The sequence below is a fragment of the Vicugna pacos genome, chromosome 16, assembly GCF_048564905.1.
Source record: "Vicugna pacos chromosome 16, VicPac4, whole genome shotgun sequence".
Classification (NCBI taxonomy): domain Eukaryota; kingdom Metazoa; phylum Chordata; class Mammalia; order Artiodactyla; family Camelidae; genus Vicugna; species Vicugna pacos.
The window spans coordinates 60,350,794-60,420,161 of record NC_133002.1 but is presented as its reverse complement, the minus strand read 5'-3'; the positions used below and the strand labels follow the sequence as shown (position 1 = coordinate 60,420,161).

General features: G+C 56.4%; 1 protein-coding gene across 5 annotated transcripts; it reads left to right on the top strand.

The window, feature by feature from the left end:
• Positions 1 to 19,982: 19,982 nt before the first annotated feature.
• On the top strand, positions 19,983 to 62,062 carry LOC102544723 (metalloproteinase inhibitor 2). 5 transcript variants are annotated; one of them, XM_006199433.3, is made up of 5 exons: positions 19,983 to 20,411; positions 50,430 to 50,530; positions 52,534 to 52,642; positions 57,712 to 57,836; positions 59,226 to 62,062. In XM_006199433.3, the coding sequence occupies exons 1-5, from the start codon at positions 20,282 to 20,284 to the stop codon at positions 59,421 to 59,423; spliced, it is 663 nt and encodes a 220-aa protein (XP_006199495.2). In that variant the 5' UTR covers positions 19,983 to 20,281; the 3' UTR covers positions 59,424 to 62,062. The 5 variants fall into 5 exon arrangements, with proteins under 5 accessions (XP_006199495.2, XP_072795832.1, XP_072795831.1 ...); XM_072939732.1 differs by lacking the exon at positions 19,983 to 20,411 and adding an exon at positions 31,698 to 31,823; XM_072939730.1 differs by lacking the exons at positions 19,983 to 20,411; positions 50,430 to 50,530; positions 52,534 to 52,642; positions 57,712 to 57,836; positions 59,226 to 62,062 and adding exons at positions 30,743 to 30,763; positions 31,232 to 31,549; positions 31,682 to 31,823; positions 36,867 to 39,200.
• Positions 62,063 to 69,368: the final 7,306 nt, after the last annotated feature.

Here is a 69,368-nt window from a genome sequence, read left to right as displayed (position 1 = left end):
TGCCCCCGTTAAGTGGCAGAGGGCAGCCCGGAGTGTCCCCAGTGGTGGTCCTGTCATAATGAAGGCGGCTTCTCCACCACCCACTCCAGGTCCCAGCTCTGGTCAATGGAACTTCCTCTCCTTCTTAAAAAACATGCAGATCGTCTCTTTTCCTGGAACGTCTTCACCAGGTTAATTCCTAAGCGTCTTTCAGGTCTGCGGGCCTCTCAGCCTCCGAGGAGCCTCAGCTCTCCCGCTCTTGCTGAAAAGGGCCTGAGTGCCTGCACTTCTAACCAGCTCCCTGTAGTGCTGGCGCTGCCGGTCCTTGGGCCACCCCCTGTGGTCCGCCATCGGGTCGCTCTCAGGTGCATAGACCGGTGATGGCGCCTGTGGCTGTGTGGAACCTCTGGGGGCTTCGGGAGCGCCTGGTGCCTCTGCCCTTCTGTGCCGCCGCTACTCCCAGCACTTCCGACCTCAGATGAGGGGCTTCTCCCTCTGACACCAGATCTGTTGAGTCGTTTCCAATGCCACACCTCTGACTCCGCAGCACTACCTGGAGTTAGTGCAGACCCCACAGGCTAGGGGCTCAGTCCTGTAAGACCACCCCCACCTCAGATGCCAACCACAAGTCGGGGTGGTGGGGGAGGGGTTCCTACAACCCCCTTCTCAGATTGAAGGATTTACTAGAATGAATCAAATTCAGGGAAACATTGTACTTACTAATACTAGTTTATTATAAAGGATGCAAAGCAGAAACAGGCAAAGGGAAGAGATGCACAGGGTGAGAACCTGCGCCCACTGGGCGCACCACCCTCCTGGCACCTGCACGCAGAGGAACCTGAAACCCATCACTTAGGAGTTTTCATGGCGGCTTCATTACATAAGCATGATTGGCTAAGTCACTGGCTATTAGGGATCAACTCAACCTCCAGCCCCTACCCCCTCCCCTGAAGGTCAGGGGGCGGGGCTCAAATTTCCAAGCTTGAATGAAGCTGTTGTTTCCTCTGGCTGCCAGACCCATCCTGAGGCTGACGTGGGACCCACCAGGAGTCACCTCACTTGTGCAGTCTCAGGCATGGTCAAAAGGGGCCCCTTATGAAAGCCAAGAGATGCTCCTCTCACCCGAGCACTCAGGAAATTGCAACGGCTTTAGAAGCTCTTGTACCAGGAACCGGGGACAAAAAGCCCCATTTGTATTTCTGTATTTCTTAGTATGCAGTATCGTTCAACATCACAGCTTCACCACCCCATTCTAGGTGGGTCAGCTCTGTTCTGGTTCCCAGGCTCCATCTCCTTTTTGTCGCATTCGGGGTGAGGGAGGGGCTGGACCAGAGAAGGCAAGAGCCAGCCAGGTGTGTGGCCAGACCAGCTCAACAAGCGGTGGGAAATGAGGGGGCATTGGCCTCTTTCCCCAGAACCATGCCTGCAAGCAGGGAGGCTGGGAGGGGATGGTGCCCATGACAGCTCTTTGTGACTCCGTGTGTGGTATACTGAGCAGCTGGTCCCCATCAGACCAGCCTCAAGCCCTTTCTAAGGAGCCGCGTGCAGGAGGCTCTCGCTTCAGTCCCAGCAGACCCCATGCAGCGAGGGGTAGCATGGGAGGAGTGTTGCCATGGCAACACAACGACTTAGGTGGGTGGCGCTGGTAACCAGGGCTGCTTTTGACCTTCCCCATCTTTTGGGCTGGTGGCATTCTCATCTCCCTGCTTTGCCACCAGGGCGATGCCCAAATCTGCAACAAGACACCATCCTCAGGGTAGGCCTTTTGGCCTCCCCCTCCCACCCACCCGCTCATCTTAGAGGGAATAGCCTATGAAATACATTTTACCAGGGGGCGCAGAGGAATCCTGTGTCCATCTGAAAGCACCTAAACCAAAGCTGAACCCCTGCTTGCCCGGGATCTACCCTGGATCCCATGCCCCAGGCCGTACCTGCCGCTCACTCCAGCTATAACCAGATAAGCAAGGTGACCTCCAAGTTCCAGGTGGATCCGACACAAAAGATGGTGAAATATAGCTTTAGAGTCACGTCTCCAGGCTTGACCCCTCTCTCTTAACTGTGTGTCCTTAGGCAGAAGGCTTCGCCTCTCTGAGCCTTAGCTTGGTCTCTGTCAAGTAGGTGCTGAAACACTTCTTTCAGGGGCTGCCATCGATGTTATGGGAAGGGGCATCTGAAGGCTTCCATGGACCACAGCCTCTCTTATCGTGATGAAGGTGTGTCTCGTCAGCTGCGGCTGCTCTAACACAGCACTGCAGACCAGTGGCTTATAAACAACAGAAACTCAGTCCTCACTGTCCTGGAGGCTGGAGTCCGATGTAATGGGTTTGCCAGCAGATTTGGTGTCAGGCGGTGGGCGGGGGGCGGGGTCCTCTTACGGTTCCTTGCTGGCCATCTTTTTCACTGCATCCTCAAGGCAGAACGGGTGAGGGAGCACTCCAGTCTCTTTTATAAGGATACCAACCCTAGTCGTGAGGCTCCACCTTCCTGACCCGATCTCTTCCCAGAGGCTGTACCTCCTAATGCCGTCCCACTGGGGCTTGCTTTCACCCCGTGGATGGGAGGGGAACACAGACGTTTGGTCCATGGCAGGATGTTTATGCATCTCCTGTCGTCATCCCCGGATTGTTTGCAGAGGTCTAGCTCTGTGCCAGCTGCTCCAGGAATCTTGGCTCTTTTAAAGGCCTCGTGCAAAACAAGTCACGTTGCATAAATTGACAAGATATTTAGGATTTGCTTTAAAATAGTTAAGGAAAAAAATAAGAATAGTTTAAGCAATGGGAGAAATCTTGTTAATTATTGAATCTGGGTGATGGACAAGTGGCATTTCATCGTACTATTCTCTCTACAACTTGTAAGGTTTAATAAAATTAAAAAAAAAAAAGACCCTGGTTAGAGACCCCAGGGCCCACCACCCTGGTCCAGCCATAAGCTTTCCCCTACCCTCTGGGGACTACAGGCAGTGTTGCAGGCTTGGGGTCCTGGGAGGAGGAGGAGGAGAGCTGGCCCCTGCAGCTGGGCAGGCCCCAGCGGCCTGGGGTGGGGGACTGGCCTGCCCTCCTCGATGGCCAGGCCCTGGGAACAGCCAGGAGGGCTCACGGCTGACCGCATGGCTGGCCAGGCCAGCATCTCCTACCCCGCTGGGCCAGGCAGCTCCCTTTGACCTTGGCGGGGTCTGTTGGACACGTGTGTGGGCAGCCTGCCTGGTCTCATGCAAGGTCAGAGGATTTCTGAAAATGCTTAAAAGCTTCAGCTCTTTTAAGGATTTTCTTCGTTTTGGCACTGTGGGGTGTTTCTGGGCTGCGAGCGGCTGAAGCCCTGGGGCGCCTGTGTTTCTTCACCATGTCGGGGTGAGGCCAGGCTGGGAGGACCTTGGCCTGGCATCCCCTGAGTAGTGGGTCTCGGGGACTTGTCCTGAGCTTCCTCGGGCTGGGGATGAACGCCCTCCAGTCAAGGAGGCCAAGGAGGCTGGTCGGGTGCCCCCCCCCACCGCTGACAGTCAGGGTGGCCTGGCCACCACAGCCCCAGGGCTGGCCACAGAGGGAGTCACCCAGCCTGCTGGCCTGAGCTGTCCCACCCTGGCACCTGCTCCCCACACAAGGTCAAGCAGGCACCCCTGGGAAGACCCTGGGGAGGGGGTGGTCCCCGAGGCCCAGGAGGAGGAGAACTGGCGGGGCCTCTTTAAGAATCTTTGTTGCCATCTGAGAGAAAATGCAGAGCAGGCCTGCAGTAAACGACTCCCAGCTGTGCGAGGGGCGCAGGGGCGGGCAGGCCCATGGAGCTCGGAGCTCGGAGCTCGCTTGCTGCTTGCTCGGCTGGAGGGTGGGATGGGCTGAGGTCAGGCTGGGTGGGGACCAGCTGAAAACAGAGGACAGCAGGGCTGAGCAGTAGAGAGGGCTGTCCGAGCGCTGCTGGGCCTGGAAGCTTCCCCTTCCCTCGGGGCCTTTTCTGAATCCTTCCCAGAGCGCTCTAGCCCCTCCCTGCAGCCAGCGGGAGGAGGTTTCAGTCCCGCTGACGCGGAGGGGAGGGCGGCGGGAAAGGTTGTTGCAGTCTTTTCAGTTGCTCATCCGTCTGTCCGAGTGGTGCTTAGTATCTCTTTCTGTCGTATGTAGACCCAGGCACAGCACCTGTGACCTGTCCCTCAGCAACGCCCTTCTGCACACCCAGCCCCTGGACCACCACCGTCCCTTGCCCAGAAGTTGTACTGCAGCCTCCCGGGTCCATCCTGGCCTGCTCTGGAGGGCCATCGTTATCTGCTCTAAAGCACCTGATCGGGACATTTCCCTTGGCGTAAACCCAGATGGTGATTCCGTTAGTGATAGTAGATATACTAATTAGGGTGCTTTTGGTTCTGAGTGACAAATCCAGTTCAGAAAGGCTTAAACTCTGGAGAGGATATCGTTGTTTGCATTAACTGGGAAGTGCAGAGGCTGGGTGGGTGGGCTTCATGGATGGTTGAGCCAGCAGTTCAGCCATCTCCAGAGGACCAGGTTCAGGTCCACCTCTCCCTTCTGCCCTCTGTAGCAGCAACTTTAACTTCACCCTGGCTTCCCTCATGGTGCCAAAATGGCTGCAGTGGCTCCAGCTCTATACCACAACCTCTAAATGGCAGAGTGAATCTCTTTTTCTGAACTCCTGTAATGGCTACATATTTCTATAAAACAAATCACCCCCAAACTTAGTGACTACATCTTTTATTTTGCTTATAATTCTGCAACTTGGGCAGGGCTCAGCAAGAATCCTTGCTCCACATGGCGCTGGCTGGGGCAGCTCAACTGGGGCTTGGAGGATTCGTTGTGAGATGGCTCATTCACATGGCTAACAAGCTGGTGCTGCTGCTGGCTCAGAACTCAGCCAGGGCTGTGGGCCGGGGCCATGGGATCCTTGTCGTACAGAGCTGCCTGGGCTTCCTGACAGCACCGTGCCTGGGCTCCAAGAGGCAGATGTGCGTGGCATTTGTATGACCTGGCCTCAGGGTTCTCGCAGCATCGATTCCATTGCACTCGGCTGATTGCAGTGGTCACAAAGGCCTGGATTCAAGGGGAGGGCCACAGTCCTCACCGCTCGTGGGAAGAGTGTCAAGATGGCTTTGATGAGGAGTTTATGGGATGAGAGCTATTCTTGTTGCCCTCTTGGCAGTAGGATCGGCCACAACCCACTGCGAATGTCTTCTCCCCCCTCCCTGAGCCAGTCTGGGGCACTTGCCCAACACTGAACTGGTAACTGAGGCCAGGAGATGGGGATGTGCGTCATCCCTGGAGCCAGGGAAGACAGCTCTCCCCAGGGTGTGGGGCTGGGTGTGGGAGGGACGTATAGGTCCCCCAGAGAAAGGAAGAAGCTCAGAATGCAATCAGTGCCCCCTACAGCCACTTTCATGGAACACTCATTACACGCAAGGGGCTGTGCTAAGTGCTTGACCTCATTCACTCCGTTACTTCTCACCACAACCCAATGAGACTGGTACTGTTGTTCTCTGCACTGCACAGAAACTGGAGTTTGTAACTTGCCTAAGGTCACAAGGCCAGAAGACTGCAGAGACAGAGTTACAGGTCACGTTTGTATGGGTCTAATTCTATGCTACACTACCTATAGCAAAGTACAAGTCTTCTGGTCCATGGCTGAAGAAAGCAACTTGAATGTGGAAGCACATAGCCTGGTTGCACCAGCAGCCATTTTGTGACCATGAGGCAATCCAATTTGAGAAAGAAGCAGATATAGGAAGGAGGGGAGAACCTTGATCAAACATGGCAACGTCTGCCCTCCCTGGGGACTCAACTTTACTGTTTAAGACCATAGGAGTTTGATGCGTGATTACTTACAATTGAGAGTAGCTTAACCAACACAGGAGGCTATTGTAATGTTTGTCCTATTTTATCGTGGGGATTGTCCGTAGGTCTACGATGGTGATTAGACAACAAGTGGCTCAGAAGAAGGGACCAGGCCTCACGCATTCCTCTACGCCTACTGCCTAGCACAGAAAGTGACACTCCTTTTTTGAGCCACACATGGAGAGAAAACAAATGAGAACAAATGTAGCTATTCGTCCAGAATTCTTGGCTCTGTGTCTGTACCTGGGGGTGCTCATTCACTGCCTCCCATCTTCAAAGCCCAAACACAGAAGCCACGTTGCAGTCGAGTCCCCTGCGATGTAGCTTTGGTGGAAGAGTGAGGAGACAGGCAGGTGGGTGCCTGGCGACCAGGGCAGCTGGGCTGTGGAGGTGGCCCTTGGCAGAATGGCTGTAGAGAGACTGCGAAGAACCTTCATGGGAAGCAGGGGTGTGGCTGGGACGAGGCGAGCCCGGGGATTTTTCTGCTCTCAGCACATTTCACGGCAATAAACTCAGCCTCGTTGCTGTAAAAGCCTTCAGCCTGAGATGCACAGTCTTTCCTGTTTTCTTTGTCCAAGGTTAACTTTTCACAAGTCAGATTTCCTCCTACTCATCCAGCCTCATTAAGGAGCTTTGGCACATAAAGCTTTGCTGAGCGTAATAAAAGAAAGCCTCAAAAAAAAAAAAAAAGCTGAGTGTTCTGAGAGTGCTCGGCTCGGTCCCCCCCCCCCACCCCCGTCACCCCGGCTCTGCTGCTCACTGTGTGCGGGCGCCAGGGTCTGCCCCGCCCCCGCCCCAGGTCCTTGAGGGCCGCTGGGTGGAGCCCCGTCCTAAGCCTGGTCCCAAGGGTCCCTTAGTTCTGTCCTGGGTTGCTTCCCCAGGAAGGGAAGGGGATCATTGGACCAAATTCTGGCTATTCTTCCAGGTGGCAAGTGATTTTTGACAGACACGGTTCATGCCTTTTCCTCTGAGAAGGTCACCCTGACACAGATACCTATGAACTATTAGCAAGAAACTAGACGTTTAACCCAACTAAGCAGTGACTGTACTTTCTGTATAAATAAATCTTTGCAAAAGGTCAGGACTGAGGGGGACTGACCGGGAGGTGGTGTCTTGGTGCTGGCGACTGTCCGTGTCTCCACCATCCTGGATGCTGGTCATTCGGTGTCTTCACTTTGCAGGGACGTATCATGCTCAACACTGAAGGTTTGTGTACTTCTCTGTACATATGTTGTCCCAGAACCAAAAATGCCTTTCGGCACCTCTCCGGACAGGGGACCCATGATGTTTCCTTTAAGGGCGGGTCAGAGGTAGACACTCATGCTCCAAGCAGCTGAAGCCAGAGGGAGGAATCACAGGAATCTCACCTGTCAAGATGCCCTGTGAGAAGAAACCAGCCCCAGAGCCCCTCCCCTCCCCTCCCATGGCGGCCCCCAAATTGTCCCTCCACCCCAGCCCTTGTGTTTGACCCCTGTCCACTCCCACTTACCTTCCAATGGCTCTGACTCCTCTTGCTCTTTTTGCCAGCAAAAGCTCTGCCTTGGTCAGCCCAAGAAAGAGAAGCAATCCTCACCTCCCTTTCTTCTCTCCCTCACCCACGACTCCCACTCCAAGGGCCGCGTCCCAAGGCCAGGTGCCAAGCCAGCAGGCCCCATGTTTCCAGGGGCCACAGTGGGTGCCGGGCGGCCGTAAACACCCAGACGTAGGTGGGGGGTCCTGCCCAAAAAGCGATGATGGTGGTGGCAACACTGTGGGGTGTCCCGGGCCTGACTGGTTAGATCACAGTGGGTGAGCTTGGTTCTCGTGGGGCCTGGCTTAGGGTCGAGCAGGGTGGCGGGTGTCTGGAAAATGTGAAGGGCGCTGAGGAGGGGCGACGCCAATCTTCTACAGAGGACAGAGTCCGAGCAAACAGAGGTGGCCTCGTGCCACTCGAGCTCTTTTCCTGACAGCACGTGGCTTGGGCCTCTGCCTCGTCTTCCCAGCCTGTTCCTGGTGCTCCCCCCACCACCCCGACAGACCCCAGGAGCCTTCCCTGTTTGTCTGGGCACTCTGGCCTGCAGGAGAAGTGGAACCCAGGGGCCCCGGTGCCGGTGTAACCGGATGAGGTCGGTACCCAGTCCAAGCTCAGCTGCTTGCCACCCGAGAGGTCAGTACTCCGGGGACAAGTGCTGGTGGAAAAAGGAAAGCTGCTTTATTCAGGAGGCCCCCAACCTGGGAAGATGGTGGACGGATGTCCTGAGACCGTCTCCAAGCTGTTGGAGAGGAGACGCGGGCTTTAAAGGCCGTGGGAGGGAGGGGGCCTCAGGGAGCGTGATCAGCTGGTGTTGGCCTCAAGGTGAGGTTTTGAGCATCACCAAACCTTTTGATTTCCGCCGGTCTGGGCTCTACATGCTTGCGGTCAGCAGTTTTCACCTGCAGGGAGGGTCTGCTTCCTGCGAAAAACAACTTGGGCATGTGCTTCAGACCTTTATCTTTCAGGGAGCCGGGAGTTCGGGTGACTCTGCTACTTGACTGGTCTATAAATTGTTACCAGTTTCCCAACCCCGAAAATATTCTTTGTTTCTACATCTTCACATTTCCACATTTCATAATCGTGAATTCTTGAGCCAGCTCCTTGAGACTCAGGGGCAGCCTGGGAAATAAAGCAAAAATTTTCACTTTAAAGGACAGGGACCCAGGGGCCTGTATACTATTTCAATCCCCTGTCCCCGCCCCGTTTCTTTGATACCCCAGAATCTTGAGGGAAACAGGTATTGGACAAGAAAGGGAATCAAGTTTTGGAGAGGTTCACCACGAACTTGGCGGAGGAACTCAGTTTTAGGGGGACTCTGTTTCAGGTTTTTAATCTTTTTTTTTTTAATGGAGGTACTGGGAATTGAACCCAGAACCTCATGCTTGCTAAGCATGCACTCTGTAGACCACTGAGCTATCCCCATCCCCGGGGACTCAATTTCAGTGGCTCTCCTGTTGTCAGCCCCTGCCTGACCCTCCCTGCCAACTCCTCCAAAGATGCTCCCCGCCCCGCCCCAGCCTGTCCTTGCCGGGTCCACGCCCACAAGCCAGGCCTGCTCCCCTCCCTGCCCCCTCCTCTTCTCCAGGAAATCTTCTCTGCCCTGACTGTCCAAACTCAACCCAACTTTCAAGACCCAAATTCCACCATTCACGTGTCCTTGGAAAAAAAAGTTAGATTGAGATAATCCTTCATATAACATACAATTCACCCATTTACAGTGTGCAAGTCTGTTGTTTTTAGTTCACTCACGGTTATGCAGGCTCCACAGCTCATTTTCAAATGTGTTATCACTTCAAAAAGGAACCTCCTCTCTCCCCTCCCCCCTCCCGCAGCCCTGAGGCTATTCGGAACATTTTACATAAAAGGAATCATACAATACGTGGCCCTTCGTGTCTGGCTTCGTTCACTCAGCATGTGTTTGAGGTTCTGATGTAGCACGTGTGATTGCTTCACTCCTCTGGATGCTAAATAATAGACCCTTTGCAGAGGCACCACGTTTTGTTTGTCCAGGCATCACTGGACGGACATTTGGGTAGTTTCCACCTTTTGCTGTGATGAAGCCAGCGTTCTCATGTAGGCTTTTCCCAAGCAGCTGGTCTGTGCATCGGAATCTTCCCCGTCCCCACACAAATCCTGCTACTACAAATATGAACTATCCTCTGCCAAGCACCTACCGTGAGCTGTGTGCCAGGCCCCAAACGGGGCTCTTCCTATGTCAACAGACTGACTTCTCCCCATACCTTGATGAGTGTGGTGAGTCTTGTTTCCACTTCATGGATGAGAAAGCTCAAGTCCAGAGAAGTAAAGAGACTGGCCAACACTGCAGTGGAAATGGGACTCAAACCCAGGTCTGTCCTGCAACAAAGTTCTCCTGTTGTGTTTGTCTCATTTTGGGCACTTAACCCTTCTTTAACTGGGGTTTATTTGGGGGGTCTCTTCCAAATTGTAAGCCTCTCCTGGGTCAGGACCATGTCTCACCGTTTTTTAGTCTCAGACCCACTACCTTGTTGGACGTTCCTTCCACATGTATTTGTAGAGCTCCTGTGGGCTTGCAGCCTGTCGGGGAATCTATGCGTCTGGGCTGCTTAGCATCCCTTCCCTCAGCATCCTCCTGGCTACAGGCTGGGCATGTGGCTCAGGCCTAACCAATCAAAGCCCTCAATCCCGCCGGCTGCAGTGATTGGCTCAAGGATGGGCCTAGGACCCAAGCCTGGCCAATCAGAGCCTTCCTCGAGTATTTTGCCATAGTAACGGCTGAGGACACCTGCTTACTCTTTGGGACTGGGAGCTATAAGGACCATCAAGCCTGGAGCTGCCATTGGCAACTCAGCCTGCCTCCTGGGCAGAGCCTACATCAGAAAGCCATGCAGATGTTAAAAATAGTATTGCAGGAAGATATTTAATGACACAGAAAGATGTTCACATGATACCTTCCTGGGTTTAAAATAAGGCAGCTACAAAGTGGAGCACACAGTCTTACTTGTTAATAAATAAAAAAGTGGAAAATAGATGCCAGACTGCTAACACTGGTTCTCTCTGTAGGAGTATTGATCACATACGTTTTTCTTTCTGTTTATTTGAACTTTCAGAACTCGGGTTGGTTTCTGTGCTTTTCAGGAGTTTGTTTGTTTTCTGTCTGTTTATTTTAAGCTAAGCTTCATGCAGCCCTTCAGTTCAGCCTGGCATCCCATTTGCCTCGTTAGAGCAGACACTTTTCCAACAACCCCATAATCTGCCCGTGTCCTGGGCCTTCCCTACCCTTGGCCACTCTGCTCACCTGGGCCCCTCCTCGCTCCCAGGACCTGCAGTCCCGGCTGTGCCTGAGTAATGCCACCCCTGAAGATCTTCGCAGCCCTTGGGAGAAAGCCAGGTCTCCCTCCCCAACTCACATTGCCGGGTGCTGCCTTTTCATTCTCGGCTCACAGGGAACCTGCAAAAAATATTTTCCTTGGCAGTCAGTTAGACAGTAGCAGCCCCAGACATGCCTTCCAGGCGACGTCCGAGCCTGGAGCGGCTGCTGCCCTCCGTGCTGCCAGGAGACACCGTCATAGACCAGGCCAGGCTTCTGACCTCATCGCCTTGAATAGGGCTCTTTCCCCCATCAAGGTCTGAGCGATCACAAGGCCTGGGAGGTGCAGCCCCACGGGCCCCTTCTGGTGGACCAAACGTCCCCTGAGCCCATGGCGTAGAGCTGCCATCCCCGGCCCGGACCCTGGCCGCCTTCTCCCGCGCTGACGGTCTCACCAGCAGGCAGGCAGGGCCAAACTGTCCCCCTGACCTCATGTGTCTCTCTGGAGGGCCCTGCCCTCACCCCAGAGAGGGGTCCCTCCCTGTTCTGCTTCTGAGCAGGCCTGGCCTTCAGCCCCCAGCCCTGACTGCCTTGTTGGTGCCAGTGGCCACAGCCACTGAGCCGGGTAAGGGCAGCCACCTGCCCCCTGCTAGCCCGTTGGATCCATGCTCACAAGAACAACCTGGATAAAGGGGCCGACAGGGTAGAGAAGCTGGGCTGGGCTGTGAAGACGCAGAGGAACCCGAGGAGAGAAAGGAGACAGAGAGAGGCAAGTGGTTGGGATGAGCCGTTCAGGGGAGTGAGAGGAGCAAGAGGGATCAGGGCTCTCCAGACTCCGGATGTCCACAGGGTTCCCGGCCTTCCCGCATCCTCTGAAGAAAGCCCGCCTTCATCAGCCTGTCTCGTCTGGGCATCTGTTCCCCACAACCTAGAGATCCAGACGGGGTTACCCTGAGAATACCTGTCCCCAGGCAGGAAGACTGATCCTCACTGCCTCCAGGCGGAGGGAATCGCCCTCTCTCATCCGTCTCCCTTCCCGTTGGCTGGGGCCCCTTGACGCTCACTCCTGAGAGTCCTGCCTAGAACCGGGCACCTTCACCAGCCCTGGTGTCCGAGGGGCGGGCTTTCAGGGCAGAAGGACCTTCCAGAGCATGACCAGAAGTCACTGGGCAACCACGGTTCGGTGACACCTACAAAGCGTGCTGACTGGGCGTGTCCATGGTGCCCGGGGTCTGGTAAATTTGGAGCCTGGCAGATTAGGGTTTGAATCCTGGCCCCAGCAGCCTCCTAGCTGTGCCACCTGCTTCGTTTCTTGGCCCTTTTGTCGCCAATGTCATCTGGGACCTGCCATGTGCTGGCACCTAGGAGCCACCCTGGATGGTTCCACGAGTAGGACCCTATCTTCCAAACGAGGAAGCCATGAGAGAGATTGTGCCATCAGGGACAAGTCATACAGCTGGTGACAGGGGGTTAACCCGGTGGGTCCAATCCTGGGGAGCTGGTTTTGCCCAAAGAGAAGAAAAAAGTCTTGTGAGAAACCCTCATAAAATGCAGTGAACATGCTTCTCTACGCAGAGGAAGAGAAGGTAGACCTTCGACAAAACTTCTTCCCGTGTTTACAGAGGAGCTACGACGTCTGGGATCTGCTTCAAAATCATCCACTGGGGCGCGTGGTGATGAAACGAAACTGGATGAGCTGATCGTTTCCAAGCTGGGCATTGGCCCGCGGGCGAACATTACACCGTCCCCTGTCCTTGTGGTTACTTTGGAAGTTTTCATAATGAAAAGTTTCTTTTAAACGTAGCACGTAGGAACTCGGCCAGAGTTGAGAAGCCATCCGCAGAGGATGTCAAGGTGCAGACGGTGGGCGCCCACAGCCCAGAGCCCCTCCCCGGCCCTGCAGACCATGCTCCCTCCCCGCCGTCTCCCTGTTGACTCCCATGTGGTCCAAGAACCTCAGCTCTGAGTAATGAATGCACCCCTCGGCGGGACATGTGTTTCCAATCATTCTGCTCAGCAGTGAGTCACCACTGACAGCTGCTGCCTGTCTCAGCTCCCACCCCTCACCTCCGGATCCGCCATGTCGCCGGCCTGGCCCTGCCCCCACTCTGCGCTCAGCCGGCAGGACCCTCCTGGACCTCCTGGACTCTCCTGCCTCTAGGCCCTCACGCCGGCCGGTCCTTCCACCTAGAGCAGGGCTCTGCCTTTATCCGAATAACTCTGACCGACCGTCAGGTGTCATGTATCCCAGGCCACCCGGACCTCGCCGGTGCCCTGGCGCCTCTGTCCAGCACCCGACATGCCTCGCCATCATCTCTGTCTGTATTTTCACTAAAGGGGGGGGTCATGCTGTAGTAAGGAAGAGGCCACTTTTGGTCCATCCATACCCCCGGCACCGGCACGTGCCTGGTGCTCAGTTGGAGCCAATATGAACGCATTGAATGAATGAATGAGCGATAAATTTAAGAAGTAGTCAGTCATGGGGAAGGCAGGCGTGAAGACAAGCGACTCGTGAGAGAAAACGCAAGGAGTTTGGGGAGTCCAGGTAATGGGCCGCCTCCGTCTTTGCCCCTCTCTAGGGTGACGGCTCTCCACACAACCCCAGCTGGGCAACCCCGTGGGAGGAAAATCACGTGCCACCTTGGGCTAGCATGGGGAGGCGGGATCTGAGGCCACCTCCAGGCTTGGTGGGGCAGGTGGAGAGCGATGTGTCAGGTGGGGGACTGGTGAGGGGCACTCTATGGGGAATATGGAACCCAGAGTACCTCCACATCTGCAGGAAGGCCAGCACGCTGGGGTGCCAAGAGGCGCAGCCCACCCAGACCCCGCTGCTCTCCTGGTGGGCAACCGAGCAACGTGGCCCTGCAGCTGCTGGCCTTCTCCCAGGGCCAGGGACCGCCGGGGCAGACACAGCGCTGTGCGGAAGGGGGAGGGAAGCAGCGGGACTCAGGGCAGGACTGCGCAGGCGATCTCGCTTCTATCCGGGGCTGGGCAGGCCCAGAGAGACGCGGGTCCCAGGGAGCGAGCCACGGCCTTTGGGCCCCTCTCCCCCGTGCAGCTGGGCCGCCGTCTCCTAGCTGAGGAGAGGGTGTGCGTGCCAATACAGAGCGAACGAGCCAGACCCCAAACTCCAGAAACCAGCTGGAAAGGGCGGTGAGGACCTGATGAATCACTTTCCAGGGAGCCGGGCTTCTCCTTGCCTTTCCCCCAGCTCTGTATGTCGCCTTCTGACGTCTGCTGGTGACCAGAGCCACCCACACCCTGCCCTCTGTCTTGTCTGGCAACTTGGCTCCCGGGTGAACGAGGGCCTTTAGGAATTCTGTCCCCTCGCCCTCACTCCGACTGCACTGGAGGGCGTCTAGGGGCTGGGACGCACTCCATGGGCTCCAAAGCTGGTCCCGGAGGGAGGGAGGCAGGTTGGAATCTGAAGGGGACAAGTACCTGCACTGGGATGGAAGGAGCTCGGAGCTGCTGCCCACAAGCTGACCTCACTGGGAACTTGAAGCATCCCCAGACTAGCGAGATGGGGGGTGGGGGGCAAAGGGGAGAGCAGGAGGAGGCGAGAAGGCAGGAACACAGAAAGAAAAATAGGACTGGGGAGAGAAAGGAGAGCGAGAGGAAATTCTTGGGCACCGTCCTAATCATAGCCTTGAAATGAAATTTACTGCTCACTCAGCATGGGACGCCAGCCAGCGCGGCCAAACCAGCCCCCCTTCTGTTTGGATTAGGCGATGACATCATGGCCGTGGGCCGTCACTCCCAACACCAAAGGAAGAGTAGGATGGCGGGTCGGGAAACCTGAGCCTCTTGCCTCTGGCTTCCAAGGAGGGGAACCTGAAACCAGGAAAACTCAGCCCAACCGTCTCCTGCTGAGCGGGGCAGCCGGTTCCCCAGCTGTCCGGCCCCTCGCTCCTGGCCAGCCCGCAGCCCCCAGAACGCCAGCTGAGGCTGCCGCCTGGAGAAAGCCAGGGATGGAGGAGCAGTGGGTCCCATCTCTGCTCGCTGGCCCTGCTCCCTAACCCGCCCTTGAGAGGAAGCACATGACCGCATGCCCAGAGCCAGAAGGAAATGGCTTGGGCATGAGAAAAAGCAGAGCAGTGCCCCAAAGAGAGCCACTGCTCAGAGTCCCTCTTATTTCTCTGTTTTTCATGGAAATGAAGCCTACGGGGGGTGGGGTGGGGCTCCGCGGAGAGCCCTAGTTCCAGGAGAGGTGGGAGGCAGACAGGTGGGGACCTGGAGGTGGAGGGGAGGGCAGAGCTGGGTGTGTGGACCGCTGGGACTCCCGGGCCCCAGACTGTGCAGGAGCGGCTCCCTGACCCTCCTCGCTCCTGAAACGAGGGCCGGGCTCTCCCTGAGCCCGCCCCTGCAGGACTGGAGACCCTCCTGAGTCACAGGGAGGCAGAACGTGGCCACCGGGAGGAGAGGCAGTGTCTTCTCAGAGTCCACGCGCGGTGAGGTCCGAAAAGGCTTTCTGGTCCAGGGGTGAAACCACAGCTGGGCCAGAGCCACCTCCCTGGAGGAAGTGTTTATGCCCCGCCGTCGTCCAGGCAGTCTGCTCCGCATAGTTCAGATGCGGCCATCTCTTCGAGCCAAAGACTTCATGGGCTTCCTGTACACCCGCAGGACAGCCCCTCTCCCTCCCTCCTTCCTTTCTGGAATCACTCTAGACTGGAGCAGAGCAACACGGGTGGTGTTGGGGCTGTTGCCCGGTCTGTGACGGCAGTGCTCTGCATCGTGTGGAGCAGCAGTTGAGATGCAGGCAGGTTTGCAAGGTGCACACCCTGGCTCAAGGCTGCCTTTACCCGGGGTGGGGGGTGGGGTGCCTGCCTGGGAAGGCAGGAAGGCTGGCTGACAGGTGCAGAGGCAGGGAGGGAAGGAGCGAGGCCAGGTCCAGCCATCTTAAAGGTGCTCTATGGGATGGCATAAACGACAGCCACGGACACAGCCAGAGAATCTCCGATGGGAGGCGCAAGCCAGGAGCGCTGTGGGTGACTGCAGGTGCGTTTAGAGTACACGCCTGGAGGAGCTGTGGGGAGGACCGGCTGTAGCAGGGCTGCACAGAGAGATAGCCCTGATTCGGCCCCAGGCGCTGTCTGTTTGAGGATCAGACCGTCATCTGAAGTCTGCTTTCCCTGCACAAGGAGCAGGATATGACATCCGTCCTTTTACCTAAGTTCCTGCCACCCGGAGACCCGCCACTAACTTTTTGGTGAAACCTTGTTTGCACATCCATCTCCCATTATGAATATGTTTAGTTTCCCATAAATGAAATGTCATGCATGCTGTTTGCTCATGGACACTTTCGTGGGGGCGAGATAATTAGATTTATTTATTTGTTAATGGAAGTGCTGGGGATTGAACTCAGGACCTCATGCATGCTAAGCACATGCTCTACCACTGAGCTCTACCCTCCCCTCTGCTCATGGAAACTTTTTTTAAAAACATCTTTTTACTATTTCTTTCCTCCTCTCTCTCCGCTGAGAACCAGCGTGGACATCCCACAACCTGTTCTCCGGGGACCACACGGGAACAGCATCCTCTATGTACATCACCGTCTGCTCTGCAGAAACAGAACCTGGTCTCCGCACAGGGTCTCAAGACCAAGGATTTGTATCAGTTTTCCTAGGCAGGGGTTATCAATAGGGAGGTTGTGCTGCCCAGGGCACATTAGGCAATGTCTGAGGACAGTGTGGTTGTCACAACAAGGTGGGGGGTGCTATTGGCATCTCGAGGGTGGAGGCCAGGAATGTTGCTCAGCCTCCCCACCATGCACAGGATGGCCCTACCAGAGAAAGATCTGGCCCCGAGGTCAGCAGTGTTGAGGCTAAGAAGCCAGCCCCGGCTGAAGAGGATTAATAATGAAATAAGTGAAATGAAACGAAAAGCTAAACATCCTTTAGTGTGTCCATGGCTGAGCAAGAAGATGCTCACACTGACTGCAGTGACCTGCGGCCCATCTTCATGCCAAACATGGCCCACTCGTTCTTACTCCGCCTCTTGTCGTCTTCGGGATGTCCTGCAGTGAACCCCCGCCACGGAACCTTGGGGACGGATGTCTGGGCTGGGCGGCACCGCCCGCCGCTGTAGCCATGAATCTGATGCCCATTTCTCTCTGAGGGCTGAGCATCAAAACCCCAGGCACATGGGCACATCCCCCACTTCCTCAAAGGGCCCCAGAACTGCCCAAGACACTCCCCCTCCTTCAGGGCCAGATTCCTGAGCCTGTGGGGCCAATTTTAATGCCTGGACATATAGTGGAGCATCTGGTTCTTTGGAAGCTGGGGAAAGCAGGGTAGCAGCTTCCGCCCCACTCCGGCTGCCTCCAAGGAAAGAATACTCCGTGATCAGGAGGAGAGGGCTCTTCTCCAAAATGGGAGAGTGCATCTAGTGAGAAGGGGCACTTCCAACGTGTGCCCCGGTGCTGGGTGGACACACGTGGGTTCAGCGGGGCCTCCTGCCCGAGGCCAGCAAGGTCACTCTGATTCTGTTGACCTGAGAGGAGGGAGAAGGAGGCGGCAGGGCATGTCCTCCTGGCCTTGGACCGTGTTTACTCGGCCAAGCCCAGCCCGGGACGTATTTGCTGCGTGTGCTCCCGCATGGGTGGGACCGCCTGACAGCTCTGCTGGGCTTGGCCTTGAAAAAGTCTCTCTGGGAAGGAGGCAGGGGCAAGGTGACTGGTCCTGGTGGGAAGTAGTGGCCCCGGAAGTGTGCTCTGAGGGTCCTGGAGGCCCCCTCCCCAGCTAGCCTGGCAGATGCTACCCCCTCCTGCCGACCCTGAGTCCTGCCGGGAGCCACAGATACAAACCGCGGTCCGGCAGGCTGTGGTCAGAATGCACGTGGGGGCCGGGCCAGGGTCTCCTGTAGGGGCCTCTGTTGGCCCACCCCTAATTTCAAGGTAGGGGAGGCCAGTGAGGAGAGAAGCCTGCGGGGGCGGGGTCCTCCTTCTTCCTTTCCTCTCTTGCCTGGCTGTGGGGCATCCTGACCCCGACCTCCTCCTCGGGGCGGAGGTCAGAGCTGCAACCTGAACTGTCCTGCGTTATTGATGCTCTTGGTGGTGGAGCAGGGGCGTGTGAAAGCGCATCTGTTGACACTGGAGCCAGAGCCTAATCTGTTTCCTCTCTTGAGAAGATTCCTTACCTGAGGCCCCAGTGCCTTTGCTTTTGAGGTGGGAAACTGCTAAGTAGAAGCACAGGCAGAGGGTGACTGGGAGGAATGGAGACGCCGGGGGAATGAGGCTGGGCGCCCAGGAGCCAAGGCCATCACAGGCACCAGATGGCTGGCCGGCCAGGGTGGGGTGAGCTTTCAGGGGGCCGCTCTGTCCCTTTACCTGCTGTGCCATCATGAGAGTCATTTAACATTCAGCGTCTGAGAGCACCCACCACATGCACCAGATTTTAGAGCCTTTGGGCAGCCAGGCCCAGCAACCCACTAGGAAGGGAATTTTATTACCAACGTGTGGATGGAGAGGCAAAACGTTTGGCGAGGCCAGCGAGGTAGCTGGGCGGCGGCGTCTCTTAGTCACACGCGAGCCCCCTGCCCCTCCGCCCCCATCCTGCCCGGCCTGGCACAGAGCCCCATCCTTCCAGAGGGGCCTGCTTTGCCCCTCTGCTTCAAACCCTCCGAAAGCTCTGACCTCAGAGTAAGTTATGGTCCCCTCCAAGCCCCTCTGAATTTCCCCCTGAGTCGTCTCCCCTCGTCTCTCCTCATTCACCACCTCAGGGGGCTTTGCACCCACCATTCCCAGGGCCCGTTGCCCACTCTGCAGAGGCCTGAATGCCCTGCTCTTAGGACAGCGTCCACTGTCGATGCTCCAGTAAGCACAGTTGATGGGAGGAAGGAAGGAAGGCCAGCCCAGGCCCCGTATTTCCTGCCCTGGGTAGCGGGTGTGGACTCCACTTCCCTTGTGCACCACCGTCAACCTGCCTCTGCCATATTTCCTATCCTCTCTCATAATTGCTCATTTATGTATCGATCTTGCCTAAAAGGCCAAGAGCCCCTAGGTGATCTATTTCTTTCATACACTGACACATTGATTTTAGCTTCTGTCAGATTCAGCGGCATCTTGTTCCACATGGAACAACAAAGAACGAAAGGAAGGAAAAGGCTGTAGGTTTCCAACGTGCAACAACCTTCCGAATGGACTGTACTTAGCATCAAACGTCATTTCACGGAGGACATGACTCTATTTTACAGCAACAAAGGCTGAAAAAGTGACTCTGGGTTTGTCAAGGTGCTAAAAATAACTGCTGTCTATTTAACTTTTCTCCAAGTTGTCTGTTTCAAAGTGCAGATAAACAGAAAGAAGCCGTTTTTCCATTCCTTCAGTATTTTCCAGTTTCATATCTCAAGTCAGCACCACACAGTTTAGCAGGCAATTATTCTTTAATTATGTCATTTTGTTTCTCGGTTTACAACTCCCCAGCTAGATTACAAACATCCTGTGGGCAAGAATGAGGCCCCATGTGATACAGTGCCCACCACAGAAGGGGCTCCGAGACAGGCAGACAGGGACCCAGCAGTCACACTGCCCCGGCAATCCACACCTCTAAGACTCTCCGCCTTCCTTGGAACACATAAGTGTTTTGGGAAAAGTCCTTCAGCTCCCACATTTGTGGCCTAAGGGAGGGACCTGTGAGCAGAGCCCAGAAACTGCCTTCATCCAATCCTAGCGCCTCCTGGGCTCCTGGGCCCACCCCCGGGCTCTTGCTGGCTGGTCAAAAATATGGCCAGTTTATATAAAATCCTGTTTTGTTCATAGTAACCACTGTCCCCTCCCCCCTCCAACTCAACTGGTCAAGCACACTTAAAATTCTAAGGCCTCCCTTTGAAAAAGGAATCCTCGGTACGTTTCCCGAGGCCACCCAGCCAGAGAGTGCAGGGAGAGAAGCGGCAGGGAACGACCCCGTCTCCAAAGCGCACATCCTTTGGCTCAAGCGCCGGATAGAATCTAAGGGACCCCAGGAGTGGAAGGCAATCTGGCAGTGTACACCTCCCGGGCCAGGCTGGAGGGGAAGGGGTGGTGGGTGGGCCGCCTGGTGCCCTGGAGGGGTGGGCAAGCGCTGAGTCAGGGTCCACTGGGCGCTGTCTGCGCCGTAGCGCCTACCCCTCGACCCACCGCCCAACATCTGGGGACCTGTGAGGCTGCGGGATGAGGCCCCCCGGCGGTGGTAAGCCAGGTGCGCAGCGGAGGACCCTGGCCGTGCCAGGCTGGGCACAACAAAAGCCGGGCTTGGGGGAGGGCCGGCAGGCGCGGGAGGCGCGCGGGGAGCGGGCGCTGGGAGCTCCCGGAGCCGGCATTGGCGCCCGCCACCAGGGGGCGGAGCCGAACAGCCTCCGAGCGCAATAAAAGGCCGGCTCGGCCCGCGCCCGCGGCGCACGCATCCATAGAAGGCAGTGGAGCAGTCGGCACCCGGGCCGCGGCGCGATCGCTCGCTCGCTCGCCCGCCGCCCCCCGCCCCCCGCCCGCTGTCGTCTCCGCGCCGCCAGCCGCGCCCCGCGCCCCGCGCCCCGCGCCCCAGAGCGAAGAAAGTTTGTGTGGCGAGTGCGGGCCGGAGCAGAGGGCGCGCCCGCGAAGCGTCGCCGAGACCCGCGCGGCCCCCGCCGGCGAGAGGGGAGCGCCCCGAGCCCAGGCGGCGGCGGCGAGCCCGAGCCCGCGCCCCCCGCCCCCCGCCCGCCATGGGCGCCGCGGCCCGTAGCCTGCGGCTCGCGCTCGGCCTCCTGCTGCTGGGGACGCTGCTCCGCCCGGCCGACGCCTGCAGCTGCTCCCCGGTGCACCCGCAACAGGCATTTTGCAATGCAGACGTAGGTAAGGACGGCGACCCCGCCCCGGCCCGCTGCTCACCTCCCCCGCGGGGCGCGCGGGACCCCCAAGGTTTCGCCGGTGCCCCGCCCGCCCGCATCTTGCAGAGGGACCCAGCGCCCGCCTCCCAAGCGTCGGTGCCTTCTAGAATCCTGCAAGTTGACGCCAAAATCGTACTTTCTTTTCCCTCTTCCTTCTCTCCCTTTCTTTCCTCGCTGCCGAGATGCTTCTCAACCTCAAAATTCCACCGAAATTCCGCTGCAGCTCCAGCCCCAGTAAAGGGAGCCAGGGAACGGATTGGGTTTTGGCAGGCAGAGGGCCCTGGGATGCCGGCGCCGGGGGCAGGGAGAGTGGGGGACACAGCGTGGGGGTGGGGAAGCCTCGGCCTTGGTGGGTGGAAGGATTGAGGACCCCAGGAAGAAACTTTCACAGGTGAGACGGCAGTTGGGCTGTTCTGGGCTTGGAACTGGGTAGGGAGGGGCTGCTCTACCTGGGCCTCTCCTTCAGCCCCGTGTAGGGTTCACCAGATTCCGCAGGGGCAGGATGGAAGCTTCCTTCCCCTGGGCAGGTTCCCCCTAGGCCCAGAGGGGCAGCAGAGCCCCAGGGCAAGCTCCTTGCTCCATGCCCTGCCCAGGAAGCATGGCACACAGGGACTGGCAGAGGGGTCCTTGAGTGGCGAGTGCTTTTTCAGGGCATCCACACAAACAGGGGATTTTGGTGACTGGAGGTTGCAGGTAGGGTTGTAAGACTGCGTAGAGTTCCCCCCAAAATATATATTAAACCCTCAGAACCCCCGAGGGAAGGAGGAGATGGTTATTTGTCCGGATCCATAGAGGGGCAGGGGACAGAAGTGGGGAGAAGGCAGCAGAAATGGGAGGAACCAGCTGGGCCCTGGAGGTTTCCATCCAGGTGTGACAGTTGCAGGCTTCTACTGCCGCAGTGACAGTGACTATGACTGACTGCCAGGTTTTCCTGGGGGTGGGTTCAGTTAAACCACTAGGACAGATGCACAGCAGGTGGGCCTCTGCAGCTTCCTCTGACTTCCCAGCAGGTTTTCTTTTCTGCCTGTAAGTCACAGCCAACCCATCACCCTGTCTCAGGCCAGGTATGCTGAGTCCCAGCTGCCCTCTCCTGTGTAAACTCAAAACCTGGGTCTCTGGGTTTCCTCCGTGGCAGCCACGCCCCTCTGATCTCCTACGCTTGGCTCCTGGCCACAACCCAGCCTGGCGGGAGGCCTTCAGGTGCTCCTACCTGTGTGCACCCCGGAGCTCAGGCCACCTGTGCTCGGGGCGTGGTGTGTGCTCGCAGGGAGGTTGCCACAAAACCCCGAATCAGGGGTGGGGTGGAGGGGGACTAAGTTCTGTTTTCCCATTTGGCTTCGGCGCTCAGCAGGATTTAAAAGGGGAAGGAGAGGTTGCTTCCCGTGGGGGAGCCAGAATGGGCCCGCCCACAGGTGTCTCCTGGAAGTCCAGGCCTGTCTGGGTCCCACGCTGAGAGACTGTGCTTGTAGGGCAGAATCAGGCCCAGAAGGAATCCGTGGCTTAGAAGGCTCCCGGGCTTGGCTCACAGCAGAAAGGGGCTGGGCCTTGGGACCCCCTGACAGCCCTTGACTGCACAGAGAACGCCCAGCCAGCCACACCCATCCTTGCCTGGCATCCGCGGGGCAGCACTGGGGCTGTTTTTGCTTTGGGTTTGGATCAAGGGCAGCAAAGGTCAGGTTCCGGGAGTGTCCGCAGGCCTCAAGGCTCCTCCTTGCTTCGTGCATTATCCTCTCTCCCCAGCTCCCTGGCACTTGTGCCCAAACCACCAAGATCATGTGGAGCCAGAACTTTTAACCCCAGCCCAGCCCAGTCCAGGGGTCCCCCCTTGCAGAGTCCAGTGCACTAGATTCCCGTGGCTGCTGTAACAAGGGACCACGCGTTGGGGGGCTTAGAACAGCAGGAATTGGTTCTCTCTCAGTTTAGGGGCCTAAAGTCCAAAATGAAGGTTCTGGCGGGGCAGATTCCTTCCGGAGGCTCTAGGAAAGAACTGCTCCAGGACCCTCTTCAGGTCTCTTCCCACAGCTTATAGACACATGGCTCCAATCTCTGTCTTCACACGCCACCTTTTCTGTGACCTCTCTCTCCTCTTATAAGGACACCAGTTCTTGGATTTAGGGTCCACCCAGTCTATGATGACCTCATCTTAACTTAATCGTATCTGCAAAGACCCTGTTTCCAAATAAGGCCACATTCCCAGCTTCTGGGTGGACATGAATTTTGGGGGGGATGCTCTGCAAGCCAGGCTGTCATGTCTTGTTCCACAGGCAGCCCCTTTGTGCTCAGCCGACCGGGGATACCTTGCTGAGACGTCCCAGGGTGCAGGCCCCGCGTGGCCGTGGGTAAACCCCACAGCGAAGGCCGCGGCCTTTCCTCGTCCGCTTCCCCTTTGGGTGTTGCAGGTTCCTGACTTCCTCAGTAGTGATTCCCTGCTCTGGCTGAGAGCAGAATTGCCTGGAGTCTGGGTCCCTTTGCAGATATAGAAAGTCTGACTCACACCTCAGCTTTTGTAGTTTTGAAGCCCCACAGGTGACTCTGTGCCGCCAGAGCAGTGGCCCAGAGGTCTGGAGAGGGTGGTGGCCTGGCGCGTGTTGGGGTCCCTAAGGACTGACCTTGAATGCAGCGTGCGGGCTCCTTTCGCTGGCGGCTGGATGAGGCTGGTTGAAGGACTCGCTGTCTGTAGGAGGCAGCTGGCTTAGGAGACAGGCGCAGTTCTGCCTGCCTGCGGGTGGATTCCTGGGAGGCATCTCCTTCGCTCTTGCAGCCAGTAGGACTGGAACTGTGGTTGACAAAAAGGGTTTATTACAAAGTTACGAGATTTAGAATGGAGGGATGGAGGAGGTGACTGGGTCTCCTCCTGGAAGACCCTGCTCCCTGGCCTTTTCCAGGAAAATGAGGACAAGAGGGAAGCACTTCACGTCTCAGCGCGGCTCGGATGTGCGGCTGGCCCATTTCCCTCTCGTCTGATGGCGCCCCTCGCCATCTCCCGCAGGGCTGCACAGCTCCAGTCGTCTGGCTGGAGACCAGCTCTGGGCTGGTACTTCAGGCAGTGCCACGGTGCGGGAGCCTGGAGTAACTTAGCCGACTGAGCGGCTTGGCAGACCCAGGCTGCTCCAGCCAGTTTCTGGAGTCGTAAATCCAGGAGCTCTCTGGCCCCAGAGAATAAAATCTCCCCTCCGTCCTAGGCGGCGGGGCCCAGAGCCGCTGTGTCCCAGAAGCACACCGGCGATGCCATCTTTCTGGGGGTGGTCCCATCTCCAGACGCTGCTTTCCACAGACCCTCTGATGGTCTCCAGCACCATTTGGGGCAGGGCCCACAGCCAAGGCCACATGCTGGTTGCCAGCGTGCATGGGCTGGCCTTGGGGACACGCTGATGGGGGCCAGATAGTGGCCACCCAGGAAAATACGCCACAAGTACTCAGAAATGGCAGCGACCTCAGCAAACACATGCTGGGGAGAAGCAAGGAGGGAGATTCCTGTGAGTTGAGTGAGGCCTTGAGTGCACGGGGGCAGGAGGCAGGGGCGGTGCCCTTGAAAGCCACTGTTGGTAACTCGTTTTGCAGAGTGTGTAATCGGTGTGTGTTTTGTACATCCTGGTCATCGTTGTCAGTCTCCCGGTTTCCACAAGCTGTTACGGAGTGGCCGGCTCCGCCCCAGGGGCTGTAAGGAAGGCGTTTTCTACCCTCAGGAAGGAGTGCCGGACACTGGTGCTGGGTAGCATGGAAGCAGGTGTAAGACTGTGGATCAGGTGGGCAGAAGCCCTGCAGACCCCCATCCTGACCGCCAGGTCGTGGTATAAAGTAAGTCAGACGCCACACGCTTCTGATAAATGACTAACAAAGAAACTGTGTCGGAAGGTGAAAGGCATTTGTGGATCTGAAGAGAAATTCTGGGTTCTGGTGGGAGGAGGGGGGGTGCCGTGGGAGGCACTCAGGTTCCTGGGCTTGGTTTTGGACTATGTCCCCAGAAGATGAATTCTCCAGGGTTGGGAGACAGGCAGAGGGAAGAGATGTGTGAGGGCCCGCAGGCTGTGCTGTGGGCATGACTGTGGCTGGGAGACACTGCTGGTTCCTCCTTGTCTGTGACCTGAGGCCGTGGTGCCAGCCTGCAACCTGGGACCTGCTCCATCTTCTGCAAACCTGGATGCTGGTTTGGGTCCTGCCTCTCTTCTCCCCCTCCTCAGCTGGGTTGCCAGGTGCATCCCACTGGTGCGGGTGTAGACAATTTGGGCAGGGGCACAGGTTGGGGCACACAGCCACCTTAGTCCTGACGCAGAGCCGTGGATCCAGTGCCCACGGGGCTGTGGGAACAGATGAACCCCTTGGGTTCCAAAACAGCTAAGAGATGTGCTTTGGGGAACCTGAGGTGGTCGGAGGATGGGAAAAAAACAGCAAGAAAAAGAAGCATGAAGGAGGTCAAGAGAAGGCAGACTGAAGATGGGGTGTAAGTGCCCCCAGCTCTTCCTGTTCTGGACGCCCTCCACCCTGCAGCCCTCACAAATGAGGGCCAAGGGCAAGTGGTCTGCTGCCTAGGGCGGTCTTTCTGGAAAGAGAAAAGCAGAGTTGGGAAATCAATGTTGGAAGCATAACGAACCCTAGATTGGAGGACGGAGCTGGGGGAACATGTACCCAGTTAGGGTAAAGGGCGTTATTTCCTCGTGCCAGTGGACAGGCTGCCGGGAAAGGTGAGAGAGAGTTCTAGGTACAGAGCAGGCTCGGGTGCAGGAGGGCCCAAGGGAGGGTAGGACCAAACTTCTGGTTTATCACGGTTGAGAGGGAGGGGGTCTGCGTTCCAGCCCAAGGGCTCGAGGCGAGGCATCAGGGATGTGCGCCTGTGGGTGACAGCGGGCATCGCCAGGGAGGTGGCTGGAAGACAGGTGTCTGAATCAGCGTCCCGTATTGGACCCTGGGGGCCCAGAGTGTGGGCACCGACATTGCTCAGGCTCTCCAGGGGATTCTGATGCCCACCAAAGCTGGCACAGAGCAGTCGTCTCCAAAGGGGGTACCCGGGACAGTCTAGGAGTGAGAAGAGAATGTCACAGATACTTAGTGTCCAGGATGGCCACTGCGCTTGTGCATAGCTGGACACGAGCAGGCAGGTTTTGAGAGTGCTTGGCTGCACTTCCGTTTCATTGCTGCAGGGTCTGGAGGCCATGCGGGCCACAGGGTGTCAGAGTCGGGGCGGGGGTATAGGAGATGCCCAAGATGCTGGGGGGAGAGGCAGCCGAGGGAGGGGAAGGGAGGAGGTCTTCCAGACCGAGTGACGTTCAGGGACGCCCCCGTGTCTCGGGGTGGGTGGAATGCAGCTGGCTCCCCCTCCCGGGGCCCCGCCCCCCAGGACTCCTGAGGCCGGGCTGGCTGGGATCCCTGGGGCCTCTGGTACCCCCATCACCGCATGGATGTGTAGCTCCAGTGGAGAAGTGACAGACCCAGGAGAGCCGCGTTTTGTAGCTGGCAAAATTGAGTCTCTCCCTGGGTCTGTGTGTCCAGTTGGCAACCTAGGTTAAGCTTCTGGAGACCCCAGCAAGGCAGACTAGGTGAGTGTTTGCTATAAAAAAATCAAATTGAGGTGTACTCTCTGTAAAGAAGGGTCTTAACCTGGAATGTATGGACCTCTGTCCAGAGATGGGGGGCACTCTTGAGCCCTGAAACTGTAGGCAAAGCTGTGTGTGTGTCTGTGTGTGTTCATGGCCGTGTTTTTCTGGGGACTGGGGCTGTGGGGCTGTGACTTCCCCTAGATTCTCAAAGGGATACGTGACCCCTAAAAGGTTTTGCCCTGTAGTGGGGAGTGGGAGACACGGCAGGAAGGGTCTTTGGAACAAAAGTGAGGGCAACCTTGAGCGCGGGCGCAGCAGCAGAGCCGGGAGCCTGGGGGTGGGGACCAGGGAGGTCTTTGCTGTCTCCCGAGAGCTGTTAGATGTGGGAGGGGGCCGGAGTGGGAAGGCAGCTGCCAGCAGGAGCGGGGTTTTGAGGGGCTCGGAGTCATCCAGGTGAGCAGAACAGGCACCTGCACTGAGGAAGGACCCGGGAGACAAAAGACAGGAGGGAGGGGGTGACTGGAGGGACTGCCCCTGGGATTTGATCTTGGTGCCAGCGGCCAGGTATCCCCTCATGTGATCGCTGTAGAGCTGCTGGGATGCAGTGACGTTGGGGACTCCAACTGTAGCTACGGCAGACAGTGGGGATGTGTGAGGGGCCTCTGCAACCCCACGACTCAGTCCGAGGGAGAGATCTGGGACCAAGTGCCCTCTGCCTCAGTTTCTCCATCTCCAAAGAGGAGATGAGGTAGGGGTTATGGGCGAGGATGACAAGAAAGGACAGAGGGGGAAGGCCTCGGACGGTGCCCACGGGAGGCATTCGGGGCCGGAGGTGGCAGGGGGGAGGAGGTGCATCCGCTCTTTCTGTCCTGGAGGCTGTGCTGGACGTGTGGTCCTCGCCCAGCCCTGAGGGCTGACCGTGGTTATCACACAGGTAGGGGAGCTCGGAGAGACACATGCTGGGCTCCGGTGCCTCCAGGGAGCTCAGAGGGAAACCCTGAGAGTTCTCAGAAGGGAAATTGACCGTGACAAATGACATAACAGCAGCTGTCGCTATGAAGCGTTCAGTGCTTGGAACTGTGTTCCACACGTTCCTGGTGTTACCACCTGTAATTCACAGTTGTCATTCACAACGCTCCCCTTTCTCAGAGGGTCAAACTGAGGCACGGGCTGATGGAGTCACTTGCTCAGGGGCCCACAACTAGCAAACAGAGTAAGAAGAGTTTTAAAATGAGAGGAGGCTTCACAGAGAGGAGGCTGAATGTGGGGATTCTGATCCCCCTTCGCTCGGAGGGGGTGGTCTCTGCAGAGCGTAAAGGATGGAGGACCACGGAGGGAAACTCCTGAGAGCTGATCTTGTTCGTGAGGTTTGCCCATCAGCTGGAGAGGAACTAAATAAATTAAGCTCTATCCTGACAGCAGAATATTAAGCAGTCATTTTAAACAGTATTATGGATTCGTGTTTAATGACCTAGAAAAATGTTCAGAGTGCATTAAATTTAAGAGCCCAGTTAGTCTGTATGCTTCAACGTTTTAAACGCTGTCCAGTATACTTTTTTAAATGCACAATGCGTAGCTGTAAAAAGACATCGAACACATACCCAGGTTAAGAAGTCACTGCTGCCCAGGACCTGTTCACCCTCCTGGCCCCAGCCCCCTCCTTTTCCTTGGAGAGGTAACCACTGTGAAAATTTGCCGGCTTTATGTAGTTTGACTGCTTCTGTATGTAACTCTGTCCCTTTTTCCCTTAACTGTGCATATGCATAACATGGAAAGAAGAGTCTGGAAGGATGTCTGTCGAAATTCAAGGCAGTGGGTGAGAGCCAGGGTGATTTGTGCTTCTTTCTGCTTATCTGCATTTTTCTAAATTCTCTGTGATCAACGTGTATTAGTTGTATAATTATTTTAAAGTTAAAAGGCGACGGGGAGATGGGGGGTGAGTGTCTTCAGGAGCGGGGGGGGGGCAGAGAGAAGGTTGCAGGTGAGAGGGTGTGAGCCCTGAGCCTGGAGGGAGGGGATCACGTCCAGGGCTGCCTAACTTTGATTAGGAAAGGATTGATTGCTTCTGGGAAAGACTTACCCTTCTTCTGCCTCAAAGAGTTTTGCTTTGTATCGGCTTTACTGAGGGATAATTCACATCCTGTCCACTTGTTTACACTGGACCATTCAGTGGTTTTCGGTGCAGTCACGGGGTTGTGCAGGCTTTGGGGTGTATGACATTCAGAGGCTCCCTGAGCTGGGCGTATCCGATGTCTCCGAGGGGAACCTCGGGGGCGCCTTTCTGACTAGTGCTGCCCCGAGGCCGTGCCCTGCAACGGGGGGAGCGTGATGCAGTCGGCCTCCTGGAACTTTGCTGGCCTTTCAGGGCTTGGCAGACTACTCACCCCTGGCCTCCGATTGCCTGTCGTGGGACGAGCCACGCCCGGTCCTAATGCAAAGTCTGCAGCTGCTTTTGAGCCACGAGGCGGCATAGCGTGGTGGTTAGCTACCACCTGGCGCTTCGCGGCAGCTTTCCCCACCTCCCAGCGTGCGCTTCCTGAGCCTGGCTCGCCTCTCACCTGGTGGCCTGCCCCTGCTTTCCAGCAGCAGTGATGCTTGCGGGGTATCATTCTCTGAGCCACGAGGCTAAAAGAGGGCAAGAACCCGGCCTTCTGTGGTAGAACGTTCCAGGGGGAGGAATCCCTGGCAACCGAGCCTGGCTTGGGATGAGACTTCATTTGGCCTCTTCTGATCTTGGGTGGGCTTCCCGGGAGCCCCCCAGAGGGCAGATAGTCCTCAGTTGTGAGTCTCTTAGGTAAAAGCATCGATTGTCTAGGGCTTCTCAGGGCAAAAGGACTTCCTCTCTTCCCACGAGGCAGGCGGTAGTTCAGGCAGGTGTCCTGCCCTGTCTGGGTGGGGAGCAGTCGGTGACTCACCGAGGTCGCGCAGCTGAGGACTGGCGCCAGGGGTCTAAGGAGCCAGGTCCTGGCTCAGGTCTCTGGAAACAGGTCGGACGTCACAGCTTTGGACTTTCCATTGCTCTGTTCCGTGTGGCTCGGAGCCTGGCTGTGCTTGGAAGGGCCGATTCTGGTAGGGATGTTTTGTCTTAACCTGAGCAGTGCAGAAGCCTAGAAGGGCCTTTTGGCAGAGCCGATCAAAGACTTTAAAAATAACGTCTCCCCTTTGGTCAGGCAGCTCTATGTGCAGGAATTTTTCTGAGGGAAACGAGGCCGCGGGCTCGTGTTACAGGGACCTTCACCTCGTCCTGTTTGTCTCAGGGAAGTGTCAGAAACTCGCTGACATCGCAGCAGGGCACTGGCCACATCACAGCCTCAGAGGCTGTGCGGGGCCCCAGGGGACAGTTTCTTACTGAATGTAAAAGGTTCAGAGAAAGGAGGGGAAATGAGACGTTCTCTTGCAAGTGTCTGTTTTCTGATTTCTCTCTGTTGAACTTGAATGATACGTGCTGTTTTTAGAGTCAGGGTGTGCTGAAGCATGGGGCTGATTGCAGTCAGCGGTGGGAGGGACCCGGACTTTGAAAGCTGGGCTGGTCCTGGCTCAGTGGTGGAGGAGGCCCCGTTGAGCAGACAGGTTAATCCAGAGCATGGAGCTGCGTTCTAGGAAACCCTGAGGTTTTGTCGGGAGAGCCTGGGCTTGGGAGAAGTGGCTTCGATCCAGAAGCAGCCTGGAGAGGATGGTGGTGGTGGCTGTGCTGGGACATTCCAGAATGCCATCAGAGGCCCCAGCAGCTGAGTTTTCGGCCACCATGTCCTCTGTGCCCCCGTTCCCACCCCGCCCCCACTCCAAGCTTGTCCCTCTCTGTGGGTGGGTGTACATGGTCTCACTGAGAAGAGGCTAAGGGACTGGGGGACGGGGTGCTCTGGGGAAGGAGAAGTAGACATAAGACTTTGTATCCATAGGGGTAAGAAGAGAGGCCCTAAAAAGCGGGGTGAACTGTGGCCGAGAAGTTCCAGAGGGGAGAGCTCCTCCTGCCCCACGCTGGGTCAGGGACCAGGTGACCTCTCTCTGCGGGGCCCTTCCTCCCACACAGGCTTTTGTCCCTGGATCAGCATTGCCCCCTAGAGCTCCAGCTTCCTGCCTCTGACATTCTCCTCTCAGGAAACCAACCCCCGAGATCGGTTGCTTTGGTATCTTGGGGCCAACATCACATTCCCCAGACTGAATTTCTTAACTGTCAAATTTGTGCAGATCGCCCTCAGCCCCAGACATGAGGTCAGGCATGTCCCATTTCTTATTTGGGGCGGGGACCCCAGGCCAGCCGTCCTCCCCACCCCCCTGCCTCAAGATGGCTCAGCTCAGCAGCGGCGTCCTAGAGGGGCTGTGTCCCCAACCCAGTGGGGACAGGTGCTCTCCCTGCAGGAGGAGGGGTGGCCAGCGTCGTTGGAAGCCCTGACCTTGAGGTGTGACAGCTCAGAAGAGCGAGGAATGCTGTCACCGTGCTGCCAGGCTGGGGAAGGAAGGATTTTCTGCCTGCCAGACCGTCTGTAAACACCAAGAGCATGCACCTGCCAGGCATCTTCACAGCGCCCCCAAGTCAGCTGTCCCTTTGCTTGTCAGCCCAGACTTTGCGTCAGATCTCTGTGATGGGTGGACCCACAACCAGTGTCCTGATGGGTGCTTGCCCTCTGGCTGGCTTGTCACTGTCCCTGACTTCAGCGCTGGTGCTCTGATGTCACAGCACCGCAGGTCTGAGGTTCCCGTGGCAGCGGCTGCCAGAGTTCACCAGCTGGGGCAGGTGCTGGGCACTGGCGGAGGTGGGGAGCTGTGATTCCAGCCAAGCTTGGTCAGTGGGCCCCGAGACCCCATGCAGGCCCCTCTGGGTGGAGGTTCCTGTGTCCGCCCCCTGGTCCCCTGTGGGAGTGGAGTTCTTTCTGTGTCCAGCTGTTTGGTGAGGCTCTTAAGGGGCCCTGGGGAAATGGACCAGTTAGGGTGCCCAGGCCTTGTGTCCAGAAGGCCAGTTTGAAAGTCCCTGCACCATGGGGCTCTGCGGATATGGTTTGATCTGGAAGGATGGGCGGTGGACACTGGTGGGATGGGCTTGGGGGGGCGTGGTTGTTTGAGGGGTGTGGGGAGAGGCCACTGCACAGCCGGAACAGCTGTTGTTACTGGGGGCCGCTGACCTAGGTGGGGCAGCTGCAGCCGTAAGGTTTGCGGGACAGTGATTGGCGCTGTCAGGAGACATCTAATAAGGCACCAGTTGGGTCAGTCGTAAGCAGCCCCCCAGCTAACCTGGTGTCGCCCACAAATTCAGAAGGGTCGGTGCCTCAAGTCTGTCTTGATGAAGCTGGCTGGGGAGGTAACAGACACCATGACCTGAGCTTGTTCTCCGAGAAGCTGGCTGCCTTGCCTCTAGAACCTTCCCGGCCCTGAGTGTGCACCAGGAAGATGGTTGAATGTGCAGATTCACAGCCCCCACCCCGGGATTCAGGTGGACAAACCTGCAGTGGGGTCTGGCCAGGACTTAGTCTACCAGGACCCGCTCCCTGCCAGGTGATTCTGACAGCTCGTCCAGCACCCAGGCAGCCTCAGGAGCCAGCACTCTGGAACTTAGCTGAGTCAGGATCGGGAAGTGAGCAAAAACAGAGGCTCTGGGCAGCCCCTTGGGTGTCATAAAGCTATTTTTAGAGTCCAGAACTCAGGAAAATGGAGTTTAAATGTTTCTGATGTTTGTTTTTTCCGGCCTTGGCTTGGATTCCTCCAGTGATGGGTGTCTCACTACCTAACAAGTCAGCCCATTGATTTCAAGACAACCCTGTAGAAAGTGCTGTTTTCCACCCAGCCAGTTTCTGCCTCCCTGTAACATGTTCTCGGTGGTCTAGTCCAGGCATCTGGAGACACACACAGTAAGTAACCATCCTCTTCCCCAGACGGTTCACCAAGCATTTGGGTGTTTCTAACGGTGATGAGTGCTAGCATCTATGCAGCAGGGTGCTGCTGTTACTGTCCCCCTTTTACAGGTGAGCAAACTGAGGCACCTGGAGGTGAGCTTGCCCTGGGTCACAAAGTCAGGACTCTGAACCACCAGAGCACAACGTTCTGGACTTTCCATCACTTGCAAGCCCCACTCCAAGCATTCCTGGTTCCTTAAGGCTTTTCTTCTTATGACCTGTTTTTGATCATTTTTGCATTCTGCTCCTAAACTCTGAAGCTGCAGTCCCTTCTCCCAGGCCACCGCCTGCCTCTCCGAATCCCATCTGGGAAGATGCATCTCTCTTATTCAGATTTTCTCCTTAGTGAGTAAAGGTGGAGTTTTCCTTTGCTGTAGGTTTCCTAGTAGGTGAGTTCCCAAGCATTTCAATAGTTCTATTTTGATTTGGGAAACTTCCCCCGACAACCTTGTCTAGTTAGACGTTGCTGGATGTGCACACCTCTTCTCAAGTTAGGTAGGCACTCATCTGACAGTCAGCTCTTCCTGCGTGAGGCGACCTTTTGTGTCGATGTCTCCGCGATGCTCAGAGCCAGAGGTGGTCCTGAGCGCTGTCTGGGCCATCCCGGGTGAGGTCTAACCGGCTTTGCGTCTTGGGAGCTGCACTCTCCCACTTGGCGCTTGCAGGGTTGGATCTGGGGACCCACGCATGGATCGTAGGTGTGTTCCCAGCACGCTTTGCCTTGTTAGGTTTGGCCAGGCGTTCAGGCCGTGGACTAGCCGAGCCGTGGCTTGCGTTCCAGCTGGTTTCCATCTCCCCGAGGGTGGGTGTGTGCTGGGGGTGTCACATCCAGAGCTGACGCCCGGGATTCAGGCGCTCAGGTACTTGACTCCTGGAAAGGCCGTCAGGGCCCCAGACTAGATTTACTCTTTAGACGCGATTTTGAGAAGCTTCTTTGTGTGACTGCCAGTCCACAGCAGTTTAGAAGCCATACAAGAAAAGGAGGGGACGATGCCATCAGGCACACAGAAAGGTACAACCAGGGAGGAGGATGTAGGAGGCTCTAAAAATTCAACCTAAAAAGCTCAAATTGTGTTCTGAGGTCATTTAGAGGAGCTCTGTCGTATACGTATGTATGACGTGTGTGCGAATATATATAGTATATTCATATATATGTATGACAGTTTGGAGGGTCCTGTATATCTTAAAAGCCCTTGAAGGCTTCTCTGTATAATAGTTTTAAAGATAAGCCAGAGTTCTCCTAAAAAGTTCAAGTTATGTCTGTTCTCTGTGCTCTCTCAGAAGACGGAGAGATGTTTACCTTTACGTGTGAAGGAGTGCACTGTAATTATAAGGGAGTGTCCTCTCTGGCCATGCCAGCTGATTGGGAGCCCTTTTGTATCTATTTTCAAATGTTTCAAAGAAAACATGCTCAGCTGTGTCACCGGGTGCGGGGTCCGCGGGCCTTGTTGCTGCAGAAATCGGGACCACCTCGGGAGGGAGGAGGAACTGGACCTGGGCTGGGGAGCTGAGGGTGGGATGGGGGGTCTATTTGAGGAAGAAGAATGGACATGAGCTCAGTGATGGTACTGGACCTGGGTGGGGGGCCTTCGGGGTGGCAGAGCCTGGCCAGCCATGTCCAGCTGGGAAGGGGGGCCAGATCATGAGCTGCTGGGATGTTCCCAAGCCTGCAGGCCAGGGACTGCCGGCAGACTTTGGTGAGATGGTTATCTGAGCGCGTTCCTGGGCCCCTCCCCACTGAGGCTGGGAAGGGATCGGTCAGGGGCAGGACCCCAGAATCTGCATTTTAACCAGCTGCTCCAGTGACTGGGATGCAGGTGGCCTGGGACTGTGTCTGCAGACTGGCTGGCGTGGACAGCAGGGACCATTGTAGATGCGGAAGTGACCCCCTGGCTGAATTAGACGGGTGGCCGTGGCCGCAGTGCCAGGGGGGAGGGGCCATAAGGAGCCTGAGGAGGAGGCTCAGGTGAGACCCTCCGACTGGACCCCAGGCCCGCCTGCCGTCGGAGAGCGGGTGCCGCACAGCCTCCATTGTGGTGTGATCGCCGTTCCTCCTCCCGGGCGTGGGTGCCCCAGTGTCTCCTTAGGGGATCAGAAGCTGCTGAGGGCCTGGTGCCCCACTGCTGCCGGTGAAGAGGGTCCCTCCCTGGCGGCCCTGGAGGGGGTCTGCCTCGGCTGAGAGGTTGTCTGAGCTGCTGCCCAGGTGACCACCACGGGCTGGCTCCTCGCGCCGGGGACGCGGACGGAGAGAGGAAAAAGGGCCCAGTGTCCGCTGGGGGCTGCGGGCGGCCAGCCGAGTGTCCACCTCGCCCTCCTGTCTGCCACTCTGAGTGGGGCTTCTGTCTGGACGGGGTTGCGGCTTCCCGAGTGGCTCAGGGCACAGGCCAGCCTGACCTGCAATGGGGGAGCAGGATCAGAGGACCAGAGGGAGAACCCAGGACGCTCAGAACACTCTGGTCTCAAGTCAGCGCACGGGGAAGGGCTTGGCGGTGAGGGCGTGGGGGAGCTGGGGGCTGGAGGAAGGGTGCATCTGTCGGTTGGTTCAGGGTCCTCATTCCCCAACCGGGGAGCTGACTGTAATTCCTGGGCTTTATCCTCAAGGTCACGATCCAGGTGTTTTTAAGTTTTCATCATTTGCATGTCCCCTCTGGGTGTATCGTGGTGACCGAGTGGGCGGGGCCTCCCGGAGCGCGAGAGGCTCCTCCAGGTCTTGCTCATTGTCACCAGTTAACACGGGGCGAGAGCCAGTGACTCCAGGCACAGAAATAGACTTTGGCTCTCAAGGTGCAATTGTCCCTGTTCTCTCCAGCTGTTTTGCAAGGCAGACAAAGGGGCAGTCACAGCTTTCTCCCTCTCCCTTGCTGGGACTCCCCTGTGGCCATTTCCAGGGATGAGAAAAGCTCAGTCTTGGGCATTTGGGTCCCAGATTCAAACCCAGCTCCTCCCTGTGGTCTGGGACAGTCACTGTTTCTGCACGTCTGTGTCATGGTGTGGGGGCACACTCCCATGTCTCCTGGTTGCACACTGAGGGGTCCAGTTGCTGGGTCATGTGATGAATCTGCGTTCACCTTTTCCTAAAACTACCAAACTGTTTTCCGCACCATCTCTGCGTTCTCACCAGCAGCACGGGAGGGTTCCGACATGTCCCCACGTCCCCACCAGTGCTTGTCACTGCCTGTCTTCTTAATTGTCGCCATCCTAATGGGTGTGAAGCAGTGTCTCATTGTCACTTCATTTTGCATTTCCCTGATAACTGTTGGTGTTGAACATCCTTTTTTGGGCGTTATTAGCCATACATAAATCTCCTTTGGTGACATCGGCTTCAGTCTTCTGCCCGTTTTTAAACTGGATTATTTGTCCTCTTCTTACCGAGTTGTAAGAGTTGTTTATGCAAACTGGTCTCAAGTCCTTGGTGGGGTGTGTGGTTTCCAGACATCTCCTCCCGGGCCACGTCTTGTGTTTTCACCCAGGAATGATGTCTTTTGAAGTGCAAAGGTTTTTAATATTGATGATGTCAAATTGATCGATTTCTTATCTTGCTTATGCTTTTGGTGGTGTATCTCAGAGGTTTCGGCCCAACCCAAAGTCATGTTTCCTTCTAAGCATATTCTATAGTTTAAACCTTATGTTAGGGTCTGTGATCCATTTTGAGTTAATCTTTGTACCTGGTGTGTAATTCTGTATATGGTGAGATGAGGGTCTGACTTCATCTTTTTTTGCATATGGATATCCAGTTCTCGCAGCAACCTTTGTTGAAAACAACAGAGGAACTATTCTTTCTCCCAACTTTCTTGAGTTGCTGTGGCCCTTTCGTTGAAAATCTCAATCACTGTGTTTAATACCCCAACTTTCTCTTTCTCTGTCCTCTTGCTCGTCATGGTGATTGGCAGATGGGTACATATAATATTAACCACTCTTCCAGCTGTGTGACTGCGTGATCAGATTCACCCAAAGCCAGCAGCAGTGTGCCCAGCTGAGGTCAGTCAAAGACGCTGTGGTCGACCCGAGGGGCAGCTGCCACTCGCCTGCCGTGTGATCTGGTTCAAGTTTCTTGGTGGTTCTCTGCCTCAGTTTCCCCACCTGTGAACCAGGGGTGCTGACAGCTCCTTCCCTCAAGGGTTACTGTTAAAGAAAAGAAAAGGATGAGCGGAGCAGTTAACGTCAGCTGTCCCGTCGATGCAGTGGTGCTTTCTGACGACCACCGTCACTTTGGGTTAGAAGGGCTCAGCCTGGCTTCATGCAGACGGAAATGAAAGGCAGGAAGGGGTGCCCACATAGGGGAGGGGCCTCCGCGCAGGTGGTGGTGTCCAGGAAGCCGCTCCTTTAGCCCAAATCCGGCCGCTTCTGCCGTCAGCTGCAAGTGGCAGTGGACTCCATGCCCTTTGGGTGGAAATGCAGCCCCTTCTCTAGGTCAGCCTGGTGGGCATGTGTTCCTGTCCGACGCCAAAGAGTCATGAAAAAAAAAACACCAGCAGCTTAACCTCCTCTCTGTTGGGTTTGTGTGGGGTCCTGGTACAGACACACACACTTCTCCCGCGCGCACGTGCGCACACACCTCTCCGCCCCTTTCCCGGCAGGCTCCCTCCACTTCTGCTTTCATCTGTACGTGGCTCCCCGCCCAGAGGGCCAGGCATTTTCATGCCCCACCTGAACCTTAACTTGTCTGCTAAGGTGGGGCCTGACCCTCGGCACTGGTGACATTTGGGGCCAGATCGCTGTTTGTCCTGGGGCTGTCCTGTGCATCACGGGATGTTCTGCAGCCTCCCTGGCCTCTGCCCGCTAGGTGCCAGTAGCACCCCCTCCCTCAGGTGTGACAGCCAAAACTGTCTCCAGACATGGCCCCCTGGAAGCAAAATCACACCCTCTTGAGAACAGCTGCCCCACAGGGTCTCGGTCAAGGTGCATGAGACAGAAATTGGGAACCGGAGGGTAGTCCCTCCGGGCGGGTGTTGGGAGAGTGTCTGTCCCGCACTCAGAGCCCATGTGCCTTGTCTCCAGGACCTCGCTCCCCTCGGAACGCTCTGGGCAGCACTGTGTCTTCCTGCCCTGGTGGGTTTGAGTGGAGCGGCCGTGGCACCCACGGCCACTTGGCCCCAGCGCCCTTGAACCTCCCCTCGTGGCTCACACCACCTCCCCTCTGAAGCTGTCCCCGACATGAAAAGAAACACAGAGAGAGCCGCTCGGTGGAGCCCCAGCCCCGACGATGAAGCCTCGCTTTCGAGGCAAAAACACAAGTTGCTGCAAGTCCGAGAGACGGGAGACGTGCCTCTGCAGAGAAGACAGGACCTCCAGCAGCGGGAGAGCCAGCTGCTCCAGCGCTTGGCCCAGGTGTTGGGGGCACAGTCGCTGGGGGCCCCAGACCAGCAAGTCCGAGGCCTGGAAAGGCTGTGGTTGGCACATCTGCTGGGTGTGGGGGGCGGACGGGCCGAGGACCGTGCACTTGACTTGGAGGGGCTGGCCCAGCGGGGAGCAGCCAGGCCGCCCAGGGCTGGGGGTAAGCCCCGAGCGGCCGTGCGGGCCGAGAAGAGTCACAGGGAAGAGCTGGTCAGACGGCAGCCCTGGCATTCCGCGTCCCTGAGGGGAGCAGTGGACCAGGAGAGGCAGGGAGCCTCCAGAGCCCCTGGCCTGTCTGCTCCTCCCCCGAGCCCCCCAGAGAGGAGAAAAGGGAAGCGAGGGCCTTCAGTGAAGACTGGCGGGGGCCGCCGTCCCGTGGACCCTGAGCTGAGCAGAGGGTCAGACGTGGGGAAGCTCTTGGCTCTTGCAAGGGAGATCACGTGCCTGGAGAAGTGGGGCAGAGAAGCAGCCCGGGACGGCAGGAGGCTGCCGGGGAAGGGGTCAGCTCACCCCGCCCAAGGCCCGAGAGCCACCCGTCTGCACCAGAGTCCCGAGGGCCCAGCCAGCAGCCCGGAGCAGCTGTGGCCGGCTGGCTGGGCCCACAGAAGTGAGACCTCCCCACTGGCGTGCCCGCGCAGGTTCAGCAACAAGAGCAGGTGGCAGAGAGAGCTGGAGTTTGCCTTTGAGGAGTTGTTTAATACAAACAGAAAGCTGAAAAAACACCTGGATTTGTACCTGGACCTCAAGCCCAGGACAGAGCAGAGCCCCAGTGAAGAACAGGGCTTCTTGGGGATGCAGTCACGGAGCAGGGAGAGCCAGAGAGAGAAGAAAGCCAGAGACCCAGAGGCAGACATTGTGCTGGCTGGGGAGCCCATGAGTCCAGCGGGCGTGGACATCCACCTGACACCATCCAAAACCAGCTTGAAAATGTCACTAAGCACACTGGAGAACCCCAAATCCCATAGGATGGCCAAGTGCGTGGTGCAGAATGACAGTGCACAGTCTCCCGAGGCAGGAATGTTGATGGGCAGAAAGAACCTGTTCTCGTGCAGCCCGGAATCCGGACAGGAGCCGCGCAGACCCTGTGAGCTTCACCCACGAGGACAGGTGGACAGAGCGGGCCTGATAGTGGCGAGGCAGAAGCAGAAAATGCAGATGGAGCGTCAGAGACCAAAGCAGCTGGAGCTGCTCAAGCCATTCGAGCACCCGAAGGAGAGCTTGGGGGCCGATCTCCAGACGGAGCCAGAAGGTGGGAGGAGGGAACCGAGACAAGCCGACCTGGCCCGTCTGAGGCCCGACTCCCGTCCCGACCCGGGGAAGGAAGGAGCGTATGACTGCAGCCCCGCGTCCCCCTCGGCTGGCTTCGTCGACGATGACGGGCACAGTCAGATGATCGTGACCTCCAACAGCACATTCTGGAGCAAAACAAGTTGCACAAGCAGTTTCTTGAAGAAGCCAGGAAACGCTTGCAAGAGTTTCAGAGACTATGTTAAAAACGAGAGTCCCGCCTGCAGTAAATACACCGCTCATAACGGGGCGTTCTGCCGGGCCTGGTACCCCTGTCTGTGCTTGTACTCGCGTTGTCTGCTCAGAAACCCATAGCCTCTTTAAAAAACGGGCCATCAGTCGTCCTCCCGTCCTTTGGAGCGAGTTCCCCTGCAGGGATTGTGCCGAGTCCCAGTCCTGCCTTTTAAAAACTAAGTCCTGTTCAGGACGGCTCCTTAGCACAAAAACAGGAACCGTGTGGGGCGCGGTGCCCGGGTCTGGCCAGCGCAGCCGAGGCGTGGCCCAGAGCGGAGGCTGTTTTCATGTGCCGCGGGCACAGATGGAAACTCCAGGTAAAGTGAAGGGCTTCAGATGTTTCAGCCAAATAAACGCTGGACTTTCGGGGGCATCCAAGGTCAGACAGGCACACTTTCAAAAGACACATCATTCATTGCTGAGACGTTAGCAGAGAGATTTAACTAAAATCTCTTAGTCTTTCAAGCCAACCTCATCTAATAGAACATCACTTGGCAACATTCGTGTAATTTTAATATTAGAAAGTGGGAGGGAGGGAGAAAGAAAGGAAGTGGAGGCTGGGAGGAACAAGAAACGGGAAGTGTTCCCGGTGATCCAGCCCTACAGTCTCCTTCTGGGGCTGGTAGTGGTGGGGGGACTGGGGTGTCTAGTCCTTTTCCGGCCCCTCCCCACCCCACAGCGTTACCTCTGACCCAGCAGCCTCGGCCGCCAGGAGACCCTGTGCTGGGTGGGGTGTTATCTGTCAGTTGCATACTCAGGGATTGGGATGGGATGGAATGGGATGGACAAATTAGTCTGCAAAGAGCCGATAGTAAACACCGTAGGCTTTGCTGGCCAGATGGTCTCTGTGGCAACAGCTCCCGCCTCCGGTTGCAGCTGGAGAGCAGCCACAGGCAGCACGTAGATGAATGGGTGTGACTGAGTTCCAAGAAGACATCTTATTTACAAAAATCGGTGGTAGGCAGGCTTTGGCCCTGGGGCCAGGGTTGGCTGACCCCTGACTTCACATATTGAGCAGAGCTGGTGCCTCCCCCGCTCCCTCCTTTCCAGGACCTCAGATGCACCGAGACTGACCCTCCTCAGTCATGATGCACTGGCATCGTCGGCCCATGAATAGCCTTTTGTGATGGCACGTGTATTTTGTAGACAATATAATGAACAACTGAGAGCCCATCACCCAAACCCAAGATCTGGGCTGTTTGCTGAAAACCAGCTTCTCTCTGTGTGCCACTTCCTTTCCTGTGCCCTGTTCCTCCTCAGCGGGATTGCAGACCTGCTGAACGAGGGGTTGTCCCTGCACTTTGCTACACACACGCATGCACGCACACACACACGCACACACTATATTGTTCAGTTTGACTTGTGCTTGAACCCTATAAAAAAAGGTACCATATAACATGTGGTCTTTTGGGAGCTCTTCTGGATCCAACATAGTTAATATATCCGTGTCACACGCAGGTGTCATTTTTCCCAAGGTGACACATCATCACGCGACTGTCTCAAGCCCTGTTTCCTTAGCTGCTTCTGTTTTGGGCCTGTTCCCCAAAAGAGAACTACATCCCTCCTGCACTTGGATCAAAAGTGCCTTCGGAAGGTCTGAACACGGCATCTGGGACACGGGTGTGGGAGGGGTCCCGTTCTCACTTTTCTCCCCATTCTCATCCCCCCCTTTTTTGGCCCTGGGTTGACCATATGCTATTTTTCCTTTACAAATACTGAGTGGCAGACACACTGCCCCGCTTGCTGGAGGTGAGCCGTGAACAACATGCATGTGGGAGTCTAGAGCTTAAGTAGAGTATCCAGGTGACAAGTGATGACACGACAGATGGTGCTGGAGGAATACTCGGGGATGTGGGGCCACTGGCCCGGCTTCATGTCTCTGAGCATCCAGCCCACAGCCCCCAGACGTGTCCACTTGTACGAGACGGTAATGGCTACATCAGTAGCTTGAGTGAGGAACCTTCTGCCAGCTCACGTCTCCGTCACGTGGGTCCCCGCTGTCTGTGGCCTTTCCATTTTAGGTAGAGAAAATGTTCCATCCCGGCCCGATTTCTTTCTCTCATCTGCTTCCAGAATGTCACGGGGCCAGGGCTGCAGAGCCACTCCGCAGTTTGATCTGAGCTCAAAAAGATGAAGGTGGAAGTCCTGGGGCCCGGAGAGCTTTGTCACTCCCCAGCCAGATGAAGACTCCTGGCGGGGAGAGGTGCTGGCTCCCAGCCAGGGCTCAGCTGGCATTCCCGTCTGTCTCTGTGGGGTCACCTCAGTCTGAGAGGGTGGAGGGGGTGTCGTGGGATCACCAGGTTTAAAACCGTGGCCGCGATGGGACCCAAACGTTGAGCAATGAGGTCTTCCTGACTCGGCCTGGAAGCCGCAGTCAGCTTCCAGGACACGAGATGATGGAGCAAGCCTGCCTTTGAGTGTGTTATTTTTGTTTCCACTTTCAAAGGTCGTGTTTGGTGGCCCACATGTTCTCGGGGAGGAATCGCCCCTTCTTGGCCACCCTTGAGCTAAAATAAAAGGCGGTGTGGGGGCTGGGCAGTGAGCCGTGGTGGAGGGTGAGTCATCTCTGCCTGGACAGTCGCTCCCACGCTGTCCCCCGGCAGCAGGAGGAGACCCCTGCCCTTCCTACCTGTCCTGCAGAAGGCTGGAGCAGGGTGGGAGGGGTGCCACTTGCCCAGGCCGTGGTGTGGGTGATGAAACAGGCCTCCAGGGCACCCTTCCCCCCCGAAAAAGCTGGCCCTCCCATGATTCCCAGTGGAGATATGGCGGGTAACTGCCGTCTCTTGGTGGGATCCAAGGGGTGGGCAGCCCCTGTCTTCACTCTGTTGGTCCCTTTGACACAGCTGGATCATGGTGCCGAGGGCCCTGGGGCTGCGCCACCTGAAAGGTTCCCACTGAGTCCTGCTGGGGGGTGAGGACCTGGACGTGGTGGCTCCATGCAGGGTCTTCCGTCTCCCTGAAACGGGCTCTTTCCCTTTGAAACTGTATCTTCTAGAACTTTCCCCTGGTTTTGTTGTTCTGCCCCACGTTTGGGGGCAGCTTCCTCTTCCCGTTTCACTCTGTGTCCTCTGCTCCCTTCCTCGCAGGCCCGCCTCTGAGCCCCTCCAGACCTGGGGCCCTCGGGAAGGCCTCCGTGGCCAACCTGCTGGGGGACTGGTCCCATTTGCCCAAGGCGTCTGCAGGGGAAGGCGGCGCTGGTGAAGCCACGAGGTCCGCTGTCCACAGGCAGTGCAGGCCTGCCGTGACCCACAGGTGCCTGGACACGAGACACAGGGACAGCAGTTCACCCGCAACAACGCGGCCACTCCTGCCCTGGCAAGCAAGGGCTGTGGGCGCCATTGATCTTGGATGTGACCCCACGTTCCATGCATGCTGCTCTGAGGGTCCTCACACCTGTCCCTTCCCCGCCCAGCCAGGTGTGAGATCACAGTGCCTATGATAGTATCCCGAACCTCAGAAATATAAAATAATGGGGAAATAGGTTTTTAAAGTTGGGTGTGGGGTCAGGGGACCCTCTGACTTGCAGTGGTTTTTCCAATGAGCAGAAGATGGCCGCAAGGTGTGGGCGGCATCTTGCCTCCACCCGCCGCCCTCTGTGACGGGACGGATGGGGTCCGTGTAGAAGCGCAGCCATCTCGGACAGCTCCTGCCGCAGCCTGGCCGCGGCTGGAGGTGCGGCGCTGGGTGGGCGGCACCCTGCCCGCTGCCCACTCTGAGGGGCAGGTGGGCTGCCACCTGGAGGCCTATTTGCAAGGCTGCACTAAGGAGGAGCAGCTGAGAAACCAGGGCATGAACCGCCCAGCCTGCTCGCTTCGGTTCCCTCCGCCTTGGAAGCTGGGAGTGTGGGCCCTGGGATCCCGATTGCTTCATCCCAGCTCCCGTCTCCTGAACAATGCAGTGGGTGGGGGTCAGCCCAGAGACCACAGGCCTCTGCGTCCCATGCCCGGTCACTGCTGCTGCACTGTCCTTGCTGCCTGGGACCTGAGCCACGGGCCCGGCATGCATGTATTCGCTCCCCAAAATGAGGCAGCCTGGAGGGGGAGACCTGCCGGGGTCACAGTCCACCAGCAGCAGCATGAGGACAGGACCCTCGTCTGCTGTCCCTCACTTCAGGTCTGTCCATCCAGTCCCTTCCGCAGCCTCTGGGTGGGGAGGGGTCCCAGAGGGGTGGCTGGGGGTTCTCTCAGCGCCCCTCCAAACTCCCCGTTTCCTGCCCGGCCCAGCCTTGCCCCTGCCCCCACTCCAGGCTCCAGGCCTAGGGTTTGCAGGGCTGAGCTTGGCTCCTCCGCGGGGTCTTGGCGGAGAGAGTGCAGAGCAGCAGTTCCCTGCACAAAGCCGCACTGTTCTCAGCAAATCCTCCCAGCATCGGGGTGCATTTTTTTCAAATGATTCAGCAGCACGTGAATGGGAAGGGCCCAAGCCCAGCGCTTCGGAGACCATGACCAAGGCCTCTGGCATGAGATCCCGCTGGGCCCACAGGGAGAGGGGAGGGAGGGTGGCAGGGCTGGAGTTGGGGGTCCTAGCAGGGTCCTGGGGGGTCGGGAGGGTGGCTTGGCAACAGGACAGTGAATGCTGCAGCTTCTCTGCGCCCTGCCAGAGCGCGCTCAGAGACATCTCCTCCTGCTCCCAGGGGGCCCAAGCAAATGGCCAGGAAATGGAGATGGGAGAGCTGGTCTCCATGGAGACAGGGCAGCCAGTGGACAGCCGCTCACATGTATGTGCCAGAATCTGGAATAGCACTGGGCAGGCCTGGCAGATCCCCAGGTTCTGTGCTTGTGGGCTGCGTGGCCCGGGGCTGGGGGGCACTGCTGTGTCCTGTTCTCTGTCCTGCAGCCCCCACCCCCCACCCCACCCTCAACTCCCTAAAAAACACATCTGCTCTGAGCAGTTGTCATTCTAGGCATTTTTGACTCCGGCCTATCACGCTGGCCGAGTCTTGCCCTCACCCTGGACAGCACAGCCCTGCCCTGACCTCTGTTGGCTCCTGGGGTTGGTGGGGAGGTTTGGGGGACCTGAGGGTGGGTCTGGTCTTTCTCAGCTGCTGCGAGGATGGAAGAAACCCTTGGTTCTCTGCCGCATCACAGGGCTGTTTTTAATTACTTCATTTCCCTGAAAGCAGCAAACTTGGAGGAGGTCTGCTCCACCCCTGACCGAAAGGGGCCTGGCGTTGAGGCCAGGGAAGGCAGAGCTGAGTGTCTGGGGAGAGCCCCCACGCCCGCGTCCACCAGGGGTACCGAGGAGGGTGGGGGCTGGGTGGACAGTGAGACCAGAGGGGCAGGTGGGGCTGGACGCTGCCACGGCCTTCTGGGTGCCAAAGCTGATGCCACGCATTCCTTGTGACATCTCCCAGGCTGCTCAGCCACACCCCGTGTCCACGTGCAGTTCTGTAGGGAGGGGCGTGGCCCTGAAACCTGGGGACTCAGAGCAGTCCTCAGTCCATGGGAGCACGACGCGCTTTCCGAATCACCATCCACCTGCCGCCTGCCCCTCCAGCCCATGAGTCTACCCCTGCCCCACCTCAGAGAAGCAGAAGCAGCCGCATCACAAAGGGTCACATCTTCACTCTGCCCCCCACAGCCCACTGCGATGATTCAGTTACAGGCAAGCACTAGGGGTCCCTCCGTAATCCCAGGCAGGGCTCTGAAAAATAAAGGCATCTCGTTACAGCTTTCGTAGGGCAGAACTGCAGCCTGTGCATCTGGGGTGTCGCTGCAGGAAGTGGGGCACCCCTCGCTTTCCTGACTCTGACCTTGAGGGTCAGTGGTGGCTGGAAAGGGGGCTTCCCCGTCCACGCTCCTCTGGGACTTGGGACAAGTTCATCCAAATTCAAAGGCTAAGGGGCCTCGGCCAGGTGGACCAGCCCTGCCATGTCGCTGTGTCCAAAAGGGACAGGAGACCCTCTTCGCAGGTGGCTGCCGGGGATGTCACTGCACGTGTTAAGTGAGGGCTTGGGCAGCACTGTGATTTGAGTGTGTGGATGTTGACACTAGCGGCACCGCTTCTCTGGCGAGTCTAGACAAGGGCGAGGAGCCCTCTAGCCCTCCCCCAGTACCCCGGCAGTGCAGAGCACCCCTGGAGGGTGGGCGTCTGAAGTCCCACCTGGAGTGAGTGGGGGCTGGGTTTTATCTGGGGCGACACAGATGCTTATGGTTGGTGTGTGATTCTTCCCAGAGACAAGGACATGGGCCAAGTGACCCTCAGAGGACACTGGCAGTGTGGGCTGCAGTGACCTCATTTGCATCTAAGAAATGGGAGTCCTCAGCCGCCCCTGTAACCGACCATACGCAGTGCCCCCCTTCCAGGCACAGCGGCAGAGCGCCCCCCACTCTGGATGGGGGCCAGGAGGGTCTTTGGCAAATGTGCTGGCCAATCAAAGGCCCCCCCACCCGCCCCCGACAATGAACGGCTTTGAGAGCATGTGTCCCTCACCGGAGGGACCACTGGGCATCTTCCGTAGGGCTGTGAGCAGGGTTGGCACTGTCCCTGCCAGCACCCCGTCTCTGGGCGTCCCTCCCAGGTCTGGGCGTGGGCTGGGCTCGGAGGGGACAGTGGGCCCTGCTGCCGCTGAGCCAGTGTTGCCGGCCTGAGTCAGTGCGCACATGTGAGGCTCAGATGGTTCGGGGCCGGATTTTGAACTTGTATTTAGACAGGTGTTCTTCCGAATCCTGGAGTTTCCCGCGTCTCTTCTGGGCAGACCCCTGGCTTTCCCTTGCTCTGCCTGGGCAGACCCTGGGGGCTGGGGAGCTAGGGGGTGTTGGGCATGTTGGGACAAGGCTGTGAATGTGTGAAAGTCAGGGTCCTAATGCCCATGAGCTCACCCGTGCTCTGGGGCTGGGAGCCCAGCCGGGCCGAGTGGTCCCCTGGGGGAAGGTCCTGCGGGATGCCGTCACACACGTAGCACGTGGCCGTCCTCCAGGAGCAGCTGGCCCGTGGCAAGATAATCAGGGTCAGTCGGTGAGCATGAAATACATGACCTTCCGAGAGGCAGTCGTCCTTCGTGGTCCGGCCCCCCCACGGACGATGCTCCTGGCTTGTCCTTAATCTCCGTTGCTTCCCCAGTACGATCTGAAGATACAGGGGGGCCCGGATGTTGGTGGGGGTGGGAGAGTGGCTTGACTCGACTTGGGCTGGTCGAGTGTGTTGCTCTCCTGGGGCGGTCCTGGCCACACCGTGTGCTGGGGACACCCCAGGTCTCCTGCAGCCCCCTCCCCGTCCCCTCCCCCTGCACCGCGGCCCTGCCCGGCCTCCGTGGGTTTGGCACGGGCTGTCGTCATCTCTCGGAGTCTGAACGCAGCCTGTGTTCCTCGGACTGCCGTCCGCAGCCTCGACTTTCCACCCGCCCATTCTTTTCCGTCCCAAATCTGGCCGGGTGGACGAGGGATTGTTTTTGCAGGCTCCTCGCGGGGGAAGTGACATCATCTGGTGTCCATGGCCCGAGGGGTGGGGCCGGGGGCTCTGCGGTTGCGTGTGCTCTGAATTAAGTCGTTGGTTGTGCATTCCAGTAGCCAACATCTGGCGGTGGATTCATCAGCCAGTGTATCACCCTTGATCTCAAACCCAGATGTTGTGTTAGCGGCAGAAGGGAGAGAAGGAAAAACAAAATCCCAGCAGCCCAGGGAGAGGCCGTCGTTCTGGGGCGCAGAGCAGACAGAACAGGAATCTCCATGAAGGCTCCCTCCTGCGCTGCCTCTGGTTCCTGAGGGGCGGTGGCGGGGCAGAGCTGCCCGCTCGTGGGCAGAGGGGGGGCAGGACGCAGGCTGCTTCCTCACCCCAGGGCCGAACGCCATGCCCAGCCCGTGGTAGGCATTCAGTAGACACGAACCCACGGCTTGATTTTAAGTTCTTCCCAGATTCTTGGGGTCTCTTTGCTTCTCACCAGCCCTGTCCTTTAAACGATCTGGGCCTCGGAGGGCCCATCCCTCACCTGGAGTGGCCTCGAGGCCGGAGCTGTAGGTGACGCCTGGCACGCTGAGGGCAGGAAACGCATGTCTGAGCCCTTCCCGCCTCCTCTGTCGGCCGCTGGCAGAGAGCAGCGGCGCTGCTCTGTCTTCCTGTCCGTTGTCCATCTTCTTGCCCCGGATGGATGCTCCTTGAAGGCAGGGCCTGCTACTGAAGGACTTGCCACACCTCACCCTCTTCTCCCCGTGGGCAACAGGAAGGGACTGATGCTTTTAGGGTTTGTGCTTGAAAGGGAACCTGCCCCCAAGCTCTGAGCTTGGCATGGAAGACAGCCCCCACTGGCTTATGCACCAGCAGAAAACTGGGGAGCAGGAGGGTGTCCATGGTGGGGCTGGCTGGGGTCCACCGTAATGCTGCCCCAGCGCTCTCTCCCTCCCTCCCTCATGGGACCCGTGGGTCTGTTTCCCCTCAGGTCTGCTAGCTGCCACTTGCCCGTGGGATCCTCTAGCTGTGACAGATTCATTTGCCAGCCCTGTGTGTATGTGTATGTGTGTGTGTCTCCCGCCCCATGCAGCATGGTGCTGAGCCCAGATGGCACCTTCTGCCCCCAGCAGGCCCGCGGTGTGGATCCCTCACACCTGTGCAGACAGGTGGATGCCAGCCTCTCTCCCTTGTGGCTGGAGGGCACTGATGCTTTGGGGAAAGTTTCTGTAGAGCTGGGCCTTCTCTTGTCTCTTGCTGCCTTCCTTCCTTCACACGCTCTCTCATTTTGTAGTGTCGAGGAGGTTCCCACCCCAAAGAGTCTGAATTCCTGCCCTGCATGGCTGAGCCCAGTTGGAGACCCTCCCCGCCCCACCACCCGCTTCCCTGCAGAGAGCTGGCGGCCCAGATGCCGGTGAACATTCTAGTCTTAACGTCATAGGTCAACCCTGGGTTCAACCAATCTCTCCTTTTCTGACAATTTTTAAAAGGCAGGTGTGTGGGCTGTAGCCCCAAAGCAGGTGCATTGGGAAACGGCATGAGACCCAGACCCGGGGTCCGTGCTGCCCAGGGTGGGCTCTCCGGACCTGAGCAGTGAGCGTGGTGCAGGCGTCCTCACCCTGCGCCCTGGGGGTCGGAGAGCTGGCGCCAGGCTTCTCCGTGGTGGCGCTTCTTTCTGCCGTCCTGAGCTCCACGTGCGTCACAGCCAGCACTGCCCATCCCGCACCCCCGTCCAGCAGTCCTCCCCAAACCCGCTGCTGGGCAGGTACTGGCGGTGCGGGTGTCTCCGTGCCAGACGCGAGCAGCTGAGTCCCAGCGAGGTCAGGGAGCTTCCCTGAGACCACATGGCGGGAGGGGCTCCAGCAGGATGTGGCCTCTGTGCTGCCCTCTTGAATAACGACCCAAACTGCCTGGGAGCCTTAAAAGCTTTTGTAAGAGAAAGATGTGTGGGCCTCAGTGCATGGAATGGAATGGAGTCTCTTGGCTGTTTGGGGTCAGATTTTGCTTATTTTCCGATGACCACAGTGTGTTTATCAAACATCTGTGTTGCGATAAGCGTTGTGCAGAGTCCTGGGCCTCGGAAAAGCGTGCAGAACTGAGTGTGCCGTCATAAAATCCAGCATCTTTGCCTTTCCTGGAACTGTTGTCTCCTTTGGATGCCCCTGGTCCGTTTGTACCATGGGCTGAGGACGATACTGTGGAAAAGCAAACGTGACAGGGCTAATCTGATGTTGGCTGATTTGCATAAACACTTTTTTGTGCCATGTTGCAGTGAGGTACATAGATCAGACAGGTAGTAAGAGGGACCAAAGACAGACCGGACCTGTGCTGCCGCCCAGGTATCTCAGGCTCAGCTCAGCAAATACTCAGTGAGCACTGCCTGTTCTGTGGCAGGAACGGAGCCTCTGCCTGTTAGAAGCTCCCAGGGCCCAGAGCCGATGGGGGTGCAGGTGTTCACAGCAGCACGATCGGGGGATGCAGAGGATACCGAGCGCTGCAAGAGGACAGGACTTCCCAGAGGGAAGGTGGGGAAGGGCTATTTCAGCTGGGTCTTGAAGGATGAATAGAAGTTCTCCAGATGGAGAGAGAGAGGTGGCATTCAGGGCAGAAGAAACTTGCCTGTCTAGAGGTATGGACACCCCGGGCAGGTTCAGGTTCAGGGAGTATTATGGGCTGGTGGAGCAAACAGCAGGAGCTGGGGGAGGGGTGGGGACGTCGAGGCAGCTGAAGTAGTCACGGGCTGGCACCAGTTGCAAAGGGTCTTCTGTTTTCGACCAGGGCAGTGGGCGGCCACATTTGACCCGGAAGGACCGTGATTGTGGAAGGTGCTGGGGGTGGGAGGAGACGCAGGGAACAGGTCACTGGCTGCCGAGGCCGAGGCCCACCGTCTGGAGTTTCCTAGATGTGGCTTTGTAGGTGGGGGCCTGGCTCAGCCTGGGAAACAGGAACCTGCGGCCTCGGCTCGTCGTGACTCAGCTCCGACGGAGGAAGAATGGGTTTGGGCCCGGGCGGGGCGCTGGGCTGTGGTGTGGGGCTCTGGTGCCCGGCTGGGATCCGGAGAGCACTGGGGGGTTCCTGGGGGCACGGGGGGGATCCACGTCCCTGCTCTCCGGGAGACCGCAGCCCTGGCTGGTGGTTCTAAGAGTCCAGCTGCCTGCTTGGGGTGGAGGGGGATTGGAGGCTCTGCTAAGCCTGGCTCTGTCTGTTATTTCTCTGCCCTGCTCACACCCACACTCACAAGACACTCATCCGGAGTGACCCCGAACAGCCAAATCTTGGCGGACAAAGCTTTTAAAGCCATTAAGACAGGCTGTGCCACCAGCTGAGAAGCCTGGAAATGAAAGATAGGGAGGACTCCGCCCAATTGACAGCGGGAACTGCTGTCAGGGTACGGGGTGGAGCAGAGTCCAGGCTTAATTGCTAGTAGGAAGCCCTGGGGTGCATGGCCCACGAGCAGCCTCAGGCTCCAGGGAACATTCCAGAACCTTCCCAGCCCGACCTCGTCCCCTCTCCTTCATCTTGTGTCAAGGTCCGGGATCATCCTTCTTCCTGTTTGGCGTCTCCCCTCGGCCTCTGTCCCTCACGTCTGCTAGTGGTGCCCTTAAATGTCTGCTCTCTCCGTTCGAGTCCCTGTGGGTTAGCACATCCTGGCCCTCCCTCCATCGTGGCTCTGATGGAATATGTGTTATTACAAAGAACCATCCCCAAGACGTTTTTCAGGGACACATTGAGGACAGACTAGGAGGCTAGGAGGCTAGAAGGACAGGCCTTTTGGATGTAAGACCTCCAAACCTAAATGTGACAGGGCCTCTTGTAGGTGGGTAACCCCCACCTGCCTTGTCTGCCTTCCGCCTGAAAAAGCCTGTTTGCCAACAGGCTATGTATGGGAGGAGGGCGGTGGCGGGACTTCACCATCCTTACCTGCGGGGTCAGGATTGCAGGCCAGTCCTTTTCCTAATCTGCTCCCCAGCCGCTGATCCGTACACATTGGAGAGAGTGAGGACGGGCCCAGAGCCCTCCAGCGTGACATCGGCAGCGAGCTTTGCTCCCAGCAGTGACTGTCCCGCCACCCCCGGGGTCGGGAGGGGTACGAGCTGCTTCTGCCCCTGGGCCCGGGCAACAGGCGGTTCTAGTGAGGAGTCCCGGGACTCAAGGAGTCTCGGGGTGGCGCTCCCGGGCCTCCCCGCCCATGGGACGGAGGCCGACGCCACGCACGGGGCTGGGGCTGCCGTGCCCCTCGCCCCACCGCCCCCCGCCGCCCCGCCCTCTGCGGAGCCAGGACGGCCCTGCGGGGGCTGCGCTCACCTCCTTGTCTTCGTTTCGCAGTGATTCGGGCCAAAGCGGTCAGCGAGAAGGAGGTGGACTCCGGGAACGACATCTACGGCAACCCCATCAAGCGCATCCAGTACGAGGTCAAGCAGATAAAGGTGCGGGGCCCCCCGGGCCGCTGCGTCCGCGCAGCTGCGGGAGGGCTGGGAGCGGGGCTGGGCCCCCCAGAGGCTGGAGTCCAGGCAGAGGGGCCCCACCGCTGGGTCCCCGGGACACAGTCCAGCCGCCCATGGGGCAGACAGTAAGGGCGTCAAGCCCCAGGTGGATCCGATGTTCCTTAGTCCATCAATTCCTGAGAAGTTGTGTGGACAGAGTGTGTTCCCATCGGTGAGGTTCAGGCATGTGTTGTCTCCACTTTGACGGCTATAAATCGGTGGCAGAGCCTTGGCACTGTCGCCAAGTTCGCAGCATCTGTGGAATGTCCCGTGAGCGCCTCTCCACCTCTCCTTGGTGGTTTCAAAGGCGGCGAGAACATGGCCGTTTCTTCTGGGAGCCCACGATCGATGTGAGAGTGGGTGACATAGCTCCCCGCAACTGCCGGCGGGGTCTAGTCTTGCCCGGTTAGCTTCATGTCCTAAGTGGGGTGGGATTTGAAGGGAGGGGGCCTCCTGTAGACGAGTGTGCTGGGGCAGCTTCCTGGGAGAAGGGAGTTGAGGAAGAAGTGGACCCTGTCGCCTGGTCGGTGCTGGAGAAGAAGCTTCTCCAGGTGGGGGAGGGACGGGGCAGGCGCTGGGGGCTGCAGATCGATGGGGAGGTGGCGAGGCGTTTGTTGGTTTTTCAGAATGTTGGTCATGTTCAAGGGCATGTGGCAAGGAGCCCGTGCTTGGACGGGAGGCAGGACACGGGGGAGGTCGGGGCAGGGCGGGGGCTGCTGGGGGTCATTTGTGGTGACCAGCTCAGTCTACAGGAGGGAAGAGACGCGAGGCTCCAGCTGAGGGGAGCAGCTTTGCGACCTGCTTCGTGGTTGTGCCCCGCCTATATTTAATTTTATCACAAAAATAAAAAGCAGAGAATAAAAGTTACCAGGGTCGATGAAACACTAAGTCATCACGCCTGTGTCATTTAAAGGGGTGACCTGGTCTCTCAGGACCCGAATCTCTTTATGAAGCGGGAAAGACAGTGTCTCTGCTCTTAGGATGCACTGAGGGGTCATGAAAAGCAGGTGTTGACCCCAAGGAAGCACATTTAGCCCTTTGGGGAAAGATGTCATTTATAACCTCCTCAGCTCCTGCGAAGCCAGTTCATCGTGACACTGGGAGGACCCCTGTTCCGTTTGGGTTTGCTTACTGAGACTCCCCCCGACAAAAGCAAACAACGCCATTAGCCGTGGTTTCACCAGCACGTGACCCGAGGCGGCTCCCATGGGATTGCAGAGCCTGCGGGGTCCGCCTTCTGCAGCCCTGTTTAGGCTCCTTTGGTGTGCGGTCCTGGGGGGTGTGTGTGTGCGCCCCTTCCTGACCCCCACCCCCGATTCTGGTGGGCTGCACCCCCACACCAGGCTGGAGGACGGTTCTCAGCCCACCCTCATATCCCCGCCTGTCATTGTTTCCGGCGGAGAAGCAGGAACTCCCTTCCTCCCGGACACAGGAACCACGCACCCCTGCACCTGGGCAGCAGACATGTTCCCCAAAGACTGAGAAAATCTGAAGCTGAGAAGCCAAACTCTCCTTGTCCAGGGCGTTACATCCCAGTTGCCGAGGTGCCTCTCTGCTCCGGTCCCCGTCAGGTGGCCGGTGCTTGATCGAAATTCCCGGAAACAGACAAAGGTAGCGGTCCTCCATTTGGGGTCAGAATCACCCGGAGATACACAGGCCCCCTCCTCAGAGATTCTTGATGACCTCACCCGTGGTGGGGAGAGCAGATGTGCTGTCTGAGACGGGCCCCCCGGGCGACATTAAGTGCAGCCTGGTGACAACCGCCACACCAAGCAGCGGGAGCTACTCCAGGGAGCCCTGTGCAGTCGGAGAGGGCGTCTCCGACCTGTCTCACTGGTGCCGCTCCGCCCCCTTTCCGGTGCTGGCAGTGCCCCAGGTGCAGGCGCTCTGGGTGGGGACGGGATTTGCTGGCTGTGCTGCTTACACCCTCATCCTCCTCTTCCCAGATGTTCAAGGGACCCGACAAGGACATCGAGTTTATCTACACGGCGCCCTCCTCTGCCGTGTGCGGGGTCTCGCTGGACGTCGGAGGAAAGAAGGAGTATCTCATTGCAGGTGTGTGTGGGTCTGGGCGTGGGGCGTTCTTGGCGACCATCCAGGGCCGGGGGCGGGGGGACCGCGAGGTGGAGCCGGGCCCTGAGGATACGTCGGAAGTCTCGGGGAGCCCCTGCCTTTTCCCGTCGGAGAACTTGCAGTGAGTGCTCACCTGCCTGTCCTCGACAACCTCCCCTGGGCTAGACCAGCACAACCCATGTGGCTTGTTGGGAAGGAACCAAGGAAGCCTGTGTTCATAGGAAATTTGAGGTCAGGTGGACACAGGGCTTTTTGGTTTTGTTTTGTTTTTTGTTTTTTGGCCTTTTGTTCCCGAAAAGGAGGCTCATGTGAGATGCTGGAAGCCCTGGAGGTGGGGCAGGAGAGTTGAAACCCTGTTTTAAATCTTGAAATGGTTGCGCACACTCCTCACTCGCTCCATTGTGCCTCGTAACCCCCTTTTTAAGTTGGGATGAAATATACGTAGCATAAAATTGATCATTTTAGCCGTTTTTAGGTGTACGGTGTAGTGGCATTAAGCAGAGTCGCATTGTTGTGTGACCACCAGCACCATCCATCTCCAGAACCCTTTCATCTTCCTGATCTGAAACTTCTTTCAGCGTGTTTCCGAAGTTCAGCCACGTTGTAACCCGTATCGGAGCTTCACTCCTTTCTATGGCAGAAGCTCCTTGGATGGATACACTACGTTTTGTCTGTCTGTTCACCCCTGCGCTGGGGTTCTTCCTGCCTCTCGGCTGTGATGGAGAACGCTGCCTGGAACGTGTGTGTGTGCGTGTGCAGGTTTTTGCCTGGGCGTGTGTTTTCATTTCTCTCGGGCAGATGTTGTGGGATTGCAGCACCAACGCTGGCTCTGTGTTTGACCGTCTGAGGAGCTGCCAGGCGGCTTTCCAGAGCAGCCGCACCGTTTCACATTTGCAGGCTTCACTGTTTTTACAATAGAAAAAATAACATTGGAAGAGGAGAGGGGGACAAGGACAAAATCACGATGCAGAGAGCTGACAGCCTGACTCTGACATCACGGTGGCACAGGGGTCGGCACGGGCGGGGAGACGGCCGCCCACGGGGCAGGGACTAGTTGCCCTAACAAACCAACGGCGTCTAGTTTCCTGCGTCCTTTTTGTGTGCTGGTGTCTAACAGCCCTTTAAAGTGAGAGCCTCAGCCGGCCGGCTCGGCCCCCTGGCACTGCCCTCTAGGGGCTGTCTGGCCAAACTGCAGGGCTGCAGAAGCACGTACTCAAGGAGGGAGAGCCTGCATCCCGTCAAGGGCGGGCTCCTGATGGGAAAGTGACCTTGGTCTGGGCCAGCGCCTGCTTCCAGACACGCCCAGATGAATCCACACCCAGCTGAATCCTCACCCAGGCAGAGGCTCTGTCTTAAAGGTTCGTACATCAGGCTTCACCCTCTCCCCATTTACAGAAAAGGAGTGCCCTTTGCCTGGCACTGACATTTTCCAGATGCTTTTCGTGTGGCTCCACTGAATCCTCACAGTCCCCTGTTGCCAGCCCCATTTGCAGATGCGGAACACTGAGGGGCAGAGACAGAGCGACGTGCTCAGGGCCGTGGTGGGGGAGGCTGGCCTAAACCCACTTTCACTTTCAAGCTGATTGTTCCATTTTGGTTGGTGTCACAGCTGCGAGCTTGAAACTGGCCGGGGTGGGAGTATTTGCAGCACAGAATTTGGTAGGTGCTATGCACCAGAGCTTTTCCTCCCAGGAGAGCTGGTGGCTGGGCGTTTCTCAGCACACCCCAGCCTGCGTCACACCGCCGGGGGGTGGGCTGCAGTGGTGTGGCCAGAATTTAGACCCTGGTCAGCCTGAGCCCCAGGTCCCTTATACTCTGCTTCTTCCGTCACTTGGTGTAGAGTAAGAAGTGTCCCTACCCCAGCGCCTAACCCAGGGGTCCTCCACCTGCGGTGCTCATTGGAATTTTATGGGGAGTTTGCAAGAATGCTGGTGCCCAGGCAGCACCCCGCACTCAGGCCCGTTAAATTGACCCTCATCTGAATGAGAAGATGATTAGAATGAGATACATTTGCTTGGTAACTGTGCGCCTACCTGTCATCTTGGACCCCTTCACGTCTCACACTGGAAGCCAGCAAGTGACCTGGGGCACATTTTCCTAACTGGCCGTGGAGCATCCGATTAATAAGAGGCGCTCCCCCTGGTGGCTGACCCACCCCATTACACGGGACTCGCCCTAGCCGGCATCGTTCCCTGGCTCGGCAAGGCAACCCTGGTTCCAATCTGGTGTTTACTTTCTGAAGCACAGAATCTATGTCCTGTTCTCCTGGAGTCAGAACAGGCTAACCAGAAATCACGGGGCACGGGAAACCACTCAGCCAGCGCTGGCTGCGGCCCCACCAACGACCTCACAGCCCGAGGCAGCCCACCTCCCCGCGGGCTGATGACTCAGCTTCACATGCCGCGTTGGCCACCGTGAGACGCCCGTGTCCAGGAGCTGCTGTGGAAAGGGGCCCTGTAATTTTCTCCGACAGGCCTCTCCTCCGGAAGGAAAAGTAAACATACATCCCTCAGTTACAAATTTTAATTAATTCCTGTTTTTTTCTGTATCCAAGACTTTGCTTTTTCCTAAGGCATGCAGATAGATGCTCACAACATCATACACGCTCAGCCAGGCCTTAACACTGTGTCTGCTGAAAGGGGTCTCCTTTCACCATTCTGAGATGCCGCGCTGTTTGCACGTGACATTCAGAGTTCACATTAGCCCAGTAATGAGGGCCATTGAAAACATACCGACTGGAAAAGAATCTGAAAAAAAGAAAGTATGTATTTGTGTAACTGACTTGCTTTGCTGTACACCTGAAACTAACATTGTAAATCAATCACACTTCAATAAAAAATACAAATTTTTTTTTAAAAAGGAAGAAAATACACCACTTGCGTTTCGTCTCCATCCCCTGCCTTTGCCTACTCTATGCAGAAGCTTGGATTGGTGGTGAAAAGATTGAAAAAGAGAATGAAGCACTGTTGAACACAGACCCGCAGTCCTCACGAGTAAACTATTTTGGAGCCGTTTCTATGGGCTGAAAATGGGTAAAACAGGGTTAAGACACACCCTTACTTTTCGTGCTTGCGACCTATTTAAGGAACAAGGTGTAGAAGTGGAGATTGGTGCCTGTCACGTGACACAGTGGAAGTTGCTCCAGAAGTTTGGAGGCAGGAACCAGAAGGAATACTCAGCCTGTCTCTAATGAATGCCCGTGCCCAGGCAAGGGAGCAGGCACTCTGCCTGTACGGGTAGGAAATGCCAGAAGGAACCAGGATAGAGGAGTGAGGTCCTTGTCCTCCGGCCACTCTGCTCCTTGTCTACTGTGAACTCAGTGGACGATGGCTCCAGGTGTAGAAAAAAAAAATTATTTTTGATGTTTAAGGCCACCCAGACGCATCTCTTTTTAGTTCTTAGGCTTCAGAATGAATGTTACAGTAGTCACCCTGCTCCTCGATCCTTTTCTTTGCCTGGAACATCATACAAGGCCAGACAGATATGAGGGGAAAATAGAGCTTCCGGAGGTGAGGGATGAGGCTGAAACAGAAATAAGAGCATGAGAGCTCACATCCTGGGTGTGCGTCCTGCCACCTGCTCAGCACAAAAGGTGTCCCCGGTGCCGCTCGCAGCCTCGGGCAAGCCGATCGCATTTCCCCTGGCGACAGGTTTCTGTTGCATTTCTTCCTGATGAGATGCCGACAAGCTGCATCATTACTTTGCTGAGCTACATCTCCATTAGCGGATGCTCCACGGCCAGGGTTGTGCTCGAGATCATTAAGTTGGATGCACTGCATATCAAGTGGAGGTGCTCAGGGTGCAGCCCGGGGCTGCTGTCTGCCTCTCAAGGAATCCCATGTGGCTCTGTGCCAGGCTGTGGTGTCATCGCTGGGCACCGATGTCTCTTGACAAGATGCCATTGTGGCAGGAGGGACGAGGTTTGAGATGCCCTCCCTTGCCCTGGTAAGGGTCTGTCGCCCACCAGAACACAGCTATTGGTCTTTTTCTCCTGCTTGACTGGTGCCTGGCTGCAGAACTTTGCAGTAAGGAGCCAGGAGCCTAAGGTATGAAGAGTGTCTTATGGTCCTCAGCAAAGGGAATTCAGGGCAGATTTCTGATTTTATGAAATTGTTTTTACTACTCATAATGGAAAACCCCAGAATTACAAGTTCCACATCACATGAAGGAAATGCTTGTGAGTAAATAGTGAAAACACAGGGAACAGCGCAGTCTACGCACAACGTGATCTTTTGTGTGTGAATACGTGTGCATAAAAGGATATTGGGAGGAAATGAGTCAAAATACTAGCTCTAGGTCATGAGAATAAAGGAGATTTGAAGAAGTATTTCCTACATTTTCGAAGTTTTCTATAGTGAGCTTGCATTCTTTTTTTTAAGAAAGTTTATTAATTTTGGGGGGGAGAGGGAAGTAATTAGGTTTTCATTTATTTATTTACTTATTTGTATGGAGGCACTGGGGATTGAACCCAGGACCTCGTGCATGCTAAGCGCATGCGCTACCACCTTGCTCTCCCCTCCCACCCGCGTTCTTTTTATGCTCAGGATAAATCTGCAGTGTGTGAATCTGCTCAGGCTACTGGAACAGAAAATGCAGACTGGGGTTCTGAAGCAACAGAAATGTATTTTCTCACAATTCAGGAGGCTAGAAGTCCAAGATCAACCCTGTGTGGGCAGGACTGGTTTCCTCTGAGGCTTCTCTGTGTGGCTTGTGGACGGCCACTTTCTACCCGTGTCGCCATGTGGTCATCCCTCTGTGTCTGCCTGTGTCCTCATCTTTCTCTTATAAGGACACCAGTCCTATTGGGTTAGGACTCATGTGCATAGCTTCATTTTAATCAATTCTTTAAAGACCTTCTGTCCTAATACGGTCACATTCCGAGGTGCTGGGGGTTGGGGCTTCAACATCTGAACTTTGGAGGGGGCACGACCCAGCCCACAGCACGGGGCACTGTCAGAACGGAACCTCCCCACGCCCAAGCCGCGCCCAGGTGCAGGAGGAGGAGGAGGACCCGTAACTTGCCCTGACCTTGGTGATCCGTGTCTCCTCAGGAAAGGCCGAGGGCAATGGCAAAATGCACATCACCCTCTGCGACTTCATCGTGCCCTGGGACACCCTGAGCACCACCCAGAAGAAGAGCCTGAACCACAGGTACCAGATGGGCTGCGAGTGCAAGGTAAGCGGCTGCCACCTCCTTCCGGGCTTCTCATCACCACCACCTCCAGGTGGGCTGCCGGGGTTCAACCCCAGGCTTCCCAGGGGCTCTCAATCCACAGGGTCCTGACTTAGGGCCACGCTCTGGGGACGTGTGGCCTGCCCACAGGGTAAGGATGTCTGGCCCGCCAGGGACAGTTGGGAGTTACGGGGAAGCTAGCTAACATCTAGAAAGGAAGCCTTCTAGAAGGAGGAGTTTTGGGGCAGAACATGGTCCTCGGAGTATTTTTCTACAAACACACAAGTGCAGAGACTGGTGTGCCTTGTGAAAGAGTGTCCCAGGTGACAGGCCTTTGACAGTGTTCCAGTCTTTCCCACGCACGGTGCATGTAACTGTGGGGTCTGTGTGTTGAGAACCCCTGAAACCCCAGCCCCTCCTCATAACAGCCGCCTAGGGGCTGTGCCAGGCACAGTTACAGCAGCGCTGACACTTAGATGCAGCCACAGGAGGTGAGAGCTCCTCCGAGCTCTGTGGGCTCCAATCTTGTTCTCTCAACATCCTTCTGTCACCACCAACAACCCCCAACCTCAGCCCCAGCGCAGGAAGCACCGCGGGGCCACCAGCAGTGAGTCTGGGTCCAGAAGATGCCGGGCCAAGCGCGAGGCTGCAGGGGTTGCCCCGTGCTAGTTGGCGCTGCTTGCGCGGCCCTCTTGCCTGTCCCGGTAGGATCCTCGCCGACCCACCCCTTAGCTTATTCTAAGTGTGAACTTTGACCGACAGCCACACATGTGTCCAGCGAGCCCCTCTGTGCCCACGTGAAGTCAAGAAACAAGTTCCTCCTTTGTCTTTCCGTGGCCCGAAGGTTTTCACCCTCCCGTGGACTTAGGTTCTTTTGCTTAAATGCTCCTTGCTGGTCCCCTCTAAGTCCCTGCATGCTTGAGAGCAAGACACTGTTCTTTTTCCTTGATTTGAACCTGTCCTGTAGATTCAAGACCTTTTATGTTGTTACTATTGTTCAACTCCCAGGAAGGTGGGACTGAGTGGAAGCCGGTTTGTCGTGCTTGGAAAAGGTAGACCAGATGGCCCCAGGTGGCGGCGCCACCTCAAGAGCTGGGGGTGCAGAGATGGTGTCCCCCGACCCTGTCCCACCTGGTGGGGTATGGGACTCAGGAAAGGCTACTGATGGAGGCACGGTCTCCAGAGGCAGGGGTGCAGAGGCGGTGTCCCCACTGCCCTGTCTGAGGGTGTGGGACTCAGGAAAGCCTGCTGACGGAGGCGCGGTCTCAGCTGCCTCCCTCCCTGCTGCACTCACGGGGTCATTCATCCTGCAAAGCACCCTTGAAGCCTTCCCAGGTGCATGGCCGGGTCTGGAGAGCCCCCTGAGTGACCCGCCCTGTGTCCCCTCCCCAGATCACGCGCTGCCCCATGATCCCCTGCTACATCTCCGCCCCGGATGAGTGCCTCTGGATGGACTGGGTCACGGAGAAGAACATCAATGGGCACCAGGCCAAGTTCTTCTCCTGCATCAAGAGAAGCGACGGGTCCTGTGCGTGGTACCGCGGGGCGGCACCCCCCAAGCAGGAGTTTCTCGACATCGAGGACCCGTAAGCGGGCCGCCAGCACCCCGCGGCCTGTCAGAAGCCTCCCAGAGTCTAGACTGGTCCAGCTCCGACATCCCTTCCTGGAAACAGCATGAATAAAGCAGTCATCCAAGTGGGTCTAAATCAGTGTGATTCTCCTCCCCGCCCCTGTTTTCCTCTTGAACACGGTTGTGGGTCTGCAGGCAGAGGTGGGGCCCATGCCCCGTCCGCCAGCCTGGGCACCGTGCGTCTCGATCTCCCATCCTTGGGTGTGGGCGGGGTGGGATGCACGGGCTCCCCTCCCAGGCCCGGCCTTGGCACTGTCACAGACGCTGAGCAGACAGCACTTAGGGGTCCTCTGGCCTGGCAGGGCAGTGCCTGGGAATGTGCATTTTGCAGAAACTTTTGAGGGTCGTTGCAACACTGTGTAGCAGGCCTACCAGGTCCCTTTCATCTTGAGAGGGGCGTGTCCCTCGGTTCCTGCAGCTGCCACACCTCTGGCCCATAGGGTGGCGACCCCTGCCCCCCCCGTCTCCCCTGTGTCCACCCCGGACTCCCAGCACCTGTGACTTGTGTGTGCCCAGGAGCAGCCTAGACCAGTGGCTTGCTCTTGAAGGAGCCCCAATTAATCGTATTAATCTGCAGAGTTCCAGTGGGAGCCTCCCTCCCGGGCCTCACAGAGAAGTGCAAGCGACAAGCTTTAGCTCCAGCGAAGTCCTTCTAATCGCACCCCCGACCCCTGGCCCTTGGGGGACTCTGAGACGTTCTCCCCCGGGGCAGGCGCGTGAGGGTGCACGCGGCTGACGAGCTTCTGAGAGCCCTCTCGCTCCCTCCTCTTTCTGACCTCGGGCATCGAGGTCGGGGAGCTTCGCTCGGGACTGGGTGGGGCCAGGGCACGAGCTGGGTCCTGCTCTGCCCCCCACACACCTCCCAGCCCCCCAGGCAGGTACCAGAGGTTATAATATGACCTCCCTCCAGGACTGGCAGTCACTCTGCCACACAGGGGTTTCCGGGAGTGAAGGTAGCTAAGCAGAGAATGAAGTCCTCCCGAGGGAAGGACGAATTTTGGAGGGAGGTGGCGTCAGTAAAACTCGCATTGCTTTCTGGGCCTCCAGGACACTGTGGCCGGCTTTACGAGACTTCTCATCCTTTTAAAGATGAATTCTCAGATAATATGTGAACCCAAATTGCAGGTGTCCCCACCTCTGCTTCTATTTCTCATGTTACAAAGATCTCTCAGTTAAGAAACTCCATAGGGAATCTATCTGTTCCCTAAAGATGGTTTTCTGATACCAGTTAACATAGGCAGGAATTTCTCAATAACAGTAAAGATAATCTCCTTTTTCCTCCCAAGATAAACTGTTCTGAGTTTATCATGAATGTTATGCAAACATACACCTATATGCCCATGCGTGTGTGCGCACACACAGTGAAACTGAAGTCTGTCGGCCTGGGAGTGGTCCTGCGGAATTCTTCCAAAGTTCATCTTCTAAGCCTGTTCTCTTCTGCAGTGAGCCCAAAGCACCTCTAAGACTCCTGACCCCCAAGTGGCGTGCAGCCCCCATGCCCACCCGGGACCTGGTCAGCACAGACTTTGATGACTCCCTTTCTAGGGCAGACTAGGAGAAGATCCGAGAATCCGCCCCGCTCCGAGGGCCGCCTTCATGCTGTACAGTGATAGGAAGTTTGTAAGATGTCCTAATGGACCAGTCCGTGTGATTTCCGTGTATTCAAGAACACCAGACCCTCCGATCAATATAACAGCCACCCCTGTCTGCCTCCTGTACGGTGTTATCCGATGTAACATTTACTCCTGTTTCTGCTGATTTTTTTTTTTTAATGTTTCGGTTTCTGACATCCGTTGTAATCATTCCTGTGCTGTGTTTTTTACTACCCTTGGTAGGGGTTGGACGCGCACCTTTTTTTTCTCAAAGGTTTCTGCATCGTGGAAGCGCTGGACCCAAAGTGCACACGACATGGTAGCTCGCCTGTGACGGTGGTTCCTCCAGAGCTTTTCCGTTCCTCGAGTAGCGTTGCTTCTCTGCCTCCCATCTTTTGTTTTCTGCTTCCAGTTGTTACAAAGCAAAGGATCTTTCAGTAGGTTTGGTTCTAAGAGATGGCCTTTATATATTCAGTCTAAGCACTTTGGTCTTGTAGCCATGATGAGCAGGAAAGAAAGAAAACAAAACAAGATGAGGTGGCCGAGAGAAGCCACTCAGATACCGTCAACAGTGATTAAGTGCCGTATATATATAGTTCAAGAAGGCTCTCCATTTGGCGTTAATTTATGTTATATTCTAAGCTCTGCTCTTTCCTCCTGCTAGTCTTGTCTTCATGCCAGCAACTCGAAATATTTAAAATAAAGTTTACATTGTAGTTATTTCCAAATCTTTGCTTGATTAAGTATTAAGAAATACCGGACTCGCCGCCGTAATTTAAAGCTTTGTTGATTTTGTTTCTGTTGGGAATTTTTTGTTTGTGTGTTTGTGTTTTAAATTTTGGGGGCCATGTGTTTTTGCTGGAATATAAAGTCCGAGACCTTCCTGTGCCGGGAACACGTGAGAGTTGTAGAAAGTCGACAAGCAGACAGCACATGCCCCCGATGCCTTGTATCGTTCGTGCGCGCTCGCTCGGTCCGTGGACAATAAACAGTATTATCAGCGAGAATGCCGCGGTGTCCGTGTGGTCCTGTCCGCCTGCCGCTTTCTGGCTTAGGAACGAAGGAGGGTGGGGGCTGGCTTTGTTAGGTCTGTTGCTCGGAGGCCTGCGTGGGATGTAGCAGAGACGGGGCCTGACAACAGCGATCGTGGTTTTCTTAAATTGGCCGAGAGGCAGGAGCACAGACGGGGCCCCTTCGTTCAGCACAGACGTCACCTTTCACTGTGGATCATCACGCACACCTGCACACCCACACGCACCCTGCATCTTCCACAACGAGCGTCCTCCTTCTCCTCTGCCTGCGCCCCCTCCCCTAACCACCCTGCCCTAGGTTAGCAGAGGAAGGGAAGATTCCAGATGTCAGACCGTCTCATATGAAAATGTTTCAGTACATATCTCTTTTAAAAAAAACCCTATTTTAAAAACATTTCTGAAATACTTTTATCACACCTTGAAAACGTAATTAGAATCCATGAATGTCATGGACTATCTAGTCAGTGTTTAGAGTCTCACAGGTGCTTTTTTTTTAAAATGACTCATTGGTTTGAATCCGGATCTGGGTAAGGTCCATATGTTGCAGCTGCTCCCTCAAGTCTCCCATATTTACAGGTCCCCTCCGTCCCCCGCCTCCCTCCGCCTCCCCCACCGTCACAAGCAGGGAAAGATGGCCCCATCATGATTTTTTCCTGTGGTTTTATCATATGTTTATTTACTTATTTATTTCTTTGTTTAGCTGAAGTGCAGTCCGTTTACCATGTCATGTCGATTTCTGGTGCACAGCATCATGTTTCAGACACACACACACACACACATATTCATTTTCATATTCTTTTTCACTATAGATTACTCTAAGATGTTGAATATAGGTCCCTGGGCAGTACAGTACAGCGGTCTCATCATAATTTAAACTTTAACCAAGTCTCATATAAACCAGTAAAGCCTCAGCGGGACAAAGTTTGCACCCGTATCTGTGCCGCGAAGCGTTCGATGCCATCCGCTGCAGACACATCTGGATTCTTTCTTCATGTGATGAGGTCTGTGGGGAAAGTGGTTCGGCAAATCGTATTCAAATCATAGAACATTTCTGTGTCACACAGATGAGCTCACCTGGCATGTGTGCCCACCCCGACCCGCAGGCCGCAGCTGGGCTCTGCGACACGGCAGACCCCACCGTTTGCTTCATCGAGTTGATGTATTTAGGTCAAACGTGACTTCTTCAAAACACTTCTCGTTCTGGAGATTTTCAAACATCTACAGAAATGCAGATAACCACGTAAGCAACTCCAGCACCCACGGGCCAGTTTCAACAAGAATCCCAGTTTTCTTGATCTTTGTAAGCAGTTTTAAATCCCTCTGAAGACCCCCAGGCGGGATAACCAGAGTGTCAGGGATCCTGCCAGACCGTGATTTCCTCCTCAGTCTTGCTCATCCTGTGAAAGAAAAGCAAACGGAGGTCAGCCAGGCTCTCTGGTCAGACCCCCCAGCAGACACACGTGGGTTCAGATGGAAACTCAGCAGAGCAGCAGAGCCTCCCGCAGGACCCGCTCTCAGAGACCAGGGCAGGGGGAGGAAGTGGGGAATGGGGGAGTCCCCAGGGCTGGTGAAACTCCTTCAGCTGTCTGAGTGGCACTCTTTTCCCTCATAATTATTAATGGCTCTGTTTATCTGATCTGACTTAAACCCAAACTGTGGGGCTGCAGCATTTCACTAGGGTCAGCTTTATCCTGGGTGATGGGCCGTTGCTGCGGTTTTGTGTTAAGACTTTCAGGTTCACGGACACGTCTCTTTCTCAAGCTTCAAGCCAATCCTCAGCCCACTCTGTCGCAGACGCTTGCCTTGAATCATCTTGCAGTAGAAAGCAGTGCTTTGCTTTGGGGACTCATTTAGCTCTAATGAGCAGATTTTCTCCTCCAAGAAACAAATTGTGGGGGACGGTGGGGAGGGAAGACATTCAAAAACCGGAGATAATTCTGCATGTTTTCATTCCATGACAACTGAGAGGAATATTTCTTTCCAAAAAATGAAACCAAAGTGTGAGACAAATCCATACTGGAGTCTGCAGAATGGTGGGGTGTCAGGTGGGGCTGCAAATCAGAGGAAGGGCTGGGGGAGGGTGTAGCTCAAGTGGCAGAGCCCATACCTACCATGCATGAATGAGGTCCTGGGTTCAATCCCCAGTACCTCCATTAAAAAATAAAGCTTGCTTTATTTCTAGATGAAATAAAACTGAAAGTTTAATTTTTATTTTTAGGCCCATCAACGTGTCTTGCTTTGTCCTTTAATGTCAGGTAGGCGGAGCAGCAGGAGCAAGATTCCAGCCAGGGGGGTTCCTTAGAGACTCAGCCCGCAGGTTTGTACTGGGTGCTGGTCCCATCGGAGCCGCCAGCAAACCCCTGACTCCCAGAGCAGAGCAGGTTTCAGCACCCACAGGCAGGTGAGTCTCGGGAACCATTCTTACTGGGGAGTACGGGAGCCTCCTGAAACCCACGTTCCTGGACACCAACCTTGCAAGCAGGCCTCCCTGAGGACAGCAGTCTCAGGCCTGCCGCGGTGACTGCCGTGTACAAGTCCTGTTCATCGTCTTTCATGATCTGACCCCCAAGTCAGGAGACTCCGCTCCTAAACTCCCACGGGCAACCTCTTAGGAGGCCACTCCTAGAAATCCAGTCACTCCATCACAGCTAACGTTTTCATCTCATGCCGTCACTGGTGCTAAGGGTTTCCCGTGTGTTACCTCATTTGCCATTTGCCAACCCTGGGAGGTGGTCCTCTCACCTCCCTGCTGGACGGACAGGGAACCTGGAGGCTGAGTTCCCGGTCACCCAGCCGGTCAGTGCTGGAGCTGGCATTTGAGCGCAGGCAGAGGCAGGATCCTGGGCCTGGCTCTTCAGTAGAACACGCGCCTGACATCTCTAAGGACCACGGATGAAGCTTCATACGAGGATGAGGCTTGGGTAGGAGCAGGTCACCCTCCCAGCCGGCAGCAGGTGAGGATGCTTGCCTTACACTTGCGTGAAGAGCTTTGTAATGGTTTGGTTTTATGTGTTTGTTTTCAGAACAAAGGCAGACTTCTCTCCCTTTTTGTCCCCATTCAACCCACTACCGGCCGCAGCCCCTCTGCCCCACCTATCAAGTCCACAGGCAGGTCTGGACATGGCAAGGAGGAGTCTAGGTGGGCCTGGGACATGTTCCACTCTCAGCAGGGCTGGGGGCGTGGGGCCTGAAAGCAAGGGGATGCCGAGACTGAAAAGACAGGATCTTGAAGACCCTTGAAAAGTTTATAAAATCTGGTCCTGAGGGGGAACAGACGCACGCAGTCCGTGCAGATTAATGCTGTGCTGGGAGGACCAGCCGGAGCCACCAGGGAGGAAAGGAATGAACCAAACCCAACCCAGCAGCGCAAGCAGCACCCGGAAGGATAAAGCCCGAAGGATAAAGCGCGCAGTCGCCTGGGGGAGTTTCGGGGGAGGGGTGGGTCTGCAGAGAGGAGGAGAGGCGTTATGAGGGCCACGGGGGACGGGCTCTGTAAAGGGGAGCCTGTTGTCAGTATTCGCGAGTAGGGACAGCTGCTCTCATTCGCAGGGGAGATGCACGCCTGTGGCGTGCACTTTGGGTTAGTTTTCTTAGAGGGAAAGCTTTGCCGGGGAGGGGAAGGCAGGGCAGGCCAGTGGCCACGGCCAGCACATGGATCTCAGGCCGGTTGGCTACTTTTTAGCCAAACCACCAAATGCAGGCCAAATCCCATCGCAGGCCATCTGCACGCAGAGGAGAGAAGGGCTAACACAGCGCTGGGAGCCCTGCCACGTGGCTTTTCCTTGGTGAGCTCAACTAGACCCAGGTTTGGATCTGATGTAGCAGTTTCCAGGGACCGGAAGTTGTCAGGGTTGTGTAGGCCAGCAGTAGCCGCTCACAAAACTCACAACGACTGACGGAAAAGCCAGAAAAAGTCTGATTCATTTACAATTAGAAATGTATTGTAAATCTGTGTTCCTCTACAGGCCGTGAACCTGGGGGAGGGGTCCGGTCCCTTTTACCTTGACCTCCAAAGTAAGGAGCTGCCTGGTGACTTCTGGGCAATAATGTTGTTAATTTGTTAAGGCACCTCTTTTAAGGTAAGTTCTAATTTGATTCATTTTGGTTACAAGCTTCTTTTTTTTAATTGGGAATATTTTATTCCTTTATCTTCAAGTGCTTGTCTAGTTTTCTCTTTCAAGATTTAGAAATTATTCAGTTGTCTCATCTGTAGCATTTCACCTTCCATTTGGTTGGCTCTCACATTTATCCACAGTGTACCTCCAATGGAGCAGGCCCAGGGATGCACGAATGAAATGACACATGATGGGGGAGGGAGGCGAAGTCCAGAGAACATTCCAGTTGAATGTATAAGTGGAATGTGCCACCAGCCCAAGGCAGCACCAATCTAATGGCGGGGACTGAGGGAATCCAGGAAGACTTCTTGGAGGTGGTGATTGAAGGATACACAAGAAAGAGAATTTTAGGCCAAAGACCAGCCTGAGCCTGAAGTAGAGATAGCCTGATTGGAGTCTGGAGGGGGAGCACTTGGATTTAGCTCTGCTGAAGGATCCAGAGCAGGGAGTGACTGGGATGGAGAAAGGCAGGCAGGAACCAGCCCCTAGGGATTACTAGAGACCATGCTAAGGAGCTGGGCTTTCCCATCAGCACCAGGGGACAGGGAAGAGCTTCAGACAGGAGTACAATGGGTTCAGGTGGGCCTTTTAAATATATTATTCTATTTGGAAGTTTGAGCAATGGATGTGGCTATATTCAGATAATGCAGGAGAAAGTGGAGAGGGGCTTTACTTGGGCAGTTGGATGGAGGGGAGGGAGTGGCTTGAACATTTGAGAAGTAGAATTAGCAAAATTTGTTGACTGACAATTTACCGGGGAGGGCTGAGGAGGGAGGGAAAGAGAGGAGCCCAGAATGCTAGCCAGGCAGGGGATGCTGGGGTCACTGTATCAGTCTAGGTCCAACCAGCATCACCAAACCCACTATGTACAGCCTTTAAAACAGAGGAGATTCAGGTAGGGATTGGTTACATCCTGATGGAAGAAACTCCCTGGGAAGCTGTTAGCACCTCGAGGGTGGAGGGACAGAAGCAGGAGGCTGCCCTACAAGAGCCCAGGAGGGGGACATGTGGGAGGCTGCAGCCACAGCCTGCCTCTCTGGAAGGAGCTGGAGCCACTGCCAGAAACTCCATTCAAAGCAGAGAAGGGAGGGAGAACAGCTTGCTTCTTTCCTCCATGATCCAGTCTCACCAGTGCCCCCACGTGGCCGGACCCACCAGGAAACCAGCTGAAAAGGGTAAGGATTTAGTCTGAACTCCAGCACACTAGCCCAAGTGGGCAGCAGAGCAGAAAGGAGAGGCAGCTTAGGGAAGGGTAGGGGGGCCACCCATTTCTGGGCATGGTGAGTTTCGAGTGCTCATGCGACCTTCAGGGGGAGATGGCCTTGACGCACTGGACCCACCATTCCGAAGATCGGGGGAGAGAGGTTCTGCATCTGCACATCTGGAGTTTACCAGCCCACAGGCAGCAGTTAGTTGTGGTGGCAGCAATGGATGTGCTCATGGGGTAAGTATGTCACTTAAAAGAAACAGTCCATTTTCCAAAATGGTTGCATCATTTTTACATTCCCAGCTGTTTTACAGTCTGCTTGCTCCACATCCTCTCCAACGTGTAGTCTCTTTAGTTCTAGCTGTTTGTTCCAGAAAGTGTGGAATGTAACTCATGGTGGTTTTAATTTGCATTTCTCTGGTGACCTTTGAGGTTGAGCATGTTAGGAAAGATTTTTATACCGGCCATGGGAACATACCTCTAGGAGACTACACTCTGAAGGCTCTTGAGAGGGAATTTGAAAGGGGAGGAGGGTGTGAGTGTCATGGGCTGAAGGCTCCTCCTGATTTCTCGATTTCAGATCATATTCTCAAGCAGCAGGTGGGCCTGTCAGGTGACACCTCTGTCATCTCAGAAGAAATTCAGGGTTACCACTGAGGGCCTGAGCTAAAGGTGTGAGCTTGGAGCCTGATAAACCTGGGCTTAAACCACCACTGGCTTCCTAGGACCTTGCACACTCAGTCTTCTCATCCGTAGAATGGGGACAAAATCGTTTTGTGGGGTTGCCATAAAGGATTAAATCAGAGTGTTGGTAAGCGGCCAGCTTGGTATCTGGCACATCACATGAACTCAACATAGGAGCAAATGGCATCAGCATTAATAATGAAGAATGAAAGACGTGCTGGAGATGGTAATTCACAGATGATGACATGGAGACCTGGGTTAGTTAAAAGAAATGTCCAAAACAACTTGCTAATTAGGGCAGAGTTGGGATAAAACTGAGGTCTCCCCCCGACTCCAGCCCTTCCCCCCGCCCCCGCCTTTAGTCACTCGTTTATACATTGTATCAAGCCTGGAATAGTGAGAATTGTCTTTGTCTGCATCGTTGCTCCAAGGCGCCCAGAGGACTCAGGGACAAACCCCACTCTGAATCTCTTTAGTTGAGGGTTTTCACAGATGGGGCCAGCCTCCGGCTCCTGCGGATTCCTTTACACTTGTTTACTTTTTCAGAAAAACACCAGGCCCCAAGTGATAACAACACGTGAATTTTGTTCGTTATACTCATTCTCTCTCCATCGCCGTCCTCCCGTCTAAGGACTGCGGCAAGGGGGCAAGATGGCTCTAGCCTGGCCCGCCCTTCACACTTGTCTGCCAAGAAGGACACAGCCCAGAGGGTTGTGCACTCCAGGCGTTGCCGTTAGGGAAAAGTCGTTTACTGAGGGAGCAACAATATTCCTTTGCGTCTGTGAGAGTATCAGGCGGTCAGGCCAGGGCCCGCACTCTCTCCACCTGCCCCGGGGAACGGGGGGAAAACAACGAAGCGGATTCAGGTGAAAGGGATTTTCTTAAATGCCGCAAAAGCGAGTGTTTGCAAACATTCATAAAAACCTTAACGTGATCGTCAAGGGATGGCGCTCTCGGAGGAAGGGAGCCGGCGCAGGGCCCCCGGACACTGCGAAGGTCAAATCCCCTCATTCCAGACCACTTCATCTCGAGAGCCCTCTGCGCCTCCCCGGGCTTTGCTGGGCCTGCTGCCCTCTTCTCGCCCAACCTGTGTCTTGGTCACTAAAGACCCTAGAGAGTGCGGCCAAGCCCCCTGCGCCACCGCCCCGACAGCAGGGGAGAAGGAGACGCGGCCCAGACCGCCGCCCCAGGTGCGCCCGGAGCCCCGCGCGCGGAACCCGGAAGCCGACGCCTCGCGTACTCTGCGGGAACTCGCCGGGCGCCGGCCAAGAGGGCG

Coding starts and splice junctions, on each gene's coding strand:
- LOC102544723 (XM_072939731.1), top strand. CDS start 37,023: ATGAAAAGAAACACAGAGAGAGCCGCTCGGTGGAGCCCCAGCCCCGAC.